Genomic DNA, 72,089 nt, shown 5'->3' on the forward strand with positions numbered 1-72,089 from the left:
AGTGAAAATTTATTTTAAAAAAAGGAAACTACAAGCATATTTCAAGTATTTCAAATTTTTGTGCAATATTCTATTTTTGTTTAAAAATGTTGTTTTTGAATAAAATGTGCATTCTAAGAAATGTGTCAAAAGAGAAATCTTCAAATAATCGAATCATGACTCTAATACAAATACAAAATAAGCATGGAATTATTTATTAATCTATGAAGGAACTATAAATTGTAAATTATTACAAACAGTTCAACAGAGAATTCAAAGTACCACACATATATCTCAAATAAGGAATGCTGGCTGGGCGCCCTGGCTGACATCTGTAGTCCCAGCTACTCTGGAGGCTGAGGCAGGAGGATCTCTTGAGGCCAGGAGTTGGAGGCTGCAAGGAGCTATGATGGCACCGCTGCACTCCAGTCTGGGTGACAGAGTGACTCTATCTCTAGAAAAACAAAAAACAAGGTTTCAAGCTTGTCTCTGTGTGTCCCGTGATGTGAAGGAGGCAGTGCTCCCTCCCACCGTTAATGCGGCTGCTCCTCGCCCCCATATGAGTCCCCCGTTAACACGGCTGCTCCTCACCCCCTGTCTGAGGCCCCCGTTAACGTGGCTACTCCTCGTGCCCTGTATGAGGCAGGGAGGTGTTCACGCTCTGGAGAGGAGCTGAGTGGACCAAATCAAAAATCTCTGGAGAAGCAGGACACTCCCATTTCTGCAAAAACCCAGCACGGTTCCAGCACTCTGAGCATGTAAGGGCGCCAAGAGCAGTACTGGTATCACAAGGCATTTACAGAGTAAGGTATCAAAGAATGGCAGCCTCTTTCGCATCCGCAGTCATGATGTATGTAGCACCAGCATAGATTCTAGTCTTGTCTTTGCAGTATGCTTTGGAAAGCTTTGTAACTTTCCAGTTTCCGTTTTTTTGGTTGATAAGATTGTTAAAGAAAAAGATACATCCTATGAAATGTTTGTGAGGCAAGCATCTCATCCACTGCTGGTAGAAGCCTGCGTTGGCCCAGACTTGCTGGAGGTCGGTGACCAACACACAGGCTCATAAAATCAGTATCATGTGATGACTCTAATTGTCCAGGAGCCAGGAGGATGTACCATTTTTATTTTTACTTTTGCTACTTATTACTAAGGGTATAATCTCTGCAACGATTAATGTTATTTCACAGATTTGTTTCTGGTGGAGATGTGATGGGGTTCAAAATGTGGCACCTTGCATTTGAGAAAACTGCAGAAGCAGGAAGGTCATTCTCACTTCCCTCCTGCCCTCATCCCCCGTGGCAGGTCATAACACTTGGGAAGGATTTTCTGATCCTTTCTTGAAGCAGGTCGTCATAAGTCACTCATGTGAGAGGAGCCCTCCGTATGCCCCAAGTAAAGGAATGTTCTTATCTCGGAAGACACAAGGACATAAAGAAAAATATGAACAGGCAGGGCACAGTGGCTCATACCTGTAATCCCAGCACTTTGGGTGGCTGAGGTGGGCGGATCACCTGAGGTTGAGAGTTTGAGACCAGCCTGGCCAACATGGTAAAACCCCATCTCTACTAAAAAGACAACAATTAGCCAGGCATGGTGGCGGGCGCCTGCAATCTCAGCTACTTGGGAGGCTGAGGCAGGAGAATCGCTTGAATCCAGGAGGCGGAGGCTGCAGTGAGCAGAGATCACACCACTGCACTCTAGCCTGGGTGACAGAGTAAGATTCCGTCTCAAAATAAATAAATAAATAAATGAGAGAATACAAGCCTAATGTATAATTATCTCTTCCAGACACAAGAAAGCATAAAAACCTAGCATACTGCTATCTCCTTTTCAAAAATATTCTCTCTCTCGTGAATTTTACATTTTCTTCTACGCCTGAGGTGATGATATCCGTATGTCCACAGGGTCCAGAGTAGTAAATAATCGAAACTTTAATGAGTTAGTAGTTTTACTCTACTTCAATCTCTTTCATTATTTATTCTTCACTTTTCCTCGATCTAGAAGATAGGCTTTTCATAAGAGATCACTGCTCTTTTAGAAGATTAATATTCATTGCATAGATGGTAAAAAAAAAAAAATCGAATACTATTCCTTCATATCCATGGGTACAAAAACTGTCATGTGACCTGTTCAGTCAAGAAATTGCAAATATCTTATGAGATACTAATATAAGTCCTTGAATCTTTTAATAATAAAATGTCATTTAAAGAAATTTGTGGCCGGGCGCGGTGGCTCAAGCCTGTAATCCCAGCACTTTGGGAGGCCAAGACGGGTGGATCACGAGGTCAGGAGACCGAGACCATCCTGGCTAACACGGTGAAACCCCGTCTCTATAAAAAATACAAAAAAAAACTAGCCGGGTGAGGTGGCAGGTGCCTGTAGTCCCAGCTACTCGGGAGGCTGAGGCAGGAGAATGGCGTGAACCTGGGAGACGGAGCTTGCAGTGAGCAGAGATCTGGCCACTGCACTCCAGCCTGGGCGACAGAGCGAGACTCCGTCTCAAAAAAAAAAAAAAAAAAAAAAAAAAAAGAAATTTGTGCTATTATATATGCTTAGTGTTTTCTCTAAAAGCTGGATGTGAATTTACAGAGAGAACACAAATTTAGATCTCAAATTGTCTTAGTCTGCTCAAGCTGCCATAACAAAATAACACAGACAGGATGGCTTAAACAACAGAAATGTAGTTTTCTCTGGAGGCTGGAGGCTGGAGGCTGGAAGTATTAGTATAAGATGAAGGTGCTGGCCCGTTCAGGTTCTGGTGGGAACTCTGGGTGGTGGACAGCCGCCTCCAAGTGGTGTCCTCACATGGCTTTTCTTCTGTGAGCACCCGCAGGGAGAGGCTTATCCCACGGGGCCAGGCCCTCACCCATTTGACCTTAATTACGTTCCTAGAGGTCCTATCTCCAAATACAGCCACACTGGGGGGTTAGGGCTGCCATATATGAGGTTGGGGCCACACACACATCAAGCTCACAACACAAATATTCAAATGGGTTTTCAAATCGCTAAAGTTCATTTTTAGGGCTTATGGGTAATAGAAAGCACTAAAAACTCATTTTACTCTATCAGTAAGGTTTTAATTGTAGGAAGAATCAGGTGGTGAGTGAAGGACACACCCCCCAAAATATGACCTCCTGGCACCCTGAGCAGTCTAAGGCAAAGGCAGTTGAGAAAACCACACTGGCAGGAAGGCCATTCTCTCACCACCTCCTGCCTTTCTCCTCTGAAACAGGTCATACAAACATTCTCTGATCTACCCCACTTCACCCTGTACCCAGAGGCCAACACGAATCTGCACAAAAAGACCTTGCTAAGTGCCTCCCAGTTTCTTTTTGTTCTTTAATTAAATTCTGCACAACTGTCCATACAAATACTTTTCTGGCTGAGTACAGTGGCTCAAGCCTGTAATCCCAGCACTTTGGGAGGCTGAAGCGGGTAGATCACTTGAGGTCAGGAGTTCGAGACCAGCCTGGTCAGCATGGTGAACTCTTGTCTCTACTAAAAACACAAAAAATTAGCCAGGTGTGGTGGCACGTGCCTGTAAGCCCAGCTACTGGGAAGGCTGAGGCAGGACAAGCACTTGAACCCAGGAGGTGGAGCTCGCAGTGAGCCAAGATCACTCCATTGCACTCCAGCCTGGGAGACAGAATGAGACCCTGTCTCAAACAAACAAACAAACAAACAAACAGAAAACAAAAAACCAACTTTTCCGTGGGTGTGAAGGTCTTCATTCTGAAGACTCCCAGGTCATGTAAAACCTGTATTAAATAAATGTGTACACTTTTCTCTTGGGAATCTGTCTTTGTTATAGAGATGTCAGCTACGAACCTCGCCATAGGTAAGGAGAACATAATACTTTTTCTCCTCTGCCTATGCTAAAGCCAGAGTATACTTTTACATCATTTGTTCTTTTACAAAATCAAAATTAATGGTATCATATTCCTATCGATATTTAGCAAATGGTGGTGCAGGTTTCTGCATATGTAAGTTTTAAACTGAGTAGAAGTTTATGTTTCATAAATATAGGAAGACCAACCTGAAATTTGCAAACTACTTTGTTAGGAACTGAACAGAAAGTGATTCAAGCATATTTTGTTTTCTCAACACATTGAACATTTCTCTTAAAACTGCATTTCTCCGATTAATACCTACACCCTGGTATAAACATGTACTTACCCTTCTTTACCCCAGGAGACAGGTGCTGGCTGTGCCCTGGCTTTATACTGGAGAAAAGACTTGTCAAGCAGAACAAAACCTAGGTAGTGTTCATACTTGCAGTGAGATAGCATTGAAACTTGTACAGTAAACACAAAGCAACTCCTATGACATTTTGTTTCTACTTTATGAGAAAATAAATCTTTTTTTCCTTCATTTAGTGTTTGTGTAAACAAATGAGCTTCACCTAAAGCACCTACATGACTTGAAAATATAAATGTGTAGCCGGGCGTAGTGGCTCACGTCTGTAATCCCAGCACTTTGGGATGCCGAGGCAGGTGGATCACCTGAGGTCAGGAGTTCGATACCAGCCTGGCCAACATGGCGAAACCCTGTCTCTACTAAAAATTCAAAAATTAGCCAGGCATGGCGGCGGGCGCCTGTAGTCCCAGCTACTCAGGAGGCTGAGGCAGGAGAATTGCTTGAACCTGGGAGGTGGAAGTTGCAGTGAGCCGAGATCATACCACTGCATTCCAACCTGGGCAATAGAGCGAGACTCCATCTCAAAAAAAAGAAAAAAATATATATATTAATGTGTAATATGAAAATCTGAATGATCAACCATTTCCCCTAATTCTTAAAAGTCCAGTAAATGACTAAAAAACAAAACAAATGTAAAATCAAAAAAAGATTGACTATTTGGAGAAAATAATTTATATTACAAAAGATTATTTGAAAAGTAAAATATTATTGAAAAGTCAGATAACCTTTGTGTAACATAAATAACCTTCTCCAAATAAGATAAGCAGGTTAAAGCTAACCTATTGTAACAAAAATATTAACCAAGCATTTCTTTACATCATATACAATTTAAAATTAAAACATTTGAATAATAAATGTCTTAAAGTAAATCTACCAAAAATCAACTAGCACACATATTTAAATAAAGGTAGCTGTGGTAGTAGTAGTAAGCTCTGATATCCGGTAGACTCAAACTGTATAGCATAAGTAGTTCATTGCATAAATGAGGTATGAAAGATAAAGGGAAGGATATCGTTGAGACCTGGAATACTAATTCAGCATCAATGGATCTCAGAATTGGGAGCTGAATAGAATCTCTGCATTCAAGAATAGATTCTCCCCCAAATGTCACCTTAATAGATCTGATAGCAAACTGAAATGAAACCCACACACACAGAAACAGGAGAGGCACTGGCCATAGCAGAACCAAATACTTGAAGTTTTAATGAATCCTAGGTTAGGAATTGTAGATTTTATATTGTGAAATGCATTTCATTATTGAAAATGGAAGATATGGCCGGGCGCGGTGGCTCAAGCCTGTAATCCCAGCACTTTGGGAGGCCAAGACGGGTGGATCACGAGGTCAGGAGTTCGAGACCATCCTGGCTAACACGGTGAAACCCCGTCTCTACTAAAAAATACAAAAAACTAGCCGGGCGAGGTGGCGGGCGCCTGTAGTCCCGGCTACTCGGGAGGCTGAGGCAGGAGAATGGCATAAAAACCCGGGAGGCAGAGCTTGCAGTGAGCTGAGATCTGGCCACTGCACTCCAGCCTGGGCGACACAGCGAGACTCCGTCTCAAAAAAAAAAAGAAAATGGAAGATATTATCTAATTTTGTAAAACAATTATGTAATCATGTATAAATGAATTTGATCAAATGAAAACTATTATTATTATGAAACTAATTTCCTTCTCACTGGATTTTCAACCATATGGAATTTCAGAACAGCTTTGGCATATATAAAAATAAGAAAAATGTGGAGAAAAGCGTATTTGGAATAATGTCAGAAGATTTGGGCTCTAGTCATAGGTGGGTGTTGTTAAAAATCAATTGAAGGCCAGGCACGGTGGCTTACACCTGTAATCCCAGCACTTTGGGAGGCCGAAGTCGGAGGAAGTGAATATTAAAAGAATAAATGATGCCTTGAGCTTTACTTATACAGTGAGATAGAAGTCCATCTAAAATTAAGAAAAGTTGGTTGAGACGGGGTGGCTCATGCCTGTAATCCCAGCACTTTGGGAGACCGAGGCGGGTGGATCACCTGAGGTCAGGAGTTCAAGACCAGCCTGGCCAACATGGTGAAATCCCATCTCTACTAAAAATACAAAAAAAATTAGGCGGGCGAGGTGGCGGTGCCTGTAATCCCAGCTACTCGGGAGGCTGAGGCAGGAGAATGGCGGGAACCTGGGAGGCAGAACTTGCAGTGAGCTGAGATCGTGCCACTGCACTCCAGCCTGGGCGACAGAGCGAGACTCTGTCTCAAACAAACAAACAAAAATCAATTGAGAGACCATTAGGTTGAGCTGGCCCCAATCCCTTGAGTTCATGTGTCAGCAAACGGAAACAGTGCTCAGTGTGAACAGTAAATTAAGCTTAACCAACCTCTTTCTGCAAACGTTTTATAAAAGTAGTCCCCCCGACTCCCCTCCTTGGTGGAGCCCAGTTGCTTGCTGTCTGGAGCTGCCCAATTTATGAACAGCTTTTTGCTCAGACAAACTTTAAAATTTTAATATGCATAAATGTCTTTTAAGAGAATTCACCTGTTTGCCTTTCAACAGGTCCCTCTATCTGTGCTGAATGGAATATGGGAAAACATAAAAGTGTACAAGTGGTGTAGGTGCCACGGGCCAACAATGGTGAGAAGGTTCCCATCATCGCAAAGACCTCTTCTGCCTCTGAGCCTGGGAGGAACCCACTTCTTCCAGGGGCAGTCAAGTGATCTTTGTGAAGCTTTCAGATTTAAACCCAATCTTTAAAAATCTGGCTTTCCATAAGCGATTTGCAATTTTAAATATTAGTCAATAGAATGGTGTATCATACCATCATAATACACTGTCACATAAGACGAAGACCTTTTGTGTCAGTTAAAGAGAAAATGTAAAATTGTGCCAGGCTCGGTGGCTCTTGCCTATAATCCAAGCACTTTGGGAGGCTGAGGCGGGTGGATCCTCTGAGGTCAGGAGTTTGATACCAGCCTGGCCAACATGGTGAAACCCCATCTCTGCTAAGATTACAAAAATTAGCCGGATGTGGTGGTGCATGCCTGTAATCCCAGCTACTCGGGAGGCTGAAGCAGGAGAATCGCTTGAACCTGGGAGATGGAGGTTGCAGTGAGCCAAGATCGTGCCACTGCACTCCAGCCTGGACGGCAGAGTAAGACTCAGTCTAAAAAAAAAAAAATTGTGCCGGCACAATGTCTCACTCCTATAATCCCAGCACTTAAGAAGGCTGAGGAGAGCAGATCACCTGAGGTCAGGAGTTTGAGACCAGCCTGGCCAACATATTGAAACCCCACCTCTACTAAAAATAAAAATAAATAAATAAATAAATAAATAAATAAATAAATAACCAGCCAGGCGTGGTGGCAGGTGCCTGTAGTCCCAGCTATTTGGGAGGCCGAGGCAGGAGAATCGCTTGAACTCCGGGAGTTGGAGGTTGCAGTGAGCCGAGATCACCCCACTGCACTCCAGTCTGGGCTACAGAGCGAGATTCCTTCTCAAAAAAAAAAAAAAAGAAAGAAAGAAAATATAAAATTGTGAAACTATTTCTCTACATTTTTCATTACAGGAAGGTCTTTCCAATTTTATGGCTCAGGCTTCTTTTATAATTAAAAACAAAAGTATTTGGGGGTCACCTACTGTCCTTTAGTAATCCAATTTCCTTTCTATCTAATATCATTTTCTGTCTAAGAGGCTTGAGAGAGTAGGTGTAGGTGTTTTTACTTCAAATGTGCCATTTTGATTAAATCCAAATAATTTTCAGTTGTTATATAAAGTAGTAACAAACTATTTGAGCACATTTTTCCAGGTTTTTGTGTGTGTGTGTGTGTGTGTGTGTGTGTGTGTGTGTGTGTGTATTAAAGAGTAGTCTCATTGGTTTCAATAGCTGCTTAATTCCTTAAAACTGAAAAACTGATAGTAATAAAAATAACAATATCAAACACATATAGCACTGTTCTAAAGACTTGTGGACTAAGTCACTAAAGCACATGTGGACACTAATTACTCACAGATAACCCACAATGTTGGTGCTGTTCTTATCTTTATTTTACTGATGAGAAAACTGAAGAGCGTAGAAACTCACAATCACCAGTCAGTAAGCGGCTGAGCCAAGATTGAAAACCGTAGTGTCGGGGACGGAGACCTTCTCAGGCTTACAGCTTCTCAGGGGAAATGGTAATTGAACTTCATTTTGAAAAGGCCAATGTTACATCTTCAGAAATGCCATATTGTTTACAGATTTTCAAAATGCTAAGGTAGTTACTTTAAGCAACTAAATAGAACTGAATACGAATACTCCTAGAATCTACAGGTTTTGTGTATAGTTGCATGTGTTGTATATCTTGATCTACTTCATTATCTACTGTGACATCAGAGGCAATTTGTTTCCTCAACTTTGTTTCCTTAACCTAGATCTGGGCATAGAATCATGAAGATGTTAAAAATTAAAGGTTGAATTATTTGATCCCATAAGTATTTGTAAAGAAATTAAGAAAATCCATTGCTGTAAATAAAGTTTTATTGAAACACGATAGTTTTAGAAAAAAACAAAAAACTTCACATGTGTGTGACAACTTTATTTCCCAGAGCCACACAGTGTCTAATTTTATCCTAAATCTAAGCAAATTAAAATCAGGCAGGTGCTATTATTATTATTATTATTATTATTATTATTGTATTTTGAGATGGAGTTTCACTCCTGTCGCCCAGGCTGGAGGGCACTGGCTGATCTCAGCTCACTGCAAGCTCCACTTCCCGGGTTCAAGCGATTCCCCTGCCTCAGCCTCCTGAGTAGCTGGGATTACAGGTGCCTCCCACCAGGCCTGGCTAATTTTTGTATTTTTAGTAGAGACAGGTTTCACCATGTTGGCCAGACTGGTCTTGAACTCCTGACCTCATGCGATCCACCCCCCTTGGCCTCCCAAACTGCTGGGATTACAGGCGTGAGCCACCGCGCCCTGCCTATTATTAATATTTTACAGATGAGAGGTTGAAGCGCAACAACCAAGTGCATTTCCCTGCATGGCTCGGCGAGTTAGAGGGAAGGATGGTCAAGAGCCCAGCTCTCCCAGCGCCAGGCTTTCCATTCTCTTCTGAGGAAACCACTGTCCTCGTTGAATGTCTTCTGTTGTTTCCTCTCGTTTCTTTTTAAGGCATATTTTTAGAAGGATCCTTGACAGCAGCCTTGGTTTGGCTGTGTCTTGGAGATGTGGAACTCATTTGAAGTGAATTTTTAGTAGTTTATACAATGATTTGCATATACTTGGGACCTTTTCTTGCAGCGGACAGCGATAGAGCTGTGTGCTGCGTTTGAATCTCCTTGTGGGCAATGAATAGTAATTAGGTGGTTGCCAAATTAGTTCAACGTGTGTGAATGTTGGGCTGGCAGATAGGGCAGAGGGGTGTCCCCCTACTCTGACAGGAAACTATTGACAAAAACCTTAACCAAGAGAAAAACAGCTTCAGCCTCGGTAAAGAGGTCCTAGTTCAGAGTAATTATCATTAGTAAGTGATTAGAGCGGAGCTTTTTGAAGTGGGCTGATGGGCTATTTGCATCTGAATCACACGGGGCATTTGTTAATCCGGTGAGTTTCACCCTGGCTGGGCTGAATCAGAAGCTCTGGGCTGGGATCATGAATGTATAACATCATCTAACTTCAAGAGGAACCGATAAAATAAAATTAGTTAATGGAACAGAGTTTGTAGTTGTTTTCGAATGTCTACAATCTTGTTTTAAAAACACGGTGGATAGAGCTGGAGCGAAGTTCCCCATTCCCTGAGGAAGGGCTGCACTGACTGACTTTCCTCCCAAGAGCCCGTGTGGAAAAAGGATCTTACGGTGGAGAAACCAGACAACACTAGGGCAGTCCGGGTTCAAGGCCTACACCCACCGCACTCAGCCACAGCTGTCCTTTCCACAGGAAGCGAGGAGAATGGCACGTCATCCTCAAAACTCAGGTTCTACACCCAAGCCATCAGATCCTGTGACTCTACCTTCAAAATAGAGAATCTGAGCACTTTTCACCTGCTCAGCTCAGCCCTGCAGCAAGAAAGCCACAGGCGTTATGTAAGTGAGTAAGCAGGGCCAGTGTTTCAATAAAACTTTATTTACAAAAAACAGGGAGGAGGCCGCGTTTCACCTGCTGGATGTAGTTTGCCAACCCCTGCTTTGCCCTAGCTTGTAAACAGAAAGGTTTTTCTCTTTCTGTTGTCTTTTTTTTTTTTTTTTTTTTTTGAGACAGAGTGTCACTCTTGTCACCCAGGCTGGAGTGCGGTGGGGCTCACCGCAACCCCTGCCTCCCAGGTTCAAGCGATTCTCCTGCCTCGGCCTCCTGAGTAGCTGGGATCACAGGTGTGTACCACCACGCCCGGCTAATTTTTGTATTTTTAGTAAAGATGGGGTTTCACCATGTTGGCCAGGCTGGTCTCGAACTCCTGACCTCAATGATCTGCCCGCCTTGGCCTCCGGAAATGTTGGTATTACAGGCGTGAGCCACCGCACCTGGCCTTTTCTTTCTGTTTTCTTCTAGATGTTTTCTAGTTTTATTTTAACATTTGTGTCTATGACTCATTGGGAGTTCCCTTTCACTATCACCCTGGTTCAAACCTCCATCAAAGCTTGCCTGCTTATTGTGATTCGACAGCTTCCACACATGTAAGCGTCATTTAACAGTCAGTCACAATGTAGAACAGGTCCGTCTGCCATCCCCCTCCAACTCTCCTCATGCCCCTCCCAGTTAGTCCTCCTGTCATGACCAACACTTTGGTCTCTGGCAGCCACTCAGCTGCTTTCTCTAACTGTAGGCTTGTCTTTTCTGGAATCCGTTTTTATGCAAATGGGATCACAGAATATGTGCCCTTTTGTGTACGGCTTCACTCACTCAGCAAATGTTTAGGTTGTGATATGTAGTAGTGAATTATTTCTTTTGATGGCTCAGGAGTATTGCGTTGTATGTACATAGGGTGATGTGTTTATCCATTCACCAGTTGATGGACTTTTGGGTTGTTTCCAGTTCTTGGCAATTTGGAATAAAGCTGCAATGAAGATCTCAGGGTATGTCTTTGTGTGAACATGTTTTCATTTCAGTTGGGTGAGTACCTAGGAGCAGCTTTGCTGGGTCATACAGGAGGGGAGGGTGAGCTTTTTAAGAAACTGCATACTTGTCCTGTTGCATTTCCTCTAGCAATTTGTGAGAGTTCCAGTTTCCTCATACCCTTGACAAAGCTTGGCACTGTCAGCCGTTTAAAATTGAGCCATTGTAGTGGCTATGTAGTGGTATCTCACTGTAATTTTAATTTGCATTTCCCAGTAACTAATGATGTTGAGCACGCTTTTATATGTACTTGTTTGCCATTTATATATATCCATTCATGAATTGTCTATTCAAATCTTTTCCCAGTTTTTAATTAGGTTGATTGTTATTTTATTGTTGAGTTATAAAAGTGCTTTATGTATTTTGGATACAAGTCCTTTATTAGATTTATGTTTTGCGTATGTTTTATTCCAGATTATGGTTTGCTGTTTTGGATTTGTGCCTTTTTAATTGTGGTGAAGTGCAATTCATCATTTTTTTCTTTTATGGTTTGTACATTTGTTATCCTATCTAATAAATCCTTGTTAAGAACTAAACTCTTCACAAATTGATCTGTAGATTCAATATAATCCAGATCAATATCCCAACAGATTTTTTTGTAGAAATTGGTAAGCTGGCCCTAAAACGTATATGTAAATGAAAGGACATAGAATAGCCAAAACAATTTTAAATAAGAACAAAGTTAAAAGATTTACCTTGACATCAGGTAATCTGGGTGCGGTGGCTCACGCCTGTAATCCCAGTACTTTGGGAGGCCAAGGCAGGTGGATCACGAGGTCAGGAGTTTGAGACCAGCCTGGCCAACATAGTGAAATCCCGTCTCTGCTAAGAATACAAAAAATTAGCTGGGCTTGGTGGTGGGTGCCTGTAGTCCCACCTACTTGAGAGGCTGAGGCAAGAGAATTGCTTGAACCTGGGAGGCGGAGGTTGCATTGAGCTGTGATCACACCACTGCACTTCAGCCCGGGCGACAGTGCAAGGCTCTGAAAAAAAAAAAGACTTGCCATAAAGATACAGTAATCAAGACAGTGTTGTATTTGTGTAAGAATCAACATAGAAATCAATAGAGCAAAGTAGAGAGTACAAAATAGAGAGACAAATACACACACATGCACTCACACACACAGGCACACACACGTAACACACAGAGACACACACGCATGCAAACACACAGGCACACACACACAGGTGTACACACACAGGGGCACACGCACATGTGCACACACACAGGCACACTCACATGTGCACACACACACAGGCACACGCACATGCACACACGCAGGCACACACAGGCGCACACACAGGCGCACAAACCACAGGTGCACACACAGGCACACAGAGGCACACACAGAGGCACACACACAGGCACACACACAGGCACACACAGGCACACACACACAGGCGTGCACGCACACACACAGGCACACACATGCACACATGCACACACACAGGCACACACATTCAACTGTTTTTTTGTTTTTTGGAGACTGTCGCCCAGGCTGGAGGGTAACCTGCAACCTCACTGAAACCTCTGCTTCCCAGATTCAAGCGATTCTCCTGCCTCAGTCTCCTGAGGAGCTAGGACTACAGGTGAGCACCACCACACCTGGCTAGTTTTTGTATTTTTAGTAAAGACAGGGTTTCACCATGTTGACCAGGCTGGTCTCGAACTCCTGACCTCAAATGATCCACCTGCCTTGGTCTCCCAAAGTGCTGGGATTACAGACGTGAGCCACTGTGCCCCACTCAATTGATTTTTGACAGAAGTGTCAAGGTAAAACGAAAACATAATCATTTCAACAAACAGTACTGAACAATTCGGTATCCATAGGCCAGAAATATGTTAAATATAAATAACACATATTTTCTGTATAAACTCAAGCATTAGCTAACACACACATACACAAATAACCTCAAAATGAACCACAGGCCCAAATGAAAAAATAGGGGCACATGTTCTCAGGCTCTCCCAAGGGCTGTGCCATGGGCAATTGGTCCCTCATGTTTGGCTCAGAATAAATCTCTGTGTATATATAAAAAAGAATAAATAAGATTATAAAATGGCTAGAAGAAAACAGAGAGAAAAAAATCTCTGTGTTTATAGGTTAGGCCAAAGCAGGGGTCAGTAAACTATGGCTGGGAGGTAAAACATGGCCTCCCGCCCGTTTTTGTAAATAAAGGTTTCCTGAAACAGAATCCTGCTCATTCACTTACATAATTGCCTGTGGCTTTCACATTGGAGTGGCTGAGTTCAGTCCCTGCAACAGAGATCACATGAACCATAACGTTTAAAAATACTTACGTTCTGGCCCGGTATAGAAAACGTTTGCTGACTCCTGGGCTAGAGGATTTCAAATGGAAGCACAGGTACATAACAAAGAAGCTGTCAGAAGTGCTAGTATCTGGTTCTCTGGATCTCCACACTCCCAGGTCTCTGAATCCATCTACTGTACTATCTCCCCCGTTTCCCCACCCAGCTCAGGGCTCCATGCATGCTTTTGATGGTGATTCAATGTAGCAGGCAATTCCTGCCTTAGGGCCTTTGTCCTGGACAGTCCTTGCCTGGAATACTTTCTGCCCATACTCGCTAGGTCCTCACTTCCTTCCAGTCTCAGATCCAACTTCACTTTTGTAATGAGACCTATATTTACCACCTGTCACCTTTGTCACTCACGCTGCCCGCTCCCTCAACACCTATTCCAAGCCACTTCTACTATTTTTTCTCTCCATAGCACTTACCATCTTCTCACATTCATTTAAACTTGCTTTTTATTTGTTATTTATTTGTTTGTTTGTTTTGAGATGGAGCTTCGCTCTTGTCACCCAGGCTGGAGCGCAATGGTACAATCTCTGCTCACTACAACCTCCGCCTCCTGGGTTCAAGCGAGTCTCCTGCCTCAGTCCCCAAGTAGCTGGGATTACAGGCATGCGCCACCATGCCCGGCTAATTTTGTATTTTTAGTAGAGACGAGGTTTCACCATGTTGCTCAGGCTGGTCTCGAACTCTTGACCTCAGGTGATCCGCCTGCCTCAGCCTCCCAAAGTGCAGTGCTGGGATTACAGGTGTGAGCCACTGTGCCCGGCTAAACTTGCTTTTTAAAGTGATTTTTATGATTAAAATGAGATGAACAAAGTCTAATGTCATGAATCACAGTTTGTTGCCATATAAAGAGGTGTTGTTGTTGTTGTTGTTGTTGTTTTGTAGCTTTCGCTGTTGTTTATTTCAGCGCTCAAAGGTGGGAGAATAATGAGAACAGCTCTCACAGGGAATCCACTACGTGGAGGAGGGAGATCCATTAACCACAGAGTAAGTGAGTTCTAACTTTATTAAAGTCTAGTTGGCCAGTTAGGACGGAAGCAGGCCTCTGTAGCCGTAAAGTCGAATCTAAGTGTGAGGTGTCCCTTTCTAGGAGAGGTTCTTTGGAGAGTGGATTCCAGCAATGCCACATAGATCCACCATGACACAAGGTCCCTGGTGCCAGTGGTGCCAGTGTTGGTGGGTGCGGCTTCAGAGAATTGCCTGAAGGTTGGCAGACAGTAGCCTTGCCATAGCCTGAACTCTCAATGTGCCTGTCAAAGTCTTAAATTTTCTGTGTTTGGGGTCCCGAGGTTGAGGCCAACAGCACATATGTGTCCTGATAAAGTGTGACACAACATTCTCGTGGGGAGGAAGATTACACTCCATGTTTTTATCAAAGGAAAATGTAAGTCACTCATGTAGCAAATTACGTGTTTAAACTCATTTCAAAACTATATAATAGAAAGTCATTTTTTGGCCGGGCGTAGTGGCTCATGCCTGTAATCCCAGCACTTTGGGAGGTCGAGGCGGGTGGATCACCTGAGGTCAGGAGTTCGAGACCAGCCTGGCCAACATGGTGAAATGCTGTCTCTACTAAAAATACAAAAAAATTAGCCGGGCGTGGTGGCAGGTGCCTGTAATCTCAGCTACTTGAGAGGCTGAGGCAAGAGAATCGCTTGAACCCGGGAGGAGGAGGTTGCAGTGAGCTGAGATCGCACCATCGCACTCCTGCCTGGGTAACAAGAGCAAGGCTTCATCTCAAAAAAAAGAGTCATTTTTCAACTCCCGCCTTTCCAAAAGGTAAGCTCTATGACTGTGGCAACTTGTTATCTTGTAAAGCACTAAGGGTACTTTTCATGTTGGAGATGCTTCCTGTGTGTTTTATCATACTTAGCTTTCATGGAGACATTTAGCTAGTGCCTATTATTTGCTTTAATGGAAAAGTATTATCCCTACGTATAATTATCTAGCTTAATAATTGCTACAATTTATGACATACCCATGAAGAGGCCAGGTGTAAAGACCCACACCATCTTTTCAATAGTCACAATGACCCAGACACATAAACTGTTATCACGGTGTTACAGAGTCACCTGGTAATTTGCTCAGGATCACACAGTTCACTAAATTGCAGACGAAATATTCAAACTGGATCTCTCATTATGTCCTTGTTTTGTTCAGTGTTTTACATTCCCGAGACACTAAACTCCAGACTCCCAGCAGGCAGCCGCCTGGATTTCAGGTAGCGGCTCGCAGGAGCAACATAACTGTCTCTAAAACACGCCAATTGAAATTTATTTGAGGTTCGCCGATTTCTTTATATTGATACCTGGAAAATTCAAGTATTAAATTTAAAGGTATACTAAATAAATTATGATGTTGCTATATTAATTCATTATTTGTTGGTGTATAAATTACACAGGACCAAAATGCCTTTTCCAAAACCCTTGGGGTCAGATGTTTAGAATTCAGAGTGTTTTTTTGTTTTGTTTTGTTTGAGACAGAGTCTTGCTCTGTCGCCAGGCTGGAGTGCAGTGACGCGATCTCAGCTCACTGCAACCTCTGCCTCCCAGGTTCAAGCGATTCTCCTGCCTCAGCCTCCCAAGTAGCTGGGACTACAGGTGTGTGCCACCACGCCCAGCTAACTTTTGTATTTTCAGTAGAGATGGGATTTCACCATGTTGGCCAGGATGGTCTCAATCTCTTGACCTGGTGATCCACCTGCCTTGGCCCCCCAAAGTGCTGAGATTACAGGCGTGAACCACCGTGCCTGGCCTTTTTATTTATTTATTTATTTTTTTGAAATGGAGGTTCGCCCGTCACCCAGGCTGGAATGCAATGGTGCAATCTCAGCTCTCTGCAACCTCCGCCTCCTGGGTTCAAGCGATTCTCCTGCTTCAGCCTCCTGAGTAGCTGGGATTACAGGCGCTGCCACCATGCCTGGCTAATTTTTGTATTTTCAGTGGAGACGGAGTTTCTTCTTGTTGGTCAGGCTGGTCTCGAACTCCTGACCTCAGGTGATCTGCCCACCTCGGCCTCCCAAAGTGCTGGGATTACAGGCCTGAGCCACCGCGCCCAGCCTCAGAATGGTTTCTAGAGACAGAAGACAATCCATGCACCATCTATCAGTTCTCCTAAGAGGGATTCAGGGCAGTATTTGATGACTATACACATTTCTGCAGGAAAATGTATAAGTATTCATACATAAGTATTCATACTTAATGGGGTATATAAAGATTGTAGAAAACTTCGCTTGTGTTTTGCCACCAAGTGAGGTCAGAGAAGTTTTAGTTTCGAGCCCCTCGCCTCCCAGCTTTGTTTCCTCTGGCAAGTTATTAAACCATCATGTGCCTCAGTTTCCCAATCTTAACAAGTGGTGTCTACATTCTCGCATGGCCAAGATGTTTACGTTAGTATATGCATGGATATAAAGAGACTTAGGCTGGGCATGGTGACTGACATCTGTAATCCCTGCACAGGGGGAGGCCGAGGCAGGTGGATCGCTTGAGCCTAGGAGTTCACGACGAGCCTAGGCAACAGAGCGAGGCCCTGTTGCTACACAGTTAGGAAAATTAGCCAGGGGTGATGGTGTGCCTGTGGTCCCAGCTGCTTGGGAGGCAAAGGCAGGAGGATTGTTTAAGCCTGGGAGGTTGAGGCTGCAATGAGCCGAGATCACGCCACTGCTCTCCAGCCTGGGCAACAGAGTGAGACCTTGCCTCAAAAAGAAAAAAAAAAAAATTAGACTTTAGACGTTAGTAACTGCACAGAGTAAATACTCAGTAAGTGTTGGCAAAGGGTATACGTGTTTTGTGGCAGGAAATGAGAATGATCAACAGGCTTTTCTTCAGTAAAATGTTAGAATACTCAGTTCTCTGTCAGAATTACAAAATAATTTCACTCTTCGTAATATAGAGCTTTTGTTTCATTTATCTTGACTTATAATTTACAGAATATTAAGAACACCTAAAAGACTGACTTGAGGGCCAGTTTTTCTTTTAACGCATTTTCCTTGCTTCTTTTTGATTCACAAATAAACCACTCAATATGCCTCTTAAGAAGCCTGTTTCTCATTATCTCGTCCCTGTCTGTATTAACGTAATCTATTATTTATTCTCAGACTGAATTACCATAATATTTGATGTTTCAGCTAGGTTAGTGACTTCCAGCCAGGACTAGAATACGCTGCTAAAAGTGGTTTCAGCATTTTAATGATTCATACTATCCTGGATGCAGCAAAGACTCTGCCATCCTTTTCATCCCGAAGCGAACAAAGTAAAATCAATGTAAACTATGTCAAAACCTTCCTGAGGTTAGACGCGCAATCTCTGAGCAATGTTAAGCTGTGGTGGAAAAGGCGCGGCCCTCTCGCCCTCGGCTAGCCTGTCACCAGCCACCTGGCTGACTCTCAAAGCTCCTTTTTGAATGAAAATGCTGGGACAGCCTGAGGCGATTTTTTTTTTTATTTGGGATAGAGCCTTGCTCTGTCTCCAGGCTGGAGTGCAGTGGTGTGATCTCGGCTCACTGCAAACTCTGCCTCCTGGGTTTAAGCGATTCTCCTGCCTTAGCCTCCCGAGTTACTGGGATTGCAGGCGTGAGCCACCACATATTTTTAGTAGAGATGGGGGGTTTCACCATGTTGGCCAGGATGATCTCGATCTCCTGACCTCGTGATCCACCCACCTCAGTCTCTCAAAGTGCTGGGATTACAGGCTTGAGCCACCGTCCCCAACGGAAACCTTTTTTATTTCTATTTCTATTTTTTTGAGACAAGGTTCCCTCTGCCTGGAATATTTGGGTCCTCCCTCCACCATCATCCCCCCTCCTCACCCAGCTCCCTGTCATCTTTCATTTCCCAGCCGAATTAAAAGTTCATCAGCAAAGTCTCCCGAGTCCACACGTTTGGTCTGGAGGCCTCTCTTAGCACACCGCCTAAACCTCGATTTTACCGTTGATTCACCATTGGGCACAGCATGTTATAATTGGGCTGTTTACGTGTCTGTCTTGCTTAGATTGTGAGAGGAACCAGATCTATGTTGTCCCAGTTGCATTCCCAGCGCTTAACAAAGCACCTGGCACGTGGCAGTCGTGATTTGTTAAGTAAATGAACCTCCTAAGGTTCTCTTGAGTGGAAGAATAGCCTCATACCATTGCCCATAGAGTTAGGATAATAAAACAAGGTGCTGTGTATGAATATGCTTAGGTACCAAATGCTTCGCAGGCAACGGGCACTCCATCAATCTTACTGGAACATGAGATCTGCGCTTTCTCAGAGTCACAATATCACAGCTTTGTAGTTTTGCTGTAGATTCAATTCAAACGACGATTCTGTCCACAGATATTATACACACTAAGGCTCCTCTCACTCTACACGCCAGTTCTTTCGTTTGCTGGCTTGTTTGTTCAGTAGATTGGAAAACATGCTGAAAACATAAGCACCTTTTTAGTATGGTTGGGTGCCTGATTGCTCTTCTAATGTTTGAATACCTGAAACTCTTGGGCTCAGAAGACGATCCTGCTGTTCTCTGGCTTGCTGAGGACTCGGAGCAAAGGGCCTTGGCGGGCCTTGGAAGCAAACTTTCTGACCTTCTCCTCGCCCTCCTTCTCCTGTGAACCTTTCTTCCCCCAGGCCGACCACAGAAACTAGGAAACTAGGGCCTGGCGCGGTGGCTCACGCCTGTAATTCCAGCAGTGTGGGAAGCTGAGGCGGGTGGATCACCTGAGGTCAGGAGTTCGAGACCAGCCTGTCCAACTTGGCAAAACCCGGTCTCTAGTAAAAATACAAAAATTAGCCGGGTGTGGTGGAGCACACCTGTAATTCCAGTTATTCGGGAGGTGGAGGCAGAAGACTCACTTGAGCCTGGGAGGCAGAGGTTGGAGTGAACGGAGATTGTGCCACTGTACTCCGGCCTGAACAACAGAGTGAGACTCCATCTCAAAAAACAAACAAACAAACAAACAAGGAAACTAAAATCCCTCTTCCCCAAGGCAGGTCCATAGAAACCAGAACCATTCTCCCCTAAAGCTAGCCTTAAAACCTAAAATAATTACTCCAAGCTTCCCCTGCCTTTCTGTGTCGGAGTTGGCTGTAAAGAAATGATCTGGTCTATTTTGCCTGCGCGTAGGTCATAAGCCCTCATTCCAGAAGGGCCCTGCCCCGTACCCAGAGGAAGGGACACTGCACGGAGGGGCCCAGAAGAATCCGAACAGACCGGTCTTGCCGGGTGTCTGCACTCGGTCTATTAGCATTAGCTCTTCCCCTTTCATTCACTCACATTTCTACAAAGACGTCCACTATTCACCCAGCCTAAGCATAAAAACAGACAGTTTTCCGGGGGCCTCTAGGGCTTCATTTCTGAAGGTTCCTTTGTCATGTAAAAACACTTTGATCAAATAAGTATGTTATGCTTTTCTCTTGTTAACCTGTCTTTTATTACAGGAGTGTCAGCCAGGAGCATTATGATGGGGAAGTAAGGGTCATACTCTTTTCAACCCACAGTTTTTTGCAAACACATTTTGTTCAATAAAACCCTAGAACTCATTTTGTAAAGCACATTTTCTATTATTTTCTAAGTAAACATATTTTACAGAAAATTAAAGCCATTCATTTCTAATTTATTTATACTCGGGAAACAATGAACAACCTGCTTTAGGAAGTCATAATAGTTCATTATGCTTACATGTATACACAATATGTTCCTTCTATCAGTGATAATAGTTTATTCTTATTACATGTATACACAATATGTTCCTTTCATCAGTGACAATAGTTCATTATTATTACATGTATATACAATATGTTCCTTTCATCAGTGATAATTGTTCATTATTATTACGTGTATATACAATAGGTTCCTTCTATCAGTGATAATAGTTCATTATTACATGTATACACAATATGTTCCTTTCATCAGTGATAATTGTTCATTATTATTACGTGTATATACAATAGGTTCCTTCTATCAGTGATAATAGTTCATTATTACATGTATACACAATATGTTCCTTTCATCAGTGGGTACTACTGGGTGAAGGTATGGTAAAGAACAGGATATATGCATAGTCTTCAAGTATCTCCCCATAAGTTGCTTATCAATAACAAAGGAAAAACAGTAACTTGCCAGTCAAGAAATGAAGCAGACACCACCTTAACCAAGTTCTCAAAGAGAACATCACCTTGGACGGAATCGCCATCGTGTGCCTTGGATTCGATGCATGGTGAAGGTGACAACAGCACTGTAGTTGTATTTCTGCCAACAATGCACAACCTGAATCGAATCCCAAGGAAATGTCGCACAAACCCAAACGGAGACATTCGACAAAATAACCGGCCTGGACTCTTCAAAAATGTCAAGGTCAAGAAACACAAGAAAAGGCCAAGGAACTTTCTTTTTTATTTTTTTGAGGTGGAGTTTCAAAAAAAACTTGTTGCCCAGGCGGGAGTGCAATGGTGCAATCTTGGCTCACTGTAACCTCCACCTCCCGGGTTCAAGCGATTCTCCTGTCTCAGCCTCCCCAGTAGCTGGGATTACAGGGGACACACCCAGCTAATTTTGTATTTTTAGTAGAGACAGGGTTTCACTATGTTGGCCAGACTGGTCTCAATCTCCTGACTTCATGATCCACCTGCCTCGGCCTCCCAAAGTGCTGGGATTACAGGCAATAGCCGCTGCACCTGGAAGGCCAAGGAACTTTCTATATTAAAAGGTACTAAAAAGACATGACAATTGTTATATGATATAATACATGATCTTATTTATTTATTTATTTATTTTTTTGAGACGGAGTCTCACTCTGTCGCCCAGGCTGGAGTGCAGTGGCCGGATCTCAGCTCACTGCAAGCTCCGCCTCCCGGGTTCACGCCATTCTCCTGCCTCAGCCTCCGGAGTAGCTGGGACTACAGGCACCCACCACATGCCCAGCTAATTTTTTGTATTTTTTAGTAGAGACGGGGTTTCACCGTGTTCGCCAGGATGGTCTTGATCTCCTGACCTCGTGATCCGCCCGTCTTGGCCTCCCAAAGTGCTGGGATTACAGGCTTGAGCCACCGCGCCCGGCCCTATACATGATCTTAAATTAGATCCTCAACCTGGGGGAGAGGGGAGGTGGTTGCTATAAAGGACATTACCAGGAAATGGACAGAATTTGAAATGTAGATTATGGATCAGACGATAGGTTTTTTAAAAATCAAAATTAAATTTGACAACCATATTTATATCCTTGTTCTTAGGAAATGAACATTGAAATATTTATGAGTAATGGATATTTTTTAACTTATTCTCAAGTGGTAAGGCAAAAAGTAACAGAGAGGCAGAGAGAGTGTGCCTGCCCAAGAGAGACAGAAAGAGATCATGTGGACGAAAGTGACAAAATGTAAAAGATATATGGGAGTTCTTCATTCTATTCTTGCAAATTTCCTGTGAGTTAAAAATTATATCAAAATAAAACATTACCTAAAAAATGCCCTCCACTGAAATAAACTTTATGCAATTTGATGTTAGGCACTCCAGTATAATGGTTGAATGGCAAATTGTTAATTAGTTAGAGCCTCTATCAGTTGCTGTGTAATAAATATATTTCAACTTATTGATCTAACACAAACAAACAAAAATTGTTTTTTCTATGATCCTGAGGGTGGACTGAGTTCAGCTGGGCAGTTCTTCTGCTCCTCAATGCATAGGCTGAGGGTATTCATTCTGCTGCACTTAGCTGGAAGCTCAGCTGAGCTGGAATATACATGATGGGCATTCTTCCCCTAAGATACCTTTCATTGGTAGTTCAATCTGAACTTCTTTACAGATAGAAAGTGGCTCCTACAAGGAAAAGCAAAAGTTGCTCATTTTCTTAATGCCGGAACTCAAAGTCCTAGAATGTCTCTTTCATGGCATTCTATTATTTGAGGCAAGTCACAGCACAGCCCATACTCAAGTAGATAGAAATTGGAATCTGAGCTCGGAGTGGCTTCCCAGGGCTGAGAAGAATTGTTGGCAGCTGTATTTTAAGACTATTGACCACAGAGCCAAAATAAAATAATTTAGATGGCTTTGAATGTCCTTCTTTATGAGTATAATTTAGGTATATTTGCATATAGAATAAATGTCAAATTTTAAAGTTTGAATGGAAGTTAATATAACTTGTGTATATGGATTCAGAACCATCATTTATAATTGCAGATCAGGTGCAGTTCATTATACATTATTTTTTCATTATAAAAATGTCAGGGTGTTCTGGCTTGATCCCATTCTTAGGATTTAAACTTGTTTGGTTCAGGTCAGCTACGGGGAGACTATTTTTATAAAGAACTTTTGAATAAAAGGGAAACAAGCATGCTTGTGCAGCCTCATGGGGGAAGGAGGAAGGGCTGGCTCAGGTGTCTGACTCATGTATTGCTCTACCGCCCTGGCCCTTTGGGCTCATGTTGAAGATCTCCTTCACTTTTCCCTCAGAATCCAGCTATTAAAATTCCTATGTAATGGGTGCCTGTCACGGTGCCCAGGCTAATCGCTGTTACAACGGGTAAGTGATGCCCTGCTAAACCTCAATCATCCTATCACAAGACCTGTGACGCCTTTCATTTGTTAGTGTTCTGCCCTCTCAGCTCAGAAGCATTGTACTGGCTGACAGAATGTTTCAAACATCTTTGAGGTCCACACAATGATAGCATTGCAATTTTATGTCATTTAAGTTTTCTATCAACCATAAATATTACAGAAGGCTTATAAATGTCAAATACATGAATGGCATTTCTGTTTCATCCTAAGAGTACTTTTTTTTTTGTTTTAACGTATCTTTACTATGAAAAATTTAAAATATACACAAAAGTAGAAAAAAATAATGTAACATTCCTAATGTACCTATCACCCAGAAGCTAAAATTACCAACAGATGACAAATCAGGTTTTATCTCTGCCCTTTCACTCACCTTTACCCAGATACCTGCTGGATTTTTTCTCTTTCTTTTCTTTTTTTTTTTTTTTTGGAGACGGAGTTTCTCTCTCGTCACCCAGGCTGCAGTGCAATGGCACAATCTCGGCTCGCTGAAACCTCCGCCTCCCAGGTTCAAATGATTCTCCTGCCTCAGCCTCCTGAGTAGCTGGGATTACAGGCATGCACCACCACACCTGGCTAATTTTTGTATTTTTAGTAGAGATGGGATTTCACCATGTTGGCCAGGCTGGTCACGAACTTCTGCCCTCAAGTAATCTGCCCGCCTCGGCCTCCCAAAGTGCTGGGAATATAGGCGTGAGCCACTGTGCCTGACCCCTGCTGGATTTTTTCAAAAGCAAGTTCCAGACATCATAATTTTATCTATGATAACATTAGTATGTAAATGTCAGATATCATAATTTTGTCGATAAAAATGTCAGTATGGGCTAGGAGAGGTGGCTTATGCCTGTAATCCTAGCACTTTGGGAGGCTGAGGCGGACACATCACTTGAGCCCAGGAGTTTGAGACCTGCCTGGGCAACATGGTGAAATCTCATCTCTATAAAAAATACAAACGTTAGCCGGGTGTGGTGGCATACACCTGTAGTCCCAGCTACTGGGAGGCTGAGGTGGGAGGATTGCTTGAGCTCAAGAGGTCGAGGTTGCAGTGAGCCGAGATCCTACCACTCCACCCCAGCCTGGGTGACAGAGTAAGATCCTGTCTCAAAAAGATAAAAAATAAAAAAAGTCAGTATGTATTATTCAGAGAAAAGGACTTTTAAAATGTTAACTATAATATTATTTTTTACACTGAACAATTAATAATTTATTAATATTATCAAATATCTAGATAATAGATAATAGTAGATATTCACATTTTTCTGATAATCTCAGAAATATCTTTTTGGCCCAGGCAGGGTGGCTGATGCCTGTAATCCCAGTACTTTGGAAGGCTGAGGCGGGGGGACCACCTGAGGTGTTTGAGACCTGCCTGGCCAACATGGCAAAACCCTGTCTCTACTAAAAACACAAAAAATTAGCCACATGTGGTGGTGCGTGTCTGTAGTCCCAGCTCCTCAGGAGGCTGAGGCAGGAGAATCGCTCACACCCGGAGGCGGAGGCTGCAGAGAGCCGAGGTGGCACCACTGCATTCCAGCCTGGGCGACAGAAGTGAAACTCCATCTCAAAAAAAAGGAAAAAAGAAGTATCTTTCTGGAATTGTTCATTTCAATCTAAATCCAAACAAATTTCATGGATTGCATTTAGTTGATAACATGTATTAAATCTTCATAATCTTTTTTCTTTATTTGTTGAAAAAACCAGGTTGTCTTGTACAATTCTTATCCTTGCTCCCCCCACACACCCCACATGCCACAGTTGATCTGGCTGGGCAGCGGTGTTCTTTAATGTGTTCTTCTGAACCCAAGATTTTTATTTATTTATTTATTTATTTATTTACTGAGACAGAGTCTCGCTCTGTCGTCCAGGCTGGAGTGCAGTGGCACAATCTTGGCTCACTGCAACCTCTGCCTCCCCGGTTCAAGCGATTTTCCTGCCTCAGCCTCCTGAGTAGCTGGGATTACAGGCATGGGCCACCGTGCCTGGCCAGAATCCAAGATTTTTTTTTTTTTTTTTTTTTTTGAGACGGAGTTTTGATCTTGTTGCCAAGGCTGGAGTACAATGGTGCGATCTCGGCTCACCGCAACCTCTGCCTCCGGGGTTCAAGCAATTCTCTTGCCTCAGCTTCCTAAGTAGCTGGGATTACAGGCATGGACCACCACGCCCAGCTAATTTTGTATTTTTAGTAGAGATGAGGTTTCTCCATGTTGGTCAGGCTGGTCTTGAACTCCCGACCTCAGGTGATCCACCTGCCTCGGCCTCCCAAAGTGCTGGGATTATAGGTGTGAGCCACTGCACCTGTCCCCCAAGATTTTTAAGAGAGGGATTTAGGGGTAATTACTTAGACTCCAAAGGTTAAGAATCATTGCATACGTAGGAACCATGCAGTGGTGGTAAGGGCTCCAGAGGAACCAAATAGAAAGCAATGTGTAGTTGTTTTTGTGGCAATAAATGAGAATAATAATCTAGAATTAATCAGCCACTCCATAAGCCTTATCTTGACATTTACGTTACCATGGGCCTCTCATTTCAAAAAGTTTAGCAGAAAATTAGTTGGGCATGGTGGTGCCCGCCTGTAGTCCCAGCTACTTAGGAGGCTGAGGCAGGAGAATCACTTGAACCCCAGAGGTGAAGGCTGCAGTGAACTGAGAACACCTGGGCGACAGAGTGAGCCTCTGTCTCAACAACAACAGCAACAAAAGTTTAACAGCGAAAGTAGGATCATGGTGTTTGTTTTGTTATATTTTTATTATTGATGCTACCATCTCCGTATTTCTATCATCTGCACATATCCACCTGCTTTATCCTACTTTCAGCTACACTCCAACTGCAGTACTGAGTCCTATCAGACAACCCTAAAGTTTTGTGACAAATCATTTAGGACACTGTATCATGTCACTTCTGTAATCAATAATTGGCTATGCCTTTAACATTTGTATGTATACTATTTTGAATCTGAATGTTTTTTTTTATGGTTTAACAAAGCAAGAACTCTTACTTTAGAAGTACATTAGGCACATTTAAAATATAGATTTTGACCTTGGAGTTTCTGGAAAAATTATCCTATGTATCCTCTTTTATGACAATGGAACTGTCACTTAGGATTTACAGAAGACAGCTGGATTCTCATATCTGCTTCTGTATTCAATCCGTTTTGATATGTTGATTGAGCGAAGTATATGAAGAAAAGCCAGCCTCACACAGTATTCTATATTTTAATAGTTGTTTCAGATACATCAAACATTTATGGGTGTAGGTTTTTTTTTTTTAGATGAAGTCTCGCTTTGTTGCCAGGCTGGAGTGCAGTGGCGGGAACTTGGCTCATGGTAACCTCTGCCTCCCGGGTTCAAGCAATTCTCCTGCCTCAGCCTCCCGAGTAGCTGGGACTACAGGTGCCCGCCACCATGCCCAGCTAATTTTTCATATTTTTAGTAGAGATGGGGTTTCACTGTGTTAGCCAGGATGGTCTCGATCTCCTGACCTCGTGATCCACCCGCCTCGGACACCCAAAGTGCTGTGATTATAGGCGTGAGCCACCGCGCCTGGCCCATCTCTTGAACTTTTAATGGATCTCTCCTCATGTATAATTTTGTAATATGATGCATTGAAAATACTGGTTCACTGAGTTATGCAGATCTTCCAAATGTTGACATATTTCAGTAGATAATGTTGAAAAATTATATTCATAAACAACATAATAATCTCATCAGAAAATTTTGAAGTAGAGGCAGGCTGCGAAATTCAGAGATAGATTCAAGTTTTTAACATTTTTTAAATTTCTAGTTTTCTTGTGAAAACTCAAATTTTACCCCGACCAAAAATAGTTTTTTCTTTGAGATCACAGGCTCATTTCACTTGTTTCTAAGAGTATGTCTGTATATTTTTGAGAAATACCCCAATCTGAATAACCATACCCAGCATCTTCATCATTCTTTCAAGTAAAATTTATGTTCTGTGAAAAAAATCAGCTAAGTCAGCTCTCAAGTCCACCAATTTCATGGATTCTATTCTTTGAGACATCTGTTGTTCTTGGGCATGCAAGAGATATGCTTTAAGCATATGTCCATTTCACCAGAGAAAATATTTAAAAATACTTCATAATAATGTGAACTCAAGGGCTGAGATGTAATAAAATTGATTTTTTTAGTGCTTCATTAAAACATTTCAATTTTTTAAATTTCTATTTATTTTTAAATTGACATCATCAAGACATTTAAAAAATAAAACTGGCTCTTGTTTGCTTTGATGCCTGGAAGTGGCTACTAGTACGTTATGACCACTAAGACAGTTTGATGCCACTGCCTTGATTTGTTCTAAGACAGCAACTGGTTTATCCATTATTGCTTTTGCACCATGAATGTCAATGTGGACACTGTGAAAAGGGCAAAGAACGCATTAGAAAACTCCTATTCATCACTTCAGAAAATGCTTTGGAGGAATTCCTTCTCTCACTTTGGAAAACTATTCAAAAATATCTTTTAAAGCTGATCATATATACACCCAAAGAATGGGCAATTCTAGTTATAGACAGAAGAGGCTGGGCATGGTGACTCACACCTGTAATCCCAGCACTTTTCGAGGCTGAGGCAGGATGATCATTTGAGCTCGGGAGTTCAGGACGTGCTTGGGCAACATAGCAAGAGAGACCCCCAACTCTAAAAAGTAGTTTTAAATTAGCTGGGTGTGGTGGTGTGTGCTTGTAGTACCAGCTACTTGGGAGGCCGAAGCGGGAAGATCACTTAAGCCCAGGAGATCCAGGCTTCAGTGAGCTATAATCATGCCACTGCATCCAAGTCTGAGTGACAGTGAGACCCTTCCTCTAAAATAAAACAAACAAACAAAAAATAGTCATACAGCACTATTAGTAATAGCTGAAAACTGGAGACTTCTCAGCTGCCATCAACAGTAAAAATGGCGTTAGAGGTGAGTAGAAAGATTATCTTTTGGGGTAGGGCGGGTAAAGTCTGGAAGCAGGTAAGGGGAATATAAGAGCATTTGTGACATATTTTCTGTCTCTATTATTTCAATACAGAATTTATATTAAAATGAATTTGATGAATGAATGAGTTCTTGTACTGTTTTAAGAATATTGTTACTTCTTGTTTATACATGTTTCGGAATTGATCTTTCCCATGTACGTTCATCCCACATATATAGTTAGTTTCTGTCTACTTACTATGTGCTAGACAACTACACTAGGCATTGGGAAAACAGAGGTAAGCAAAAAGGTACAGCTTCTCTCTCTTTATGTAGTTTGCAATGCAGTTTATTTGCTTTGAGCAAAATCATATTAGTGTCAGCACTTCCATACAAATCTGGACCATAATTCATTGATGGAATGTTCTGTGACCCAGTTGTTTTTGTTTATTCCTTTCAACTATTTCCTTGATCAGGAAGTCCCTATATCCAGATAAAACTTTACATGTAAAAACTTCCTCTTAATCTTCAGTGGTTAAAGATGTCAAACTTACTGATTTCTTAGACACTTAGATTTGGCCATATTTAAGCTCCAAGAAAGGAAGCATTTCATTGAGACCACATTTCTTCTGAGCTTGTTTGCTAATGAGAGAGTGATCTGCAAAAGTGCATGCTCTACATTTCCTTCCTTTAAGACTTACGTGAGGCATTGTCAGTTCCCCATATATCTCTGGGAAGGACACAAAGGGTCACCATTATCTCCTCCCCTATCTTTAAATGTGAGAAGCATGTGTCCAATTAAATCTAGTACTTCCTCTTCATTGTTCTGTATGAATAATTAACCTTTCTAAGTGCTGACATCAGGAAGGTTTTGAATCTTCCCTTTTCTTCCAAGGGAAAAATAAAATGAGGAGCAGAACAGATTTTTTTTTATATATATAGTTTTCTTTTTAATCACTTCTAAGGATATAATCATAAAATATGAGGGTTAAAATATCAAATATTGATCCTGAAAATTATTATTTTGTTTACTCTTTGGTTATAATGATTTATTATTAATGTGGGCTTCTCTAGAGTAATAACGTTCTCTAATGCAATCATTTAGAACAATATGGTCACCAGTCTTCTTTCATTGGTCACAAGGGAACACTATAAATCAATTTCTATGATCTTTGCAACTGAAACTTGCTGGATGCCAGCTGTGTTCATTTCTGTTAATTATCATCCTTTTAAATCTCATCCTTTCTGTAAGTGAGATATGCACTTTAGGACTTTTTTATAGTGTAAATTGTTCTGTTCACCCTCCTACAGGCCTCCGACAAGGTTTTTGCCCCTCTAAGTTGATTTATAATGTAACCTTGAAACAAGGAGAAGCATTAGTCGGCTGCTGTTTTAATACATGGCTTGTCAGCTATTTTATAACTATTGTTATACAACTATTGGCTACAGAAATTTCTAGATAGGAGGACTTTGAATCCCTAACTATTTTGAAAAGTTTAGCTGAACATTCTCGATCATACCCATTCTCTGTGCTAATAAATACTTGACTGATGGAGAGAAAACAGCTTTGATCTATCTATAGGCTTTGATATTGTCATAAACCAGTGAACTTGGGGAGCTGAAAATGTGATGAAATCATTTTGCATGTAACCTGTGAAAATGGTTTTCCTCTCTGTTTATGTCTACCTATTCTGCAACACAGACTTAAGTTATCTTAAGGACTCAATAACATTTTGGAATGAGAGTTCTGTGCAGCTCTTAGTTTCCCTAGTCAAATTTGATCAGGCTCATTTCCATGGTGATTTATTTTTCCAACATGCACAATTGCCATTTCAGAATAATTCTTCACCTGAATTGTCACGCAGTCTCCCCTTCTGGCTTCTCTGCCTGCAAATTCCCAGTTCCCATCTCCTTCAGTCGCATCTCAATCCATTCACTCCACCAAGCTGAAAACCTCAAGATCCTCCTGCATGTCTGCTTCTCCTCCTCCTCCTCCCCCTCCTCCCCCCTCCTCCTCCTCCCCCTCCCCCTCCTCCCCCTCCCCCTCCCCCCTCCCCCTCCTCACCTCCCCCTCCTCCTCCCCCTCCCCCCTCCTCCCCCTCCTCCTCCCCCTCCCCCCTCCTCCCCCTCCTCCTCCCCCTCCCCCTCCTCCCCCCTCCTCCCCCTCCCCCTCCTCCCCCTCCCCCCTCCTCCTCCCCCTCCCCCTCCCCCTCCCCCTCTCCTCCCCCTCCCCCTCCCCCTCCTCTCCTCCTCCTCTTCCCCCTCCTCCTCCCCCTCCCCCTCCTCTCCTCCTCCTCCTCCTCCTCCCCCTCCTCCCCCTCCTCCTCCCCCTCCCTCCCTCCGCATACGGCCCCAGCCTGATCACTTAACCTAAACATGTCCTTCCTCCTCTCTCCTCCTTATCCCGACAACTGTGCTTTTTCCAGACTTTCCATATTTCTTATTTCCAAACTAACAATTCTCCAGTCTTTTCCTCTTTTCTGCTTCACATCTGCTTATATCCATGGGCCACACAATAGGGTCGGATACAGCATGCAAATCTGAACCTACTGCTCGTCTGATTAAATGCACTACTTTTCTGAAGAATGCATTCACCAGAATGGTTCCTTAGAGCTTTTGAATTTTTGGTGCTTATGCCTTTTATTTATGCTTTATACTTTGATACATTTCTTGAAAATGAGCTCAGTCCTTATGAGCAATTTAAAAAATAATACAAAATCTTAGAGCTCTACTTTCAATGGCTTTAGGTTCTAAATGTGAGAAACCAAAGCTCCTATGCACACTATGAAAGCCCCTTTAGTGCAAGCATCTTTCTCTCTCTCTCTCTCTCTCCCTCCCTCCTTCCCTCCCTCCCTCTTTCCCCTTCCTTCCTTCCTTCCTTCCTTCCTTCCTTCCTTCCTTCCTTCCTTCCTTCCTTCCTTCCTTCCTTCATCTCTCTCTCTCTCTCTTTCTTTCTTGACAGACTCTCACTCTGTTGCCCAGGCTGGAGTACAGTGGCAGAATCTCTGCTCACTGCAACCTCCGCCTCCTGAGTTTCAGTGATTCTCCTGTCTCAGCCTCCTGAGTAGCTGGGATTACAGGCGTGTGCCACCATGCCCAGCTGCTTTTTGTATTTTTATTAGAGACGGGGTTTCACCATGTTGGTCAGGCTGGTCTCGAACTCCTGACCTCGTGATCCGCCAGCCTCAGCCTCCCACAGTGCTGAGATTACAGGCATGAGCTACCGCGCCCGGCCTTCACTCTTTCCTTTTGCAGTTCTTGCCCAGCACTTTATTCCCCGCCTAGCCAATGTCTTCCATGTCTCCACGCTTTGGCTCCTGTGATTTCCTCTGACTGGTGTCACCGGTTGTATATTTGCAAACCATACATCTGTTAAGGAGTTAATGCCCAAAATGTATAAGGAACTCAAATGACTCAATAGTAAGAAAACAAAAACCCAATTAAAAAATAGGCAAAGGACCTAGATAGAGAGACATTTCTCTGAAGAAGACACAAAAATGGGTGCCGGTGTGTAAAAAAATGCCCAACATCAAGAATCATCAGAGAAATGCAAATTAAAGCCATAATGGAATATTATCTCACACCAATTAGAATGGCTGTTATCAAAAAGGCAAGAGGTAACAAGTGTTGGTGAGGCTGTGGATAAAAGGGAGCCCGTTCACTGTTGGTGGGAAGGCAAATTAATTCAGCCACTATGGAGAATATTATGGAGCTCCTAAAAAAGTAAAAAATGTAACTACCATTTGATTCAGTCCTCAGAGAGACTCAATATTTTCCTAGCACTAGAAGACACCTACTCTTGGACCTGAATTACGTCTGCAGACCGGGAAGGCCCACGGTGAAGTCATCCCAATGCAGGGCAGGGTAGGAAAGCATTCACGGAGTCCCACCCTCACTTGCCACCTCAGCAACAAACCCCAAATCAAGACACTGTGAAAATTCTTACCACGTATGAATACACTTTGCATGTTATTTTTACTTCATCCAAAAATATCTGGCGATAAAAGACTGCTAACGTTTCTAAGGAAAATTTTGTCTGGGGAAAATCTAGAGCGATGCCATGACTTCTTTTGGATCACAGAATCCTGGGCACTGCTAGCGGAAATCACAGGGGACGGAGCTGAGAGACGAATATGCTGGAGTCAGTTGCTTCCTTCATTTAAGAACAAAGTATCCGTGGAGGCTGGCTTGTGTAAGGGACAGAAGGTGGAGTGGGCTTTGTAAATATCAGACCTATCCATTAAAGATGTCCTTGGAAAGCCAGGCACGGTGACTCATGCCCGTAATCCCAGCACTTTGGGAGGCTGAGGCGGGTGAATCACAAGGTCAGGAGTTCAAGACCATCCTGGCCAACATGGTGAAACCTGTCTCTACTAAAACTACAAAAAAAAAAAAAAAAAAAAAAAAAAATTAGCCAGGCATGGTGGCAAGCACCTGTAATCCCAGCTACTCAGAAGGCTGAGGCAGGATAATTGCTTGAACCTGGGCGGCAGAGGTTGCAATGAGCTGAGATTGCATCACTGTACTCCATCCTGGGTGACACAGTGAGACTCCATCTCAAAAAACAAAACAAAACAAACAAACAAAAGATGTCTTTGGAAAATCTTCAGTTGTATAACCCACAGTGTGTGTGTATGTGTGTGTGTGTATTTTAATTTTAGCAAGCAAAACTATAACATACTGACAACTTTAAATATTTTCATCTTTAGCACACTTTTGTTTGTTTTTTTTATTTTTATTATTTTTTTTGAGACAGGGATCTGGCTCTGTCACCCAGGCTGGAGTGCAATGGCACAATCTCCACTCACTGCAACCTCTGCCTTCTGGGTTCAAGTGATTGTCCTGTCTCAGCCCCCGAGTATCTAGGACTACAGGTGCACACCACCATAGCTGGCTAATTTTTGTAGTTTTATTAGACGATGTTTCACCATATTGGCCAGGCTGGTCTCAAACTCCTGGCCTCAGGGGATCCATCTGCCTCGGCCTCTAAAAGTGTTGGGATTACAGGCATGAGCCACCACGCCCTGCCTCCTTATTTTTTGAGATAGGGTTCGCTCTGTTGCCCAGGCTGGGAGGGCAGTGGCACAATCAAAGCTCACCATAGCCACAAATTCCTGGGCTAAAGCGATCCTTCTGCCAGCCTCCGAAGTAGCTGGGACTACTGGCATGTGCCAGCACACCTGGTGAATTTTTTTTTTTTGGTAGAACTGGAGTGTTGCTATATTGCCCAGGCTGGTCCTAAACTCCTGGCTTCAAGCCATGCTCCCACCGCCGCCTCCCAAAGCGTTGGGATTACGGGTTTGAGCCACTGTGCTTGGCCTCGACGTACTTTTCAAAGGTTAGTATATGTGCTCACTAAGGAAACATAAACATGGCAATTTGTCAGCCACCTAGAATGTGCTATAAAATTGTAATACCTTCGAGGGGCTGGGTCATCATCTTGGCACAGTACACCCCACTACAAAGAATAATACTGTGGATAACAATTATTGTTGTCCGTGCTTTAGCTTAGGGCTTTTCTCTCTGTTGTCTCATTTAACCTGTATAACCTGTCTGATAAGTATTATTTACATTTTAGAGATGATTAAAGGGTTCACAGAAGTTACATGATTTGTCCAAAGTCAATGAGTTTCTGTGTGATGGAACTGGGTTTCCACTCAGTCTGCTTGATTTCAAAGTCTGTGTTCTTAACAAAGAATGTATAACTTCCTGGGTGTTGAATTTTTGCGTTATTACTTCTGATGAAAGTGACTGTAAAATAGTGAAGAAGTCTACAAAAGTTTGCATAAATGATTTTTAAAAAACAGCTTTATTGAGATACAATTCCCATGCCATAAAATTGGCCCTTTTAAAGTATACAACTCAGTGGTTTTTAGTGCATTCCCAGAATTCTGCAACCATTGACACTACCTAATTTCGGCGCATTCTTAACACGCCACAAAAAGTACCATTAGCAGTCACTCCCTATCACCTCCACGCCCTTGTCCTGGCAACTGCTAACCTCTTTCAGTTCCTTTGGGTTTGTCCGTTCTGAACATTTCATGTAAATGCTACTTTACCATATGGGTACTTTTGTGTCTGGCTTCTCTCACTTAGCATGTCTTCGAAGCTTATCCAGGTTATCATATGTCTTAGCGTATCAGTGCTACCTTCTTATGCTGAAATTTTCATTGTATGGACACACTACATTTTGTTTATTCGTTAGTTGGCGAGCACTTGGATGTTTTCTTCTTTCTGGCTATTATGTATTATGCTGTTATGAGCATTCATATACATTTTTATGTGGACAGATTTTTTTCATTTCTCTTTGGTGTACACCTGGGAGTGAAACTGCTGGTTTATGTAACTGTGCTTAATATTCTAAGGAACTATTAAACTGTTTTACATTCTCACCAGCTGCGAATGAAGGCTCAAATTTCTCCACATCTGGCTAACACTTCTTGTTTTGATTATAGGCATCCTTGAAAGTATGAAATGGTATCTGAGGGTGGTTTTGATTTGCATTTCCCTAGTGATGAATAAGGTTGAGTATGTTTTCACGTGCTTATTGGCCATTTATCTATCTTCTTTGGCGAAATGTCTACTCAAGCCCTATGCCCATTTTAAATGGGTGTATTTATCTTTTGGTTGTCGTGTGTCACTGACTTTGAGTTTAGAGCATCTGCCACTTTTCTATGTTTACTACTGCTTGGAAATCCTTTGTTTTGTCTAGTCAAGCATATATTCAAACATCTATAATCACTTACTGTGCTCTGTGCCTGTGCTGGAAACTAAGTCCAGTAAGACACGTCACCTCGCCTCTGGAGTATGGCAACCGCTTCATCTTTTCCTTCTCCCAAGCCATCTCCCAACTCTGCACCCTAAATAAACTTTCTAAGAAGTGAATTTGATCATGTCACTTACTTGCTTAATCCCTTCTATGCTTCCTTTATTGACCACAAGGCAAAGTCTAACCCTTTAGGATGGGTTACAAAGCCTTCAAAACCGCCCCTTGCCAGGGGCAAAGTTCTCTCTCTGGTCCATTCTCTATTTCCATCTTGGGTAACTTTAGTGGGGTCTTCTAGTTAAATACTCTATCTAATACTTTAATCCCACCAGCAGAATTACAGAAAAAGTTCCTAAATAATGTATTCATTTCTTATCTACGTTTCGAGGCTGTTGAGCCATTCACATTGTTAGCGTGTTAAGTGAAACGTGAAGTCACACAATGCGTGGATACAAACTTCCATGAAGAGGTCAGTGACACATACCGGGTGAGGTAGAATACTGAGTGAGGTAGGTTCCAGCCAGACACCTAAACCGGTTCCCAGACAGAAATGAATCATTGAAGCCCGGTCTCTTAACTCTAGATCCTGAGACAGGTGGACCTCTCTTAAGCCTGTGACCTGAAAAACCAAGTGGTATTATTTTCTTGCCGTTAACAGGGCCTTTAAATGTTCCAACCTCATCTCAGTTTTACTAAGAAATAAAGAAAGAGCTGAGTGCTCAGGCTTGGGTCAGACTGTGAGGCACAGTGTGGCCCTTTACAGACAATGCTTGTGGCGACAGGAATTAATGACATTCCTCCAAGAAGGTGATCCACCCAGGTGGCAGAACCGATTCCTGAGACAGGGTCCAGCTCTGTCATCCAGGCTGGCCTGCAGTGGTGTGATCATAGCTCAATGCCGCCTCGAACATCTGAGCTTGCATGATCCTCCCGCCTCAGCCTCCTGAGTAGCTGGGACTGTAGCTGGGACTATACCTGGCTAATTTTTAATTTTCTTGTAGAGATGGAGTCTTGCTGTTTTGTCCAGGTTTGTCTCAAACTCCTGGCCTCAAGCAATCCTCCCATCTTGGCCTCCCAAAGAGCTGGGATTACAGGCATAAGCCACCAGGCCCAGCCTCAGAACTGGTTCTGTGAAGAAAAACGGTTCCTCTCGAGTGGAGATTCTCCCTCCACCAATCTTTAGAGACTGAGTGTTAGTAAACTAAAGGCAGCTGCAGTTTCCTTAGATACCCCACCAAACAGAATCAGTCTTTGATGTTCAAGGAAGAGGGAACTCACTACTTCACTGTCATATGGCTGAAAATAAATCTAGTATATAAACTTAGAAATATAAAGACTTCCTTTTGAACTTGGGCATGAACTAGATATACGACAAAATCTTGTTTATTTCTATACGTATATATGGACGTATGTATATAGTCATATGACAAAATCTATCTCAAATTACGTATATCTATGTATGCACATATACACACATAAAAAGCAGGGACTATAAAATTCAAAAACAAGCCTGAAGTGGGGTTTATGTTATTTATTGCTGCATAACAAACTAACCCAAAATTAAGTGGCTTGAGGCAATCTTTTTGTACTGTGCATCATTTTGTGAGTTAGCAACTTGGAAAGGGACCAACTCCTGTGGCATCACCTGGGGTGATCAGGGCTAGATGGCTTTTCCAGTCGTCTTCTTCGCTCACAAGCCCGGCACCTCACTGCTCCTTAGCCTCTCTCTCCACATGATTTCTTACCCTTCAGGCCTCTGCCTGTGGCTTGGATTGCACTCAGGAAGGCGGTCTTAGGGTAGTCATGCTTCTCAAATGCCAGTTGGTTTCCAAGACAGCAGCAAACTAGCAGTTGGTTTCCAAGACAGCAAGGCCTCTTACAAACTAAGCCTGGAACTGGCCTAACCATTATAGCACTATTTACGTTATACTGTGTTCTACTGATCAAAGCAGTCACAAACTCGAGGGGAAGGAAACAGACCCCTACTCTCATTAAGAGAAGTAGCAAAGAATTTGCAGGCATCTTTCATCTGCCTAAGTGTAAGATCTATTAAGCACATACACACACTCCATAAAGCTTCCCCTCTACAAAAATATCGCTACCATGCCGAGTCCTCAGCCGTCCGCACACAGATAAGAACGGGGTGCTATTACACATACTGCGTGCGACTTTAGCTTTTTTATATGTAATGGTGAGAATAATTAAAATTCCCTCAAGTTTTATTACTTCTTTGACTTGTATATGTGTATTTTAGGACAAACATTTTAAGCTGCACGGAGCACACAGCAAGCTTTTAACAACATGTAACTAAAATCTTAGGAGCATGAAGAATAGTTTATTAATGCCCAGGGGATCATTCTAGTCTAATACCTTCGATTTACTGAAGTCACAAAAGTTATGTTGGCTTGTTTTATGAATATAATTTTAGCCACATGGTAAATAACAGCTTTGTACAGGTGTCCTCACATGTCTGGTCCACTGACATCTAAGAAATCCAACTCTGGGGTTAGGGAGAGAAGCAAAGGACCTAATAAAAACCACATGTTAACCATTAATGTTCATTTACCAAATCTTGCTTAAACTCTTGTACTCTCAAAGCTAATTTCGTCCAACTGCCTTTTAATTATAGTCTCTTGTTCAGAGTTGCAAATATAATGGCTTTTTAATATGACGTGCACTGTTCTGTGTCCAGTGTAGGATGTAATCATGCAATTTATTCAGTCAGAGCCAGTGCATTAGGTAATTAAAACACAAGCACACACAGATTCCTGCACATGCATATAGCCAGCAAAAAACAATCTGAGAAACAAGAATATTTGTCAACAATATAACAACCTGACAAATTTGCTTTCAGATAGAATTCTGTAAATCCTATGTCCACAAATGTGTATTGTAGCTATGGTGAAATACTGAAGTCAGATATCACTGGGTGAGCTGTGCACATATCACAGGGTATCAAACAAACAACACTGATCTGAAGTAGGAATAGAAGTGATATCACCATCGAACAGTCTTGGTAGATAATAATAATTCTCCATACTGGTGAGCTCTTCATTATTCAAGATGCTGGAAGATGAACAGACCCTCAGTCCCCTGTCTCTTACAGAGAAGGAAGGCAGAAAAGAATGATAATGAGATTTAAGATTATTTTCACTATTATGAAGATGATCAAACAAAATAATTTAAGAACTCTTAGTGGTGATTATTTTTGGGAACTAGGAATAGATGTGTGCCTGTGTTACATGTATATGCACACACAAACACATTTTTTTCTTTTAAGGAGAATATATTAGTCTATTAAAGTTGTTCACTTTTATTCCAGTTTCATTTCAGAGTAATCATATTTTATATAAAAATGAGTAACACTTGCCGGGCGTGGTGGTTCATGGTGGTATTTTTTTTTTTTTTGAGATGGAGTCTCACACTGTCGCCCGGGCTGGAGTACAGTGGTCCAATCTCTGCTCACTGCAACCTCAGAATCCCAGGTTCAAGTGATTCTCCTGCCTCAGCCTCCCAAGTAGCTAGGATTACAGGCACACACCACCACACCGGGCTAATTTTTGTTTTATTAGTAGAGATGGAGTTTTGCCATGTTGACCAGGCTGGTCTTTCACTCCTGACCTCAGGTGATCTGCCCGCCTTGGACTCCCAAAGTGCTGGGATTACAGGCATGAGCCACTGCGCCTGGCCCAGCACATACATCTTCAATAAACATGATAAAAAATTTAAAAAACCCTATACGTGTAAGATTCTGTTTGTTGTTTATGGGCTGTGAAGTCAAATGCCAGCTTGAAAACAGAAAAATATTTATTCATTCCTCAGGATTTGGGGTTTGTCAAATGCCAGTGTCTGGAAAGGTGAAAAGCTAGATGAACCGAGACTTTTTTCAGTTTTCTCTGGGTATGTGTGCAGGTATCTTGCATTCGTTCTTATTTAAAATACAAATGTGGAGAGCCTGTGTACATTTCTTCTGGAACCATAAACAAAGGATTTCAGGTGACACATCCTCATATATCCTCATTAGCTAACCTCCTTTTCCTTTTTTTTTTTTTTTCCCTCCATTGCATCCACATGCTTTCTTCCTCTTACCTTCTTAGCAGTTTTAGGGTTCCTTTTCGGAAGAAAAGTACAAACAAAAACAGCTAGGAAGCTGGCTGAGTAGCATCGTATTCCTCAGGCAGGATTTGACTAAGCCTTGGGATCCGGATACACAAGCATTTTCTCGGATTGCTGTTTCTTACACAGTTAAGCTTTAGAGTTGTTAACAGGGAGTTTTGGACCCTTCAGCTCTAGAAAAGAGCTAAACAGGAACAGCCATCTGAGAACAGCAAGAGGGATGGAGACTGGCTCCCGGTGGAGAGGCTGGTCTACCTTTTAGAAATGCTCACGGTTCAGGAAGAAATATCTCCATCCACCCCTCTTCGTGCCCTGCATCTCGGCTCTCCAGCTTGCAGCCTAAACCCTGCCCCTGACTTCCTCTGGTCTTGAGGGCTGCTATTTACTCCTGCCTTTTGCCTGGTCGTTAGAGGTGCTCTGTTCCAATTCATCTCCGAAGTAGAAACCCACAGAAGAGCGAATCAAACACAATGCTACCAAAGCAAAACAAGCTGAGAATATGCTCTGTCATCTTGACCAAATACCAAATTCCCATCCCAAGTTCTAAACTCACGCGTTTGGTTTGGAGGAAATGCCACACTTACAAATGGATTACGTAACCAATGGTCCTCACTCAGTACCCACATTCCTGTAAAAATGATACTAGAAATTCTAGACCAAATTAAGAATTAATTTCCATAGTCCATAGTAGCAATTAGCTCATACCGACGTCAAAATGTAAGCCTTTGATTTTTTTACTTGTTTTAAAGACATATTTTAGACTTTGGCATTTTAAAAATCAAGATTAATCTTAAGTTGGATACATTTACTTAGTGTGGCATTGTTATTACCTGAAAAGCCATTATATTAATGGTATGCTTAGCATCACCTCCACTGATGTCTTAAATCTTAAAATCAAATAATTATGGTTATTTTAATTATACCTGATTATCACATTAATTCTGGGGGAAACATGCATTTCAAGTTTGATGGCTGCATATTTTTGGCCATTATGCGGTGATTCCAATCAGGGATTCACTTAATACTGATAAAAATGAGTTAATCCCTACATTAGATTTTATTTTTACCAGCTACTTTCCGACAATTTCTCCCTTTATCCATGTGTAACTGCTTTCTCTGAATTTCCTTCCACAGCAAGTAAATACACCAGATCCCATCTCATCTGTTAGTAACAAGAAACTTGCTCTTACTCTGTGGCTTGCCTCCAGCTGTGGCCCTGTCCCTGAAGGACACTTGCACATTTGCTGTTGAACAAAAGTGGCATGAATTATGCAGCCCGTTTCCCCTTAATGAACATTTAAGTTATGGGTTTATTACTATTAAAAATACTATTCAGTCAACGTTCTTGAACAGATCCCTTTGTACATTAGTGCAAATAACCCTCAGTACCTCAGAATGTGACTTTATTTGAAGGTAGGGTCTTTACAGAAGTCCTCAAGTTAACATGAGGTCATCAGCATGGGTGATAATCCCACACGACTGGTATCCTTGTTCGGACACAGGCACAGAGGGAAGGGATGTGAGGATACAGGGTGAACGCCATGTGAACACGAGACAGTCACCTAAAGCCAAAAAGGGAAGCCTGGGCCAGTCCTTCCCTCCCAGCTTCAGAAGGAACCAGCCCTGCCAACACCTGGGTTTTGGACCTCTAGCCTCTGGAACTGAGACAATACATTTCTGCTAAGTCACCTAGCTTGGGGGTACTACTATGCCAGCTCTATAAACGAATATAGCAGACTTTACAATATTTATTTCCAAACTGGCTGTGACAATGTATACCTTCCCCAACCGCACATAAGCCTAACTTCCCACCATACCTCACCTACACCGAACATCAGTCTGTTCAGTTTTGCTAAATTTTAAGAACAAATAAATGGTACCTCTTTTCAATGCAGACTCTTTGATTTTTTAAAATACAGACTTGGCATATTTCTGAAGTTTCGTATTCTTTAGTTGTAAAATATCTAAAATGGATTCAAATGGACTAACGCTATCAAATAATCGCTCACATCTAACCGTATGAGTTCCATATAGTTTGATACAGTGGTAAAAAGAAAACAAAAATTAGAATGAAACAGAGATGACTTTAAAAAATGTTTAATGACTCATTCATTTATTGACTATCTACTGCAAATTTTTCATTCTCTAGGACAATGACATGTACCATGAAGAATATTTTTATTTTTTACTTTTTTAAAAAGATGGGCTCTTGCTGTTATCCAGTCTGGAGTCCAGTGGTGCAATCACAGCTTACTGTAGCCTCAAACTATCCTCCTGCTTCAGCCTCCTGAGTAGCTGGGAACACAGGTGTGTGCAACCAGGCCTAGCTAAGTTTAAAAGTGTTGGGGGAGCTGGGCACAGTGGCTCACATCTGTAATCCCAGCACTTTGGGAGGCCGAGGTGGGTGGATCACTGGAGGTCAGGAGTTTGAGACGAGCCTGGCCAACATGGTCCCAGCACTTTGGGAGGCCAAAGTGGGCAGATCATCTGAGGTGAGGAGTTCAAGACCAGCCTGGCCAAAATGGTGAAACCCCATCTCTACAAAAAATACAAAAATTAGCCAGATGTGGTGGAGTATGCCTGTAGTCCCAGCTACTCAGGAGGCTGAGGCAGGAGAATCCCTTGAATCCGGGAGGCAGAGGTTGCAGTGAGCCGAGATCACGCCACTGCACTCCAGCCTGGTGACAGAGCCAGATGCCTACTAAAAATAAAAATAGAAAAAAAAACCAAATAAAAACAATTTTTTTTTTTTGCAGAGACAAGATCTCACTATGTTACCCAGGCTGGTCTGGAACTCCTGGCCTCAAGCTATCCTCCCGCTTTGGCCTCCCAACAAAGTATTAGGATTACAGGCGTCAGTCACTATGCCTGGCTGAAGAATTTATTTAAAAGGCAAAAACTAAGAAATGAAAACTACACAATTAAAACTCAAAGTTATTTTCATATTTATAGTACATGAAAATAAGTCTTATATCTAATAATCCAACAGATACTATATTAAAGGTCATGCTTTTGAAGTCAATTTATCACTGACCTTCCTGTTGGAAGCACATTTTAAGAATACAAAGTTCTAAATAAAACAAAAAAGAAAAAAAATACACCATGTTCTCAAAATGGTATCACAAAGTGTGGGAGCATCTTAGAAACACCAAATTATAACCGCTTTTGGGGCTGCAATATTGATTTAAAAATTCCGTCCTAGAAACAATAATCAAGAGGTCGATTTGTCACTGATCACTCTTCTGCGTATCCTGTTGGAGGACCACTCTCCGTCTTGTTCATTCTTGTTCGTATTTGCATGCGTTAGGATGTGGGCTTTCAGGTTATTTGACTGAGTAAACCTCCTGTTACAGCCTTCAAAGGGACACACGAACCGTTTCTCCCCCGTGTGGATGCGTACATGTGTACGCAAATTGAAGTCCAGGGAGAAGCGCTTTCCGCACCCTTCAAAAGTGCACTGAAACGGTTTTTCTCCAGTGTGAACCAGGAAATGTCTTTTTAGTTTCGAGCTCTCAACGAAGGCTTTCCCGCATTCTGCACAGATGTGGTCTCGGGGACCATGAGTGAGGAGATGCTTTTTCAGGGCAGCTCTGTTCCTCAACTTCTTACTGCATCCACTCTGAGGACAAGCGATTGCACTCAGACTGTCATATTCTTTACTTACGGGGGGCTTCTTTCTAGCAAATTCTGCGAGCTGTTTTCGATCTGATAGGTCAATGCCAGGTATTCCTCCAGGCGGAAGCTTCTCGCCTGTCACGTACTCAGAACACTCGAGCGAATTCTCTCCAACTATCTTTTGAGGAAGCTCTTTCTTTGCCCCTTTTTTCATGTATTGCAAAGAACATTCAAGAAGGGAGCTTGCTTCGAGAACCTTTTGAGAAAGCTCTTGTTCTGATCCTTTCTTTAGGTATTCCAAGGACTCAAAAAGTGAGTCCTCTTCCAGGATGGGTTGAGAAAACTCACCCCTTATGATGCATTCTATGTAACAGTCTGAGAAATCGTCCTCTCCAACAGCCTGAGGGCCAGGCTCATGGCACACGCGGTCATCACAGAAGGCCCACACGGCGCCCACAGGCTCCATTTCCGCCTGCAGGTCTTGGCTTGCCTTGCCTGGCCCGGGCTTAGCCCTGCCGGGGGCTCTTCCACCCAGGCCTTTCTGGCGTCTCGTCTTGGCCCGTTTCTTCAGTTGCTGGTTCATGTTTTCCTGACTGTGTCCTTCTTGAAGGTTTACACCAGGATGTATCAACCACCTCCAGGGAGTAGTGATCTGAGTAAGCTGTCTTCAGCAAACACCTGCTTTATGATAATAACCTTTAGTTAAAATAGATTCCAGTATCAGAGCTACTGTCAAAAAATGACCTAGGAGTCATTATTTCCAATAATACATTTCCATCTTCTCTGATAAACTAACCAACAGACCGAGAATGAGCTCTGTGTAAGACACGAGTCATAAACAGATCTTATCTAGGTGTTCCCACAAGTTATCGGAACCCTCTATATCTAATTGCTCACCTGACATGCATTGGTCAGGACCATGTGCTAGCTCTACTTTAGGCTACACAGTTTGTGATACATCAGTAAACAGGCACACAAACATCTATGCCTCCATGGACTAGACATACTCATGAGTATAGAAAATAAGCAATGTATGCCACGTGTTAGAAGGTGACTAAGTGTGAAAGAGTAAGCAAAGGGACTGGTAGGAAACAGAAGCCTGCAATATTAAATAGGGCACTTGGGCAAACCTTCACTGGGGTGGTAAGTGGCAGTTGGTTAAAAGCCTGAAGCGGGTGAGGGAGCAAAATATTGTCTTCTTTCTTTTCCTTTTTTTTTCTTTTTGAGACGGAGTCTCACTCTGTCGCCCAGGCTGGAGTGCAGTGGCGCGATCTCAGCTCGTTGTAACCTCCACCTCCTGGGTTCAAGTGATTCTCCTTGCCTCAGCCTCCTGAGTAGCTGGGATTACAGGCGCATGGCACCACACCTGGTTACCCTTTCTATTTTTAGTAGAGATGGGTTTTCACTATGTTGGTCAGGCTGGTCTCGAACTCCTGACCTCGTGATCCGCCCGCCTCGGCCTCCCCAAGTGCTGGGATTACAGGCGTGAGCCACCGCGCCTGGCCCTATTCTTGTTTTCTTATGTAATACTGTTATGAAATTCAAATTAAATAATGCATGCGAAGTGCTTAGCACAGATTATGGTGCACAGCAAATGCTGACTGCGATGTGAGCTCGTGTTATTTTATTACCTTTTCATTCATTCTACAAGTAATATGTTGGATCCTGCTACATGCCAGGTTCTTTCTAGACCAGGGTGGTAAACCTTTTCTGCAAAGGGCCAGATTTTAGCTTTGTGGGTCCTGTGGTGTCTGTTGAAACTATTCAGCTTTGCCGCTGTAGTGGAGCACAGAAGCAGTCAGATAACACACAAAGGAATGAGGTTGGCTGTGTTCCAATAGAACAGGGAGACTGGCCCATGGCCATTGTGTGCCCACTCATTGTTCTAGAAGACGGGGATCCAGGGAATAAGACACATGAAATTCATGGTGCTCCCACCTTTTAGGAATTCATGCGAAAATAAAGGCACAGGGTAGCTTGGCCCTGAAGAGTTTCCCATCATTTCCTTAAAAATCTAACAGCAATGACATTATAAAAGGTATAGCATGAATATGTTATTGCTTCTATTACGAAAGTCTCTTGCATAATGTTACAACTGTGTGCCTGATAAAAGATCTCCCTGTTTATCATCCTCGTGTCTTTCTGTAGGAAGAAAAATTATATGTTTCTAAAAAAGAGGCAGAGGTAAAAGTTGTCGGATGACGATTAACAGCTTGAAAATACTTAAGAAAACAAAACAAAACAAAACACCTCAACAGAAGCATGTCATTTACTTTTGGTAAAAAGCAAATACATATAATAAAAACAAAATGTGTTCCAACTGTAAGGGAAGAGTTTAAGATTTCTTAAAATGTATTAAAAATATGTAATATATATGTTAAATGCTATTAATACTATTATTTTTGGTGTATTTTATTTTATTTTGAGATGGAGTTTTGCTCTTGCTGCCTAGGCTGGAGTGCAGTGGCACGATTTCAGCTCACTGCAACCTCCGCCTCCCGGGTTCAAGTGATTCTCCTGCCTCAGCCTCCTGAGCAGCTAGGATTATAGACAGGCGCCCGCCACCACGCCCAGCTAATTTGTATATTTTTTAGTAGATACAGGATTTCATCATGTTGACCAGGCTGGTCTCGAACTCCTGACCTCAGGTGATCTGCTCACCTCAGCCTCCCAAAGTGCTGGGATTACAGGTGTGAGCCACGGCGCCCAGCCTGTGTCCTTTAAAAAGGTGAAATTAGGGCTGGGTGCGGTGACTCACGCCTGTAATGCCAACACTTTGGGAGCACAAGGCTGGCGGATCACCTGAGGTCAGGAGTTTAAGACCAGCCTGGCCAACATGGCGAAACCCTGTCTCTACCAAAAATACAAGAAATTAACTGGATGTGGTGGTGCACACCTGTAATCCCAGCTACTCCAGAGGCTGAGGCAGGAGATCACTTGAGCCTGGTAGGCGGAGGAGGCAGTGAGCCAAGATTGTGCCACTGCACTCCAGCCTGGACAATAGGGAGACTCTCTCTTAAAAAAAAAAAAAAAGAAAAGAAAAAAGAAAAAAAATAAAAATAAAAAGGTGAAATTAACCAGGGAGATTTGAAAGTATTTATGAAGCACAATATTAGCACCTTTGGAGAGTAATTACTAGGATGAAACACAGAGCTGCCCTCCCCAGTTAGTCCATTTAAAAAACAGCTTGTGCATCTCAAATCTGAAAATCCAAGATCTGAAAGGCTCAAAGTAAGATATCTTTATGAGTGCCACCATGACACTTGAAGGAAATTCTCATTGGAGCATTTTGGATTTTGAATTTTCGGACTTGGGATGCTCATGTTGGGTATTTTGCAAATACTCAAACATTCAAAAAAATCTGATGTCCATACTACTTCTGGTCCCAAGCATTTTGGATAAAAAGTGCTCAACCTGTAACTGTAATTGACTGCTGCTTTTCTCTCCAAGTTCACCTCTTGCCTTCTCTAGCTCTTGTATTTCACTATTCAGACATAATAAACTTTCTCCAATAAAGCGTCAGATCAGTCCATTACAAATGTTCTTTTTTCTCACGAAAATACTGCCCATCCTCCAACACACACACAGAGGCTTGCTTCCCACCCATACTTCAGATGTGGAAGCATCACCTCCTCAGGCAGGCTTCCCTGGATTCTTCACTCAGTTGAGTCCCAGAGCTAAGTGTTCCCCTAGCTCCCTATTTCACACTCATCAGAGCTCTGGTGTCCCTTGCTTAAAGTCTGTCTTACCTGCTAGACTGTGAGCTCTACGACAGCGAAGGCCTCTTCCGTTCTGTTCACACAGGCTCCAGCCTCAGTACATTTGTCTAGTGAGATGAAATCATGAGTATGCATTAGTCATTGTGCTGTTGATCTCTGATTTAACAACCCTATACAATTACTTTACTAGGAATTTAGTTGAGAGTTTAGGCAACTTAATGTAGAAGTTTCAAAAAAGCTGGCTGTTAATGATGCAAGGTGTTACACAGAAAGGAACTTCCTAAGGCCAGGCATGGTGGCTCATGCCTATAATCCCGGCACTTTGGGAGGCTGAGGTGGGCGGATCTCTTGAGCCCAGGAGTTGGCGACCAGCCTCAGCAAAATGGTGAAACTCCATCTTTACAAAAAAAAAAAAAAACACCAAACACACAAACATACAAAAAAACATGAGTCTAATCAGACTACGCCTACACTTCAGCTCAGCGATGGTTAGGTCTGAATTCCCAAGGGAGGTGGTGAGTGGGGTGGGCTTGCCAAATGCGCTGGTGGTCCCAGCTCTTCAGGAGGCTGACGGGGGAGAATCGCTGGAGCCTGGGAGGCAGGGGTTGCAGTGAGCTGAGATCACATCACTGCACCCCAACCTGGGTGACAGAATGAGACCTTGTCTTAGAAAAAAAAAAGGCATCTCCTAAGAGAGTGTTTTCTTTATGAATTTACCAAGATTCAAGTATGGTCCTCACCTGTCTAAGCTAAATTCTTACTTGTCAGATCTCCGAGCATTATGCTATTTCTCATAGCAATAGACAAGCTTGTGAGGATGACATATAAAATTGAAATGGTAATTTATTAATTTATAAGAAAACTATATGGCAAGCCAATTTCTGTCAGCAGAAAAAACTAGTCATGTATCACTCAAAGACAGGAATATGTTCTGAGAAATGTATCTTTAGGTTGCTGTGTCATCTGTGAACATCAGAGTGCAGCTGCGCAGACCTGAATGGCGTAGCCTGCGACACACCCAGGTGACACGGTAGGGCCCGTTGCTCCTAGGCGGAAAATCTGCACAGCAGGTTCCAGTTCCGAGTACTGCAGGCCACTGTAACACAACAGTAAGTACTTGTGCACATAAACATATCTAAATAGAAGAAATACTGCACAGAAGATAAAAAGTAGTGCACCTGTGTAGGTACATTTCCATAATGGAGCTCACAGTGCCGGCAGTGGCTCTGGGTGAGTCAGTCAGTGAGTGCTGAGTGAATGAAGGCCTGGGCCACCACTGTAGACAACGGTAGACTTTATAAGCACTGCACACTTACGCAAATTTTAAAACTTATTTAAAAATGTGTCTTTCTTGAATAATAAATTAACCTTAGCTTACTGTAACTTTTTAAATTTATTTATTTATATATTTATTTAGAGACAGAATTTCCCTCTTGTTGCCCAGGCTGGAGTGCAATAGTGTGATCTTGGCTCACCGCAACCTCCACCTCCCGGGTCCAACCGATTCTCCCACCTCAGCCTCCTGAGTAGCTGGGATTACAGGCATGCGCCACCACGCCCAGCTAATTTTGTATTTTTAGTAGAGATGGGGTTTCTCCATGTTGGTCAGGCCGGTCTGGAACTACCGACCTCAGGCGATCCGCCCGCCACGGCCTCCCAAAGTGCTGGGATTACAGGCGTGAGCCACCGCGCCCGGACTCTTTTTAACTTTATAAACTTTAAAATGTGCAAACTTCCTCTTTTGTAATAACACTTACCTTAAAACACAAACACATTTTTTCAGCTGTACAAAAATATTTTTTATGTTATTTTATACGATTTTGTCTGTTCAAATTTTTTTAGCCTTTAAAAACTTTTACGTTAAAAACCAAGAGAAAAACACACACAGCAGCCTAGGCCTACACAAATTCAGGATCATCAAGATGTCACTAGGGGATAGGAACTTTTCAGCTCTTTTATAATCTTATGGGACCACAGTGCATGGGGTTGCCCATTGACTGAAACGTCCTTACGTGGAACTTGACTGTACATGGAAAATATACCGGTAAAAGCAGATGTGGACAAAATCTTCATATTAAATCAACACTTAATTTTCTATTTCGCAAACTGGGGCACAAGTACTTCCAGGGGCACATCCTTTACTTATTCAATCATTTGACAAACATTTAGTAGCAAACATTGTTCTAGGTGCTGAATTTAGGGAAGAAGGTACAAAGTTCCTCGTTAACACACAGTTTGGTGTGGGACCGGCATTAAGAGTCAAATAAAAAAACTTCAGATTGAGAAAAACGCTATTAAAAAGCGTGGCGGGGTGGGGGGGGGTGGGGAGAGGTGGCTCACGCTTGTAATCCCAGCACTTTGGGAGGTCGAGGCGGCGCGGATCATGAGGTCAGGAGATCTAGACCAGCCTGGCCAACATGGTGAAACCCCGTCTCTACTAAAAATAAAGAAAAACTAGCCGGGCGTGGTGGCGGAGGTTGCAGTGAGCGGAGATCGCGCCATTGCACTCCAGCCTGGGCGACAAGCAAAACTCTGTCTCAATAAAAAGGAAGAGAATGAGAGGGGAGGTAACCGAGCACGCCATCTTGATCCTGAATGTCTGGAAAAGGCCCCCAAAGAGGGGCCACCGGAGCCAGATGCGGGCAGGAGCAAACGTGCCCGGCGGTGGGAAGAGACCAGCGACGGCTGCTGGTTCCAGGCTCCCGGCGGCTCCCGGGGGCTGCGGGGGAAGGAGGCCACGCTCAATGCTCCCTGCAGATACGGCGGGCAGGAAGGTGGGGGCTGGGACGCGGCCCAGGCGGCTGGGCTGACTGTGCGCCCCGGTACCATTTGCATTCCATTCCAGGACCCATGGAAACCATTACAGCGTTTCCAACAAGGGAACTGCACGCTTTCTTAGGTTAAAAGATGGGCCGGGCAGCTGCATGGAGAATGGATTTGGGGAGAACAGAAAAACGTATTAGATTTGGGAATCCCGGGAAGGGCTGCTAGTGGTTTGGAGCAGACGGTGGCAGAGGAGATGAAATGCAGGGAGAGCGGGAAAGCAGAAGAACCACCCCCTGCCTCCAGCTCGCTGGTGGATTGGATGAAGGGCGGACGGGAAACAGGAATCAAGAAAGTCTCGCTGGGCGCGGTGGCTCACGCCTGTAATCCCAGCACTTTGGGAGGCTGAGGTGGGCGGATCTCCTGAGGTCAGGAGTTCGAGACCAGCCTGACCAACATGATGAAACCCCATCTCGCACTCCAGCCTGGCAACAGAGCGAGACTGTCTCAAAAACAAACAAACAAACAAACAAACAAAAAAACAACAAAAAAAGGAGTCTCCTAGGTTTTTTGCTAGAGTAATTTGAGTGGAGCGTATTGCCATCTCCAGAGATAAGTGGAGAAGAAAGGGAAGAGACTGGTATCTTGATCACAATATAAGCATGTCAATATAAAAAAGACCTAGCCAGATATTGTAAAGAAACATATTTACAGGAAGTTTTGAAACAAAATAAAAAATGCAATTTAGGAAATCACCGCCAGACACTCGCTTTATTGAGAGTGTATTACTTCTCCCATCTGCCCGTTTTCAAAGTTTGAGGCCAGTGGCCAGCCAGTGGCCAGCCACGGGTCACCGCAGGGCGAAGGCTAGAAGTCTCCCGGCGAGGCCGGCTCCCCTGGTCCCAGGATGAGAACACGCTTCCCCTCCGTGACTTTCTAACCCTTTTGACGCACACATTCCAAGTAGTGATCTACACATCCCCCTTTTCCCCACTGGAAAAAAGTTCCACGAGACAAGACTCACCCCTGTTACCGCGAAGCGCTCTGCTATTTTCAATGCCAACTCCTTCCAAACGTAAAACAAAGGAGAAACTGCAGTGGAAACGTGGACTGCCCTGCGCCCCCTCCCAAGACCCACCCTCCGGACTGACGCGGTCTAATCAGGCTACGCCAACCCCTCAGCTCCGCCAGGGTTAGGGAGGGCGTGGCCCGCCCCGCCCCGGGGCGCCGCCCTGGAGCCCCCTGGCCCGCGCGCTCACCTTCTGCCGGGAGCCGCCTGGCACCGGGGCGGCGCGCTCACTCTCAGCCCGGGGCCCGCAGGCACCCGGCCCGCACGCAAACCCTCAGCCCGGGGCCCCCGGTCCCCGCGTTCACCCCTCAGCCCGGCCGCCGGGCACTGCGCATCCGCCACGTGGCAGCGCCTCCCGAGCCCAGACACCCCGCATTAGCACGTGGTGAACACTCAATAAATGTCTGTTGAACAAATACGCGTAGGTGTACTCACATTTACGCTTTTAGGCCGGACGCGGTGGCTCACGCCTGTCGTCGTCCCAGCACTTTGGGAGGCCGAGGCCGGGGCGGGGGGGCGGGGAGTCACCTGAGGTCAGGAGTTCGAGACCAGCCTGGCCAACATGGCGAAACCCCCGTCTCTACCAAAAAATACAAAAATTAGCCGGACATGATGGTGTGCGCCTGTAATCCCAGCTATTCGGGAGGCTGAGGCAGGAGAATCGCTTGAACCCGGGAGGCGGAGGTTGCAGTGAGCCCAGATCGTGCCACTGCACTCCAGCCTGGGTGATAGGGCGAGACTCCGTCTCAATAAAGAACAAAACAAAACATTAACGCTCTTGCAGGTCGGGGAAGTGAAAATCAAGCGGTGGAGGTAGTTTTCACCCCCAGAAATAGAGGTTGACTCAAACGTACACCCCCACACCTTTCCCACCCTGTCCTACCTCCAGTCGCAGATAAAGTATTACTGCGTCTTTGTTTTATTTTTCCTTTTCCTGTCCATTAATGTGACTGTACTGCTAAAGGCAACACAACTCACTCAGAACGCAGCGGTCAGTCACTGCCCACCATTGGCTACAGTCTAGTGAAATGTAATAGTTCGGGTAAGTACACCCATACCATTAGAACAAAACCCAGACCGATATTTAAAAACCTCCTAAACGTTGACTTGAAGCTTTTCTGCATATATATCTGGGGGCAGTTCTCCACCGTTTTTTTGTTTGTTTGTTTTTTTTAAGTCTATTTCTGAATAAGCTTCAATTTTGAAGTTGGCCAATAAAATATAATTTTCTTTCTTTTTGTTTTTGTTTTCTTTTTTGAGACGGAGTCTTTCTCTGTCGCCCACGCTGGAGTGCAATGGCACGGTCTCAGCTCACTGCAACCTCTGCCTCCTGGGTTCAAGTGATTCTCCTGCCTCAGCCTCCCGAGTAGCTGGGATTACAGGCATGCACCACCAAGCCCGGCTAATTTTGTATTTTTAGTGGAGACGGGGTTTCTCCATGTTGGTCAGGCTGGTCTCAAACTCCGACCTCAGGTGATCCACCCGTCTCGGCCTCCCAAAGTGCTGGGATTACAGGCGTGAGACACTGCGCATGGCCAGTAAAATATAATTTTCAATTAAGGATATATTTATTTTTCCCTGATCTCCTCTAGTAGGCATAGCAGGACCCCTCCATTTGAAATCCGATTTCAATAGAGCTTCCTTAGTTCCTTACCTTAGAATATATTATTTACAGACAAGGGTCAGAAGGCCCATTTACCAGTCAGAACGACTGGCCTCAACTTCCCTCCTCCTGTCTCTATGGCGCCTTGCTGTGGTCTCTTTAGAAACTACAGGGGCAAATTCTCAGATCAGGTTTCCACCAACCTTTTTTTTTTTTCCCTTAGAGATAAAAATGTTAACATGTGTGTTTCAATAAGAAATACTTAAATGAACCGAAGAATCTTGAACAGAACCTTCTTTGTAAGCCTTTAAGTGACGACGTCTTTGAAAGCCCTTTTCCTCACTAGATGGAAATACACACACTTAGTGCAAGGAGAGGATCCTTTCTTTGGGTTAGAGAAACCACCTTTTATCACTCCCTTAACCATTCACACGGGGCATGCCATAAACTAGATTGACTTATAATCCCCTCCGCTACCACTGATTCCATTTGGTCGCTTGGGTGTGGCTCTGTTTGGGAATTAGAGACAGCATGTTTAGAAAATCTAATTTAACATTTCACATTCCACCTCTTCCATAGATTATTTTTGCTGCCATTATCATTTAGCTTTCCTTTCCGTGGGCCTGAAGAAGTAAACCAAAACGAATGAACTCATCTGTTGTGATATGAACTCAGCTCCAAGGAAATTTAATTTATCCTAAATGAGCTCCAGAACCAATTAAACTGTGAAACAGAAGTGGGCTGTCTCTTGAAATTGACCACAAAGAGGGTGTGCATAGAAAAAATGTTGTCGATTGCTGGAATTTTAGTCATAGTGATTCTTCTGCCAGTACCATCCTGGTCACTTAAAAAACTTGTATTTCGACCATTTTATCTGTGTTACAAATCAATATTTTCCTTAAAACCCTTAAAATGCAAAAACTGTAAATATGCATTAATTCACTCTATAGAGATTTGAGTTTCTCCCCTAGACAGACAAAGGTTCTAGGCCCCAGTGGATAAGTATTCCTGGCCTCCTGGGGTTTGAATGCGGAATGGCGGGGTCAGAACAGCAGGGTAAGAACTAGATTGAGGTGAGTAACTCATTGGTCTGCAGCAAATTTGAGGGGTGCGGAAAAAAATAAAAACAAACCCTCGGTATTCAGTGTTAGTAATATTTTAACCTGGCATGTAAAAGAATCAAAATCAATGCAAAAATTTATGGTGAACAAAATATCCACATTATAAATAAAGACAGAGTCAGAGGATACCAGCCAAATAATCACGCTGGTAAATGTCACAATGCAGCTGTTAGTAGCACGATGAAGGAGAGGTGTGCGGTGCTATGGGAGCCACACAGGAGAGCCCGGAAGTTAGGGAAGGTTTCCCTGATCAGCAGGACTCAGCGTGGAGGGCAGAGGCTCCCCAACAGGAGAGGGAATAGTTATGGAAGGACCTGAGAGATGAGTGGAGGCCAGTGTGGAGAGGCCATGCAGCCCAGATTCTGGGACCCTGTAGACCATGGGAAGAACTTCAGTCTTCAGTCCAGGAGCCCTGGGAACGGAATATTATAAGAAAACATGCCTTATCTATAAATGCTTATTAACCCTAAACTTGTAAAACATTATTTCATTATTAGAGCTTCAGTTTATTTCTATTTGATTTAGCTAATATTAATTGAATACATGCACAGTCTCATTTTATCTTGAAATCAAATTTCTAAAATGGTCATTATTATTATTATTTCATTTGCATTTTAAAATAACCCTGAGGCACAAAGAAACTTTATTCAGGAATAAGTGTCTAAACTCAGATTAGAACCCAAGTGTTGGCTGGGCGTGGTGGCTCACTCCTGTAATGCTAGCACTTTGGGAGGCCGAGGCCAGCGCATTGCCTAGGCTTAGGAGTTGGAGACCAGCCTGGGCAACATGGTGAAACCCCATCTCTACTAAAATACAAAAAAAAAAAAAAAAAAAAAGCCAGGCGTGGTGGTGGGCGCCTGTAGTCCCAGCTACTCAGAGGCTGAGGCAGGAGAATCACTTGAACCTGGGAGGGGAAGAATGCAGTGAGCCGAGATCGCGCCACTGCACTCCACTGGGCAACAGAGCGAGACTCCGTCTCCAAAAACAAACGAAAAAACGAAACAAAAACAACAGCAAAAAGAACCCAACTGTTCTTGCTCCTTTGAGATGCATCACTGTGGTTTAATATATAATATTTTACATTTTAGGGTATTTGGAAATTCTGTAGTTGTATTTTTCATTTAAAAAATCTCTCCCATTATTATTGGCTGTCATTTGTAATGCCTTTTTGCATACTTGTTTGATCTTGATGGCACCTTAGGAATTGTTATTATCCACTTTATGGATGAAATGGGAAGTCAGTAGTGACAAGTGCCTTATTCAAAGCCCTCTAGGTATTAGTTTACAGAGCAGAGTTTAGAACCCAAATCTTGCTATCCTGATACAAAATGTAAAGGTAAAGCTAATTTGCCAAGTTCAGTCAATTGTTTAAAGAGCTTGTGGTTTTTTTTTTTTTTTTTTTTTTTTTTTTTGACTGAGTCTCGCTCTGTCGCCGGGCTGGAGTGCAGTGGCACAATCTCAGCTCACTGCGACCTCCGCCTCCCCGCCTCCTGGGTTCAAGTGATTCTCCTGCCTCAGCCTCCCGAGTAGCTGGGACTACAGGCACCTGTCACCACACACGGCTAATTTTTTGTATTTTAGTAGAGACAGGGTTTCACTGTGTTAGTCAGGATGGTCTCGGTCTCCTGACCTTGTGGTCCACCTGCCTCGGCCTCCCAAAGTGCTGGGATTACAGGCATGAGCCACCATGCCTGGCCTAAAGAGCTTGTTAAATGTATTTTTAGAGTTTCTGTGGAAAAAAATATAACCTGCCAGTCAGTAATGTATATTTCTACTTGGAATTTGATATCTTAGTAGAGTATGATTTTTAAAAGGCGTATTTAACTCTGCTTTTCAAAAAACAATCTAAGTGGAATCTAAAATCTAAATGGAAGCTTTTTGGTACTTCACATTGAGAAGAATGAGATGTCATCATACTGTTGTATATTTTCAAAAATTTTGTGCCGTTTAGATGAAAACTATAACCTTATAAATATTGTCTTATTTCATCATCTGTGAGCATTTAGCAGTGGGTCTAAGTATAGGGCCTAAAGGTTGCTTTTTAGACCCCAGATTCTCTTCAGAGTTTGACAGTGATTTGTTAATGCTATGTTTGGCAGTTTCATAAGATTTTTCCTTCTTTTTTTTTTTTTTTTTGAGACGGAGTTTCGCTGTTGTTGCCCAGGCTGGCGTGCAATGGCGCCATCTCGGCTCACGGCAACCTCTGCCTCCCAGGTTCAATTGATTCTCCTGCCTCAGTCTCCTGAGTAGCTGGGATTACAGGCATGCACTACCACACCTAGCTAATTTTGTATTTTTAGTAGAGACGGGGTTTCTCCATGTTGGTCAGGCTGGTCTCGAACTTCTGACCTCAGGTGATACCCCCTCCTTGGCCTCCCACAGTGTTGGGCTTACAGGTATGAGCCACCGCGCCCGGCCAGATTTTTTCTTCTTTTTAAGAATGGACTGTTGCTATGGTTTACCTGTTTGTGTCCCTCCAAAAGTCAGGCATTGAAACCTGCCTCAATGTGATGGTATCAAGAGGTGTGGCCTTTGGTAAGCAGTTAGGTCATGAGGGCTCTGCCCTGGTGAATGGAATTGTTGTCCTTATAAAGGAGGCATGGGGGAGCCCTTTTCCCCTCCACCTTGTGAGGACACACAGAAGTCACCATCTATGAGGAGTGGGCCCTCGCCAGACACCAAATCTGCTGGCACCTTGATCTAGGACTTCTCAGCCTCCAGAATTATAAGCCATACATTTCTGTTGTTTAAAAACTACTTGGCTAGAGGCTGTGGCTCATGCCTGTAATCCTAGCACTTTGGGATGCCAAGGCAGGTGGATCACCTGAGGTCAGGAGTTGGAGACCAGCCTGGCCAACATGGAGAAACCCTGTCTCTACTGAAAATACAAAAAATTAGCCGGGCTTGGTGGTGCGTGCCTGTAGTCTCAGCTACTCAGGAGTCTGAGCTACTCAGGAGGCTGAGGCAGAAGAATCGCTTGTACTCAGGAGGCGGAGGTTGCGGTGCGCCGAGATTGTGCCATTGCACTCCAGCCTGGGTGACAAGAGGGAAACTTCATCTCCAAAATAAATAAATAAATATAAATTACTCAAATTAAAGTATTTTGTTATAGCAGCCTGAACCGACTAAGACAACTATCCCCATAGCCTCCCTTTCCCCAAACATCCCTTGCCTTTGTACTGACAAACCTACTAAAATTGGGCTTATCTGGAGTAAATTTTCTGGGCTTGCTCTGTCTTGTTTTATATCATCACTCAAATTTTCCCTCAGAATCTTTTGAGTCAACCTCAGATGGTGTGGTCTTTTTTTAACTTCTTATTTTGACATACTTTTGGATTTATAGAGGAGTTGCAAAGATAGTACAGAGAGTTTCCATATATACTTCACCCAGCTTCCACTAATGTTAACATCCTACACGACCAATGTACATTTATCAAAATACAGAATCAACAACGGTGCAATCCTATCGACCAAGCTCCAGACTTTATTTGGTCTTCACCATGCTTTTCCACTAATGTACTTTGTATTTGTTCTAGGATTTGATCCAGGAAGCCATTTTGCATTTAGGACACGGTTAATGCACAGATACAAACTCCACAATCTCATTCCAGTTCTAGCCTAGAAAGTATAATTTATGCCTTGGGATATCCTTGGTCATACCACCCTTTCTATAAAATTTACCACTCCCCATTCCAAGTTTATACCTTTTACAAGACTCAAATCAATAATCACTACTTGTAAGAAAGCCTTTCTTTTGGAAACTTTAATGTTATTGCTTCTTATGTGGAATTACCTTGGCTTTTAGGAATGTATTTTATATCACATCATCAGCCTTTAGATGTCTTTTATATCCATAATGTGGATTTTAAACCAATACTTTAAAATGCACATCTGTCCAGGAAAATACCATTAAGTCACATTGGATCCTCCAGATTTTACAAGGTCTATATATAGTCTAAATAGGGAAATGGTAGAACAATTGGTTCTTGTTTTATATTATGTTTGAAATGGTGAGAACAAATGATATCAGCATGTAAATAATACAGGTGCCACCTTATTTGGGCAAAGAAAAAAGTATAAAATAAGTAGTTGTGGGACACACAGTTATGTATAGTTTTTTTAAATTTTAGGATTTAAATCTATGATTTTCCTTATGAGTTGGAACCAATTAGTGGGTAGTGAAAAGGTTTGAAGAATGTGTTTATGTGTGTAATTAGAAATGGATCAATATGAGTAAATATGTGAGCACCAGGGACTCAAACAGTATTTGATTTGGAACTTAAATATTTTATCTTTTTTTTTTTCTTAGCTAAAAGAATCCACCAAATATGCTTTAGAACAGGTTGATTTAGGTGATGTAGTTGATATTAAAAACTAGTGCAGCCCCTCAGCTCTTCAGGTATGCCATGCTGTTGCACCCCCAGGAAGGTGACGCAGTGCAGCAGTAATGAACTATGTCAGAATTTTCTCCAGCTACATCCATCTTTCTAACTGGCAACAGGGTTTTTGCATTTGCCTCTCTTCTGTCTGAAATTCTATGCCCCAGATTATTCCAAGCATTCTGATCTCAGCTTAAGCATGACATCGGGGCCGATGTGCCTGAGTTGACTCAGTCAATCTCTACCATATCCCCTTGGCTTATTTTCTTTGTGGCCCTTTTCATTATAGATGGTGTTAGTAGCCCCAGTGTTGGGGATAAGTATAGGTAGAAGAGAGGGCAGCCCAGGATCAGGCTTGAATTACCCGGTTTACAAGTGCAGTCTGTGAACAGCAAAGGACAAAGGAGGAGTTAAGTGAGGAGCGAGCAGTAAATCAGAAAGCAAGAGAGGGGCAAACAGGCTCAGGGGACTATGCCGATCGCGAACTAACAGGGAGGGACCTCGGATTCAGCGGATTTTCTGCAGGGTACTGATAAAGCTTCACCACTGCTGAGTTCTTTCTCTAATGAATGCGACCAAGGAGTAGGTATCCAATGGGGTTCTGGGTGTACCTTTATTCTTTCCTTAAGTAAGAGTCAAGAAAAAAAAACCAAGAGTCAAGAAACCACTGCCATGGAAGGACGCTAAAAGTATGTCTTGCAGGCCCAATCCAGGAGCTCTTTAGGACTTGCAGTGGGTCTCCCCTGTGCCTTCCCGGGTACAACACCGAGGGGGGATTCTCCTTCCCCCAGCCCCTAGGGCTTCACCCAGAAAGATCAATCGTGCATTTCAAGAAGGGAAGATGATTTTTGAAATTGTCATAGAAAAGAATTCTCAAATTCCAAGAGAAAATAATTTCAGCTCTGGTTCCATCTCGGACCACACTCCTGAGTCCTTTTTGTGAATTCTTCTCCCGTGTGAAGCCCCATTTCTTTGCCAGCATCATATTCTTACTGTGTGAGTCCTAGTCCTGTGGGTTAAATCCCTTTAATGTGCCTAAATATTCTATTCCTTCCTGTCTCTGTGTCTTCCTTGTGTTTCTTTTACCTGCAAGCCTTTTCACAGGTCTATTTCAGGATATTAGATTGTTGTTTTTGTTAATATGTTTTTCCGACTTACAGTGTGTTCAGAGAGAAAGTAAAATTGTATATTTAATATGTTTTCAATATTACCACTTTAATTATTTCTAATAACATTGAATGGCTTATGCTTTCTCAAGCAAAGGGGTCTCTAGGCATTTATGTGTCCCCCTATAGAAGTGCCAAGGTCTCTAAACTGACTGTTTGCATCTGATTTCTTATCTTTCCAATCCATCATTTTTACTGCAACCACCTATTTTCCTAAAACACTGAGATCGTATCTTTTGCCTCCCTTAACGATTTTTAATGGATTCTAAAGCATGCCTACCCACACCCCCCATCCAAACACTAGCTTTTTTTGACAACCACACTAATCTGGTTCCAATCTCTTTTTCCACTTTACCCACTAAATATTAAACTATGCCAGAGGTCTTCAATCTATGGCAGATGTTCCAAACTTGGCCTGCCATGAGCTATGAAAAGTTTTTACATTTTTAAATGTTTGAAGAAATAATCAAAAGAAAAATAATATTTCATAACATTAAAAATTATATAAAATTAAAAGTTCAGTAACCATAATAAGATGTTATTGAACAGAGCCATGCCCATGCCTTTATTTATGAGATATATCTGCTTTTTTTTGTTTACTTCTAGATGGAGTCTTGCTCTGTCACCCAGGATGGAATGCAGTGGCACAACCTCGTCTTACTGCAACCTCCGCCTCCCGGGTTCAAGCCATTCTCCTGCCTCAGCCTCCTGAGTAGCTGGGATTAGAGGTGCCCGCCACCACGCCTGGCTAATTTTTTTGTATTTTTTAGTAGACACGGGGTTTCACCACGTTGGCCAGGCTGATCTTGAATTCCTGACCTGTGATCCACCCACCTTGGCCTCTCAAAGTGTTGGGATTACAGGCGTGAGCCACCGCGCCTGGCCATATCTGCTTTATTTTTTTGAGGTGGAGTCTCGCTCTGTTGCCCAGGCTGGAGTGCAATGGTGCAATCTCGGCTCACTGCAAGCTCCGCCTCCTGGGTTCACGCCATTCTTGTATCTCATATCTGATTTTTCGCTACAATGGCAGAGTTGAGGAATTGTGGCACAAAATCTAAAATACTTATTATCTGGCCCTTTACTGAAAAAGTTAACTGACCTCTGAACTATTCAATCTTATGAGTAGGCCTAGCTCTTTTTACAAAAATTCTACTGTTATGTATCATTAGGATTGAGCTAATTCTTCCATTTTATCACAATCACTGAAAGTGGTGAGACACCCCCAGGTCATCCTCCCACACTGGAGTCTCATCCTCACATGGTTCTGTACATTTCCTGGGGTGACCCAGGCTCAAAACCCTGCAGAATCCCCCAAATTCTTCCTCTGTGTCTTCTGATCCCCTTGGCAGTTATCAGCAAAATATTTTGCATCCTTAACTTCTTCATCTTTTAGTCCTAACCGAGCCTAGGATGTGGCTTCCCCTGAAACACAGTCGGGTGGAGGCTGCTTTCTCTTTACGTGTCACCTCCACGGTAAGTGTTGTTCCCACTGTTCACACTAGACCTTTCTGCTTCCTACAACTGTCACCAGGCAGCTCGTTGGCAGCCGAAGCTCTCAGACGACCCTGGCCACCACTCCTTTTTGAGGCGGTCACATCTAAGTGCCCAGTGCTAATCTCACATCCACATGGATCCACCTTCTGATAGATTGTTCTGGTTTTTTCTTTTTTTTTTTTTTGCTTTTTGAGGTGGAGTCTCTGTTGCCCAGGCTGGAGTGCAGTGGCATGATCTTGGCTCACTGCAACCTCCGCCTCCCAGGTTCAAGCGATTCTCCTGCCTCAGCCTCCCGAGTAGCTGGGATTACAGATGCGCACCACAATGCCCAGCTAATTTTTATATTTTTAGTGCAGATGGGGTTTTACCATGTTGACCAGGCTGGTCTCAAACTCCTTGACCTCAGGTGATCCACCCACCTCGGCCTCCCAAAGTGCTGGGATTACAGGCGTGAGCCGCCACCCCCGATAGATTGTTCTTGACGTCCTCGCCTCAGCTGCTACAGGGTCTGTACTCGTCATTATCTGTAAGAGTACCCCATTCAGATTCTCACTTAAGAGCATCCAGCTCTGTGTCTCCCAGGCTTCCTGTCTCACTTCCAGCACTTCCCATCCCACAATCTGCCATACTGGGACCTGGAATCCAGTGGCTCGATTTTTTTCACTGTGTCTTAACTGCTCAAGTCTTTATTTCCTATCTGACCTGCCTTGGATTACATGGCCCATCATTTTATTAATTCCCTTACATGTACAGTTTATAATCCTTTATCCCAAGCTCTAAGGCCACAAATGTTTCCAAATTCAGATTAAAAAAAATGTAGAAAGATAACCGATTATCTTAGTGAAACTGAAGATGATTCTCAAACAAGTGGGATCAGTAAAGGCTCTAAATAGCTTTGTGTCTATTCAGGCTGAATATCACTGCCAAATGAGTTTTGGATAACCACCAACAACCAACTTGTATTTTCAAAGCTCTTTTGGATTTTGGAGTTGCACAGAGAGATTGTAGACCTGGACCTTAAACTTCCTTGCACCATTTTCAGTCCATTTACTCCCCAGTAAAGCTGCCAGCCTGATTAAATGCAACTCTGCCACCTCTGAGCTTGCATCCAAGCAGCTGAACAAAATGTACAACTAAAAGTCTCCCATGAAATCACAACCAGTAACTGCAGGTGGACCCTTAGTCACCGCGAAGAAAGATTCTTGCCAAGCCTCAGAGATTCTCTCTGCCCTCTAGAGGCACTCACGGTGCTTGGGGAGATGCTTTTGGCTTCCTAACACAACAGTATACTCACGCCTGAACGATTTTTCTTTTCTTTCTTTACATTACGGTGAAGGAATTATGTTGATTCAAAAATGTGTGTGTAGGTAGGTTAAATAAACTATTATTTTATTTTCACAATAGTAGCAAGGGCGTTAAAAGGATGTATTATAAAAAGGGTCATGGGCTGGGTGCGGTGGCTCACGCCCTTAATCCCAGCACTTTGGGAGGCCGAGGCAGGCAGATCACCTGAGGTCGGGAGTTTGAGACCAGCCTGGTCAACATGGAGAAACCCCGTCTCTACTAAAAATACAAAATTAGATGGGTGTGGTGGTGCATGCCTGTAATCCCAGCTACTCGGGGGGCTGAGGCAGGAGAATCGCTTGAACGCGGGAGGCGGAGGTTGCTGTGAGCGGAGATCACATCATTGCACTCCAACCTGGCTAATAACAGCGAAACTCCGTCTCAAAAGACAAAAACAAAAACAAAAACAAAAGGGTCATGGGCCGCATGGGGTTGAGGACCACTGCCCTAGTCAATTTACTTCCTCATGAGTATTTCATACTGTGCCTTCTTCTTCCCAGTCCTGAGGCTAAGTGCCCTACTGCATTGAGAAATAAAAACAGAAGACGACCCCCGGGCACCGTCCAGCTCACCTGCCTCCATGCGCAGGAGCTTTGTGCTGCCCTGGGTAACACGCACGAACTGGCTGCGCTTCCCTTCAGGGCCGCCCCTTCGCTGGTCACTGCGGGCCCCGTTCTCCACGCTACTCAGGACGATGTTCAGTTCTCCCCCTCCCCATTTTGACTTCCCCCCTCTCAACGCTGAATCATCCCTATGGGCATACAGGGCTGCGAGAGCACGAATCTTAAAAATAATACCCTTGCTGGGCGCGGTGGCTCACGCCTGTAGTCCCAGCACCTTGGGAGGTCGGGGCGGGCGGATCACCAGGTCAGCAGATCGAGACCATCCTGGCCAACACGATGAAACCCCGTCTCTACTAAAAATAGAAAAAATTAGCCGGGCGTGGTGGCGGCACCTGTAATCCCAGCTACTCGGGAGGCTGAGGCAGGAGAATGGCGGGAACCCGGGAGGTGGAGCTTGCAGTGAGCCGAGATGGCGCCGCTCACTCCAGCCTGGGCGGCAAAGCAGACTCCGTCTCAAATAAGTAAATAAATAAACAAAACAAATAATAACAATATTCTTGACCCCACGTCCTTCTCTAGTTACTTTGCTCACCCAGTCCCTTTCATTGCTCCTTTTAACACTCCTGAAATATTCTCTTCCTTTGCTACTCTAATTGTGATCCATCGACGACATCAATGTCACCTGCCATTGTGGTAGAAATTCAGGCTCTCAATTTCCACCCAGGACCTATAAATCAGAAACTGCACTCCAGCAGGATCTCCAGGATTCACAGTGACATTAAAGTTTGAAAAGCCCTGAGCTGTGGTGCCAATTTTCAATTCTCCTTGCATTTTTCTCTTGAATCCACTGTAATAAACCTTTTCTTTCTCCCCTTCACTTAAGCAGCCGTGTTCACAGTCACCACATCGCCTCCACAGTGTTCAATCCAAAGGTCAGGTTTTGTTGTTCATCTTGCTGGATCTGCGCATCCTTTGACATGCTTGAAATCTGCATTTCTTGTGAATCATCACCTTCAAGGCCATTAATTAACCAGGTTGTGTGGGGGCAGAATCCTCGAGCCTCTTCTTTCCTCCACCTCCTCCCTAAATGTCTCCCTTTCATACTGTCTATGGATATGGCTCCTCATGTTTCCTATTTCAAGCCTTAGTTCAAATACAAACTGCTCATGGGAACATTTACAGATTCTCTTGGCCGAGATCAGCCACCCTTCCTTCAAAGTGATTATTTTCATTACCTTGTACTTATAGTTGCTCTCTTTTTCCATTTTACTTTTATTTGTAAGCTCCTTGACAACAAAATCCATGTCATGTTCATCTCTACATACTCACATTTCATCTGTTTATATACATATAAACATTTATTCTCATGTTACAAGTGCTCAATAAGTGCTTATCAAAGAAAATATTCCCTCCTTTCCAGGAACGAATGATGGGTTTTAATGTTCTACGGACAATTTTCTCCCGGATCATGGAAATCTATGCTGACTCTCCGCCCTGTATCCCAGATAAGCCAATGCTCATGCAGGCAGTCTCCATCAATCTTTTTTTGGAAAGAGCTAAAAATGATGACAAAACAGGAGGTAATTGTGCACCACTGTATTTGCAAAGTGGCCTTTTCAGACACGCTCAGTGAGACCCAGGGAACACGGCACACACAACTACAACTCTCAAGAAAGCAGTCTACAGAGCAAATCATGACAATTAGATCATTAGAACCTCTTCTTTCAGACCTTTCTGTGGCTGGCACCTTCTTGTCATTTACATCTCAGCTCTGATGAGATCATTCCAGCGAGGCTTTCCCCAGTTACCCAATCCAAAGTAATGACTCTGAGTCCCAGTCTATTTAATTATGCTGTTTTATTTTTGCCATTTACTTCTGACTCTGAAATTATTTATTTTTTAAGTTTTTATTGTTCATTTCCTACCCTTCTGGGGCCTGAGCTTTGTGGCTGCAGGTGAGAGGTGACAACGTGCTAGCAGCCCTCACTCTCAGCGCCTCCTCGGCCTGGGCGTCCACTCTGGCGGCGCTTGAAGAGCCCTTCAGCCCGCCACGGCACCGTGGGAGCCCTTCTCGGGGCTGGCTGAAGCCGGAGCCGGAGCCTCCTCCCTCTGCTCGCGGGGAGGTGTGCAGGGAGAGGCGCGGGCGGGAACCCCAGCTGCGCTCGTGGGCCAGTGTGAGTTCCGGCGGGCGCGGGCTGGGCGGGCCCCACACACGGAGCGGCCGGCCGGCGCCACCTGCCCAGGGCAGTGAGGGGCTTAGCACCCGGACCGGCAGCTGCAGAGGTTGCACCGGGTCCCCCAGCAGTGCCGGGCCCGCCAGCGCTGCACTCAAATTCTCCCCGGCCTTAGCTGTCTCCCCACCGGGCAGGGCTCAGGACCTGCAGCCTCCCGTGTCTGAGCTACCCGCCCTGCCGTGGGGTCCCTCGCGACCTGAGCCTCACCGACGGGCGCCGCCCCCTGCTCCGTGGCGCCCGGGCCCATCGACAGCCCAAGGGCTGAGGAGAACAGACGCGGCTGTGGACTGGCGGGCAGCTCCGCCTGCAGCCCTGGTGCATGATCCAATGGGTGAAGCCAACTGGGTTCCTGAACCGGATGGGGACTTGGAGAACTTTTATATCTAGCGAGAGGATTGTAAATGCACCAATCAGCACTCTGTGTCTAGCTCAGGGTTTGTGAATACACCAATTAGTACTCTGTATCTAGCTCAAGGTTTGTGAATACACCAACTGGTACTCTGTATCCAGCTAACTCTGTATCTAGCTAACTAGCACTCAGTGACTCTGTGTCTAGCTGGAGGATTGTAAACACACCAATCAGCACTCTGTCAAAACGGGCCAATCAGCTCTCTGTAAAATGGACCAATCAGCACTCTGTCAAAACGGACCAATCAGCTCTCTGTAAAATGGACCAATCAGCAGGATGTGGGTGGGGCCAGATAAGGGAATAAAAGCAGGCTGCCGGAGCCAGGCAGCTTCAACCAGTTCTGGTCGGGGAGCGCAGTGTGGGAGTGTTGTTCAGTTGTTCTTTGTAATAAATCTTGCTGCTGCTCACTCTTTTGAGTTTGCGGTGGTTGTGTGAGGTGTCACACTCACCGTGAAAGTCTGCAGCCTCACTCCTGAAGCCAGCCAAACGACGAACCCACTTTCACCCTTGAAGCTAGCGAGATCACTAACCCACTGGGAAGAATAAACCGCTCCAGACGCGCTGTCTTTAACAGCTGTAACACTCACCACGAAGGTTTGCGGCTTTGCTCCTGACAGCTAGACCGCCAACCCAACCGAAGGAAAAAGCTCCAGGCACATTTGAACGTCAGAGGGAGGAAACCCCGGCCATGCCGTGTTTAAGAATTGTAACATTCACCGTGAGGGTCCTTGATTTCATTGCTGAACTCAGGGACACAACCCACCAATTCCAGTTAACTCATGGACCTTGTCTTGTGTTCTATGCTTATGAGTAAACAGTACAAAAACAGTGCCAAGTATGTAGTGTGTTAATAATAAACATTGAATGAATGAATGTAGCTTGAGAACACTGTAAAGGGTCTTTGGCCGTGAACCCCATCTTCAAATAATGGAATTATAAATCTTACATTAAAATGTGGTAGGCCAGGGCAATGGCTGACACCTGTAGTCCCAGCACTTTCGGCTGAAGGGGTAAGAACATTTGAGGCCAGGAGTTTGAGATGAGTCTGGCCAACGTGGTGAAACCCCGTCTCTACTAAAAATACAAAAATTGGCTGGGTGTGGTGGTCAGTGCCTGTATTCCCAGCTCCCTGGGAGGCTGAGGTGGGAGGACTGCTTCAGTCTGAGAGGTGGAGGCTGCAGTGAGCCAAGATTCTGCCACTGCACTCCAGCTTGGGTGACACATTGGAACTGTGTTGTGAGAAAACAGAAAACAAAAAAACCTGGGTGATGAGATAAGGAGAAAGGGGAAGAATACTGACTCTATGAAAGGATTAGAGCTTTTAGAACTTGAAATGTTGGCTGGATGCAGTGGCTCAAACCTGTAATCTTCGGGAGGCACAAGCGGGTAGATCATCTGAGGTCAGGAGTTTGAGACCAGCCATGGCCAACATGTGAAACCTCATCTCTACTAAAAATACAAAAATTAGCCAGGCGTGGTGGCACACACCTGTAATCCCAGATACTCAGGGGACTGAGGCTGCAAGAGAACCTCTTGAACCAAGGAGGCAGAGGTTGCAGTGAGCTGAGATCATTCCACTGCAGTCCAGTCTGGGCAATAGAGTGAGACTCTGTTGCAAACGCAAACACACACTTGAAAGGGTAAATGCTTTCAGAACTATCTACCAAACTAAGAAGAACATATTTTACAGGGGACTTTGGAGTAGGTATTCAACAAATATTCATTGATGAATTGATTTGGCTATTTGGCAGAAGTGATATATAAGTTACTAGTACAATTTAACTCCCAGAGCCTATGTTTGGAGGTTGAAAACCCCACAAAGGGTTACAATAGAATATTTCAAACCAATGTACAGTTTCAGATCAGTAACACTGGCATTACCTGGGAGCTTAGCAGGAATGCAGAATTTCAGACTTCACTCCAGAATTGCTGAAGTAAATACAAATATTAATAAAATACCCAAGTAATTCATATGCACGTTTAAGTTTCAGGAGTTGTGTGGTAGAAACCATGTCTATGGATAGAGAAGCTGGATCCAATAAAGATGAAATGAATGGCTGTTAGTAAGAGTGGGTAACGAGAGTGGTATGGGGCAAAGGCTGAAGCTGAGATTGGGGGGTATCTGAAGAGTGAGTTAAAGGAAACAAGTTATCTAAACAAGGCTTATATGGTATGTATGTATGTATGTATTTTTTGAGATGGAGTCTCGCTCTGTTGCCCAGGCTGGAGTACAGTGGCACGATCTTGGCTCACTGCAACCTCCACCTCCCGGGTTCATGCCTCAGCCTCCCAAGTAGCTGGGACTACAGGCACCTGCCACCACGCCTGGCTGATTTTTTGTGTTTTTAGTAGAGATGGGCCTTCACCGTGTTAGCCAGGATGGTCTCGATCTCCTGACCTCGTGATCCTCCCGCCTCGGCTCCCAAAGTGCTGGGATTATAGGTGTGAGCCACTGCACCCGGCCTATGGTACTTATGTTTACTGCATGGTGAAAATAAGCAACTTGGTTGCAGAGACATTGAATCTTACCAAAACGCCAGGGCTTCGGTCTAGGTCCTGCTGCTCGCTGTTCAGAAAGCCAATGACTGAGACAATGAGTATGCCAAGGAAGAAGTTTAATCGGGTGCTGCAGCAGAGGAGATGGGAGATCAGCCTCAAATCCATCTCCCTGAACAACCAAAACTAGAGGTTATATAGCAGGGAAGGAATGTAACCCTGTGTGGGAAAACAGGAATTAGGAAAGGATAAGTAGAAAGAGTAGGTCAACAGGAAGCAGGTGGCCGTTTAGGTAGTCATGATGGGCAAGGGGTCTGGCATCTCATTGTCCAGAGACAGTGATCTGATGAGTTTCAGCTCCTTGATACTATCTAGGAAGGCTGATGGTTGGTTCCTGAGAAAGGAACTCAGAAAAGACAAATGTAACTGTCTCAAATTTTAAGACTGGGAAGGTCAGTTTCCATGTGGATTCAAAAGAAACCATAAACATCAGTTCTATAAGACAATTGGGCCGGTTTCAAGCCCTGTGAGTCTAAGATAGCACAAGTGTTTGGCATTCCATAGAGAATGGAGGACAACAAAGCTATTCTCTGAGTTGATTATAGTGATAGTGAAACACCTTTTTTTTTTTTTTTTTTTTTTAAGATGTAATCTCTGTCACCCAGGCTGGAGTGCAGTGGCGTGATCTCGGCTCAGTGCAACCTCTGACTCCTGGGTTCAAGCGATTCTCTTGCCTCAGCCTCCTGAGTAGCTGACATTACGGGAGTGTACCACCACACCTGACTAATTTTCGCATTTTTTGTGGAGATGGGGTTTCGCCATGTTGGCCAGGCTGGTTCGAACTCCCGACCTCTAGTGATCCACTCGCCTTGGCTTTCCAAAGAGCTGGGATTACAGGCGTGAGCCACTGTGCCTGGCCACAGTTTTTTTTTAATATTTACAGTTTTAATTCAGTGTCTAATGATGCTTCATGAATCTTCTTAAGGCTTTTCAGTACCTTTATGGGAAAATGTGAGTCAGAAGGTGACAGGTCTGGTTCTAGGCAGTGCATTAATTTTAGCCACAAAGGAGGCAGAAGGAAGGCAAAGGCTTGGAGAAAGGGAGAAAAAACTTCCCCTGAGGGGAGGCTGTGAGTGGAGGAATAAGAGTTGTTGAAATGGTATCAGAAGGGTTTGGTTTTCTTCTTGGTGAGAACGAACATAAATTGTTTTACTGATGTTATTTGGGAAAGAATAAAAGAACTGAAATTGTGTTCAAGTAGACCTTCGGATTGGACAGGGGACTCATATCCTGAAAAAAAATTCAAGAATAAATAGGTCTGTGCTTATTTGCCTAGATCCGGGGAGTTACGGTGATTTACTAATGCACCATATTGCCATGATATCTATGGTGATTTACTAATGCACTATATTGCCAGGACATCTTTGTGAAGTCACCTGAAGCTTTCCTATATTTTTAATTAGAAGTCATTTACTAGGTTCCTCATTTTCTTGGCAGCAATGGACTTAAATGGCTGTAGAATGAAAAATGCATGAGGAGTGGTATCTTTTCCTTCAAACCTCCCAGAAAGAGCAAGAGAAATAATCGCTTTCTGCATATCAGAGATTTTCTGAAGCTGTGGTTGGAGAAATGGGAAAAGCCTTCTCCCAGTGTTCCTTCTGTTTGAACCGTTCGCCTGACACAGATGGGCCAGCTTCAAGGCTCCATTGCTGCTGCTGACTTTCCACTCAAGCCCACTGCTGCCAACGTGGGTGGACTTGCGTGGAGGAGGGGAAGTTGGGGAGTGGAGAGGACCTTTTGTGGGTCTAATCATGGTGCATCCTTTCCCTATAATCTCACAAGCGTTTACCTCTGAGTTTTTCTGTAAATTATCAAGGTCTAGTGGATGAGGTGTTTCAGTCCCCCCGGGCTGCCATAACAAATTACCACAGACTGGGAGGCTCAAATCACACAATAGCATCTCCTCACAATGCTGGAGCTGGAAGACTGAGGTCAGGGTGTCAGTAGGGTTGGCTCCTTCTCCAGCCTCTCTCCTTGGCCTGTAGATGGCCGAGTTCTCCGTATGTCTCCACTCCGTCCTCCTTCTGTGTGTGTCTGTGTCCCTGTTTCCTCTTCGTATAAGGATGCCAGTCAGATTGGATGAGGGACCACCCTAATGAGCTAATTTTAACTGAATTACTTCTTTAAAGATCTTATTGCCAAATGCAGACACATTCTGAGTTATTGGGGATTAGAGTTTCTTTCTTTCTTTCTTTCTTTTTTTCTTTCTTTCTTTCTTTCTTTCTTTCTTTCTTTCTTTCTTTCTTTCTTTCTTTCTTTCTTCCTTTCTCTCTCTCTCTCTTTCTTCTTTCTTTCTTTCTTTCTTTCTTTCTTTCTTTCTTTCTTTCTTTCTTTCTTTCTTTCCCTTCCTCCCTTCCTCCCTCCCTCCCTCCCCCCCTCCCCCCCCCTCCCTCCCTCCCTTCCTTTCTTCCTTCCTTTTTCTTTCTTTCCGTCTTTCTTTCTCTCTCTCTCTTTTTTTTTTGAGACAGGATCTCTGTTGCCCAGGCCAGAGTGCATGGTGCAATCTTGGATCACTGCAACTTCGAACTTCTGTACTCAAGCGACACTCCCACTGGCACGTGCCACCACACTCGGCTAATATTTTATTTATTTTTATTTTTTTGGTAGAGATGAGGTCTCACTAGTCTCAAACTGCTGGCCTTGAGAGCAGTCCTCCTGCCTTGGCCTCCCAAAGTGCCGGGATTACAGGCGTGAGCCAGTATGCCCAGTGGATTAAGACTTCTGCTGTAAATTTGGGTGAGGGGATATAACTCAGCCATAACACAATGCAAACACTGTATCAGGTATAAAGACCAGACACCAGGGGGTAGACGTCCAAGGCAGTGAGGGAAAATGGAGCCCCACGTTGCACCACTGTCAGCCCCTCCACCTCCCGGAATCCCGACACTCAGGATCTCTTGCCATCAGAGGGATTAGAAAAGCAAATAAGAAGACTGCTTCCTGTGAACACTTGCCTCTAATTTACTGAACATCTTCTACAAGATTTCCTTGTTGGTATGAGCCGACTAGGAGAGTTTTCGATGGGCTGCCCCGGTGATGGTCAAACTGTGCCCTTCACAAATCCAACCCACGTTCTGCTCTTCAAGCTGTGGGCCAGGTACACTTGTGAGGAAGGGCATCTTTTCCTTCATGTGAAGCACTGAGGGAGAAGAAGGAAACATCAGTTAGGCAGACAACTAAGGCTGGTCCTTGGAGAAGCAGCCTGCCTGAAAAATCGTAGCTACAGGCAAAAATAGAGCAGCCTGGGGAAAACTCAGGCTGCACCTGCACAGACTAGCACGCAAGGTCCGGCACAGAAGCCTTTTGTTCTTCGTGTGATTAGCCAGATCCCAGGGAAAAGTTTCCCGTTCTTTTCAGACATGTACACGGTGGGCTCCCTGGGAACTTGCACAGGGAGGAGGGGGCTTCCTTAAAACCAAACCCACAGTTTTACAAGCAAGAGAAGCGGCGCTTTGAGCTTACCTGGAGTCATACCCACAGCTACATAGACAAGGGGTAGAGTTTGCAGACAGCTTTTCACAAAGAGAAGTTACTCAAACAGCTACATAGATGAGAGGAGTTTCTTCTAAAAGCTTTTGTACTCAACTGTAAAAATGGCCACCCACTCACGCTCGCCTGTGCACAGTGGAGAGTTTGCTTTTTTTGCTCATTAAACTTTTGCTCCAGCCTCATTCTTTGTGTCCACGCTCCTGAATTTTTTTGGTTGTGAGACAATGAGCTTGGATAACACCTTAGACAATGAGACCAGTGACCCTGACCTGTTTCAGCACCATCTATCCAGGGGCCTCATCCATCCGGAGGGAGCACTTTTTCTAATACACCCTACGAGGGCGCCCACCTTCTCGTTTTTTTAAAGAGGTAATTTCTCACTCTCACCCAGGCTGGATTGCAGTGGCACAATCATGGCTCACTGCAACCTTGACCTCCTGGGCTCAAGAGATCCTCCCACCTCAGCCTCCCGAGTAGCTGGGACGACGGGTGCGTGCCACCATGCCTGGCTATTTTTCTTTTTCTAATTTTTTAAACTTTTATTTTAGATTTAGGGTACATGTGCAGGTTTGTTATATAGGTAAACTTATGTCAGAGGGGTTTGTTGTATAGATTATTTCATCACCCAGGGACTAAGCTGAGTACCTGTTAGTCATTTTTCCCGATCCTTTCCCTCCTCCCACTCTCCACCCTCAGGGAGTCCCCAGTGTGTGTGTGTGTTCCTCTCTTCGGGTCCATGTATTCTCATCATTTAGCTCCCACTTATAAGTGAGAATATGTGCTATTTGGTTTTCTGTTCCTGCCCTAGTTTGCTAAGTATAATGAGCTGGGGGAACCCATCTTAATATTCCTGCAAAATCATCATAATGGCTCTGCTCCGAGGTTCATTTTGTCCTTTTTTGCCTTCTGGAAGCAAAACATCTAAAAGAGAAAAAAATGATTACTGTGTTCAGGAAATCCCTGAAGCCAGTCTCAGTGAAGCTTCAATCTGGTCTGTGAAGAGCGGTGTAGCCGAGGTTCAGGAGAGGAAATTTTCCTGGTGAGTATGATGAAAAGCTTCCAACTCAAAGGCAAGATTCCTATAGAGGGTCTGTTACTGCTCATCTTACCCATTTTTCACTCGGCTGTATTACAGAATACTGGGGTTTCAACAAAAATGATTTCACTTGTTTTCTAACTTTTGTTATTTTTTATGTAGGTAGTATAGTTACATGTATTCAAATTTTCAAAATCTCATGCTTGAAATTTCAAAATGTATGAAAGACTCTATAGGCAGACACCGTCTGAGGGGCACAGTCCTGCTAAAGGTGTGGGTCATGGCCCAGCTGTGTCAGCGTCACCTTGTTGGAAGTGCAGATCTTGCCCTCGACCTGCTGAACCAGAATCTGCATTTTAACAAAATCCAGGTGATTCATAAAAATCGAGAACTGTTGTAGATGTGTGAGTGTAAACATTGTGAACCTGAGTCTAGGCTACAGTGCTTTCTGAATACCAACACAGGAAGGCAGCACAAGTTCAACTACATCTTGTTAGCATCCATGTCTTAGGATTGCTTAATTTACAAATCCGTAACACCTACAGTCACAGGGGTTAGTTAACAGAGCTGGCAGGCGTATGGATGTCTAAGATCAACACAGCTTTGTTGCATAGAGCTAATCTGAGCAAGTGTATGAATA

At 43.6% G+C, this 72,089-nt stretch overlaps 1 protein-coding gene across 1 annotated transcript; it reads right to left on the reverse strand.

Annotated features, from left to right (window-relative positions):
* Nucleotides 1-42,100: 42,100 nt before the first annotated feature.
* On the reverse strand, nucleotides 42,101-50,112 carry LOC105466535 (ZFP42 zinc finger protein). The gene is made up of 3 exons (XM_011715482.2): nucleotides 50,011-50,112; nucleotides 46,254-46,330; nucleotides 42,101-43,182 (listed from the first exon to the last, which is right to left on the reverse strand). Exon 3 carries the CDS (start codon nucleotides 43,085-43,087, stop codon nucleotides 42,101-42,103), a length of 987 nt encoding a protein of 328 aa, XP_011713784.2. The 5' UTR covers nucleotides 43,088-43,182; nucleotides 46,254-46,330; nucleotides 50,011-50,112.
* Between the last annotated feature and the right edge of the window lie 21,977 nt (nucleotides 50,113-72,089).

Source organism: Macaca nemestrina, chromosome 3 (assembly GCF_043159975.1).
Source record: "Macaca nemestrina isolate mMacNem1 chromosome 3, mMacNem.hap1, whole genome shotgun sequence".
NCBI classification, from domain to species: Eukaryota; Metazoa; Chordata; class Mammalia; order Primates; family Cercopithecidae; genus Macaca; species Macaca nemestrina.

Coding starts and splice junctions, on each gene's coding strand:
- LOC105466535 (XM_011715482.2), bottom strand. CDS start 43,087: ATGAACCAGCAACTGAAGAAACGGGCCAAGACGAGACGCCAGAAAGGC.